Below are 72,089 nucleotides of genomic sequence, written 5' to 3' on the forward strand. Positions count from 1 at the left end.
CCTCGTACACACGCGGCTCCGCTCCGCACACCTCGTACACACGCGGCTCTGCTCCGAACACCTCGTACACGCGCGGCTCCGCTCACCTCGTACACACGCGGCTCCGCTCCGTACACCTCGTACACACGCGGCTCTGCTCCGTACACCTCGTACACACGCGGCTCTGCTCCGTACACCTCGTACACACGCGGCTCTGCTCCGTACACCCCGTACACACGCGGCTCTGCTCCGTACACCTCGTACACACGCGGCTCTGCTCCGTACACCTCGTACACACGCGGCTCTGCTACATCCACACTGTAAACCCCTCCTGACCCCACACATAAACTTCAGCTCATCCAGCACCATGACAACCAGCACAGCAGAGTCCTGCATCCACTGAGGCCCCTGATCATGTGACCCCTGACTCCTCCCCTCCTGTGACCTCATCACAGCTCCTGTGCGCACAGAGCAGCCATATATGTGGTGGCGGCTCTGCAGGTGGAGGTATGTGGAGACCCCCCATTACTGGGCGCAGGGGGCATTAACCCCTTCAGCACGGAGACTCTTTTGGGGTCTTGTGTTGCCCCTTTATAAGAATCATAAGGTTTTTGTTCTGTTTCCTGTAATAGATACATACGACCCAACTATGGAGACAGGAAGGAGGAAACGTATTGTTCTCATAGTACAGGACCCCTTTACTGCCCCACAGTGTAATGCCCCCATTATGTCCCTTATGCAGGATGTATGATGCCCCCACACAGTGTAATGCCCCCATTATGCCCCTTATGCAGGATGTATGATGCCCCCACACAGTGTAATGCCCCCATTATGCCTCTTATGCAGGATGTATGATGCCCCCATTATGCCTCTTATGCAGGATGTATGATGCCCCCACACAGTGTAATGCTGCCATTATGCCCCTTATGTAGGATGTATGATGCCCCACAGTGTAATACCCCCATTATGCCCCTGATGCAGTATGTATGATACCCCCACACAGTGTAATGCCCCCATTATGCCCCTTATGCAGGATGTATGATGCCCCCACACAGTGTAATGCCCCCATTATGCCCCTTATGCAGGATATATAATGCCCCCACACAGTGTAATGCCCCTTATGCAGTATGATGCCCCCATACAGTGTAATGCCCCCATTATGCCCCTTATGCAGTATGTATGATGCCCCACACACAGTGTAATACCCCATTATGCCCCTTATACAGTATGTAGGATGCCCCCACACAGTGTAATGCCCCCATTATGCCCCTTATGCAGTATGTAGGATGCCCCCACACAGTGTAATGCCCCCATTATGCCCCTTATGCAGTATGCATGATGCCCCCACACAGTGTAATGCCCCCATTATGCCCCTTATGCAGGATGTATGATGCCCCACACAGTGTAATGCCCCCATTATGCCCCTTATGTAGTATGTATGATACCCCCACACAGTGTAATGCCCCCATTATGCCCCTTATGCAGTATGTATGATGCCCCACACAGTGTAATGCCCCCATTATGCCCCTTATGCAGTATGTATGATGCCCCACACAGTGTAATGTCCCATTATGCCCCTTATGCAGTATGTATGATGCCCCACACAGTGTAGTTTCCTCATTATACCCTTTATGCAGTATGTATGATGCCCCCATTATGCCCCTTATGCAGTATGTATGATGCCCCCACACAGTGTAATGCCCCCATTATGCCCCTTATGTAGTATGTATGATACCCCCACACAGTGTAATGCCCCTTATGCAGGATGTATGATGCCCCCACACAATGTAATGCCCCTTATGCAGTATGTATGATGCCCCCACAGTATAATGCCCCCATTATGCCCCTTATGCAGTATGTATGATGCCCCACACAGTGTAATGTCCCCATTATGCCCCTTATGCAGTATGTATGATGCCCCACACAGTGTAGTGTCCTCATTATGCCCCTTATGCAGTATGTATGATGCCCCCTCACAGTGTAATGCCCCCATTATGCCCCTTATGCAGGATATATGATGCCCCCACACAGTGTAATGCCCCCATTATGCCCCTTATGCTGAATGTATGATGCCCCCACACAGTGTTATGCCCCTTATGCAGTATGTATGATGCCCCCACACAGTGTAATGCCCCCAGTATGCCCCCTATGCAGTATGTTTTATGCCCCCACACAGTGTAATGCCCCCATTATGCTCCTTATGCAGTATGTGTGATGCCCCCACACAGTGTAATGCCCTCATTATTCCCCTTATGCAGGATGTATGATGCCCCCATTATGCCCCTTATGCAGTATGCATGATGCCTCCACACAGTGTAATGCCACATTATGCCCCTTATGCAGTATGTATGATGCCTCCACACTGTGTAATGCCCCCATTATGCCCCTTATGCAGGATGTATGATGCCTCCACACTGTGTAATGCCCCCATTATGCCCCTTATGCAGTATGTATGACGCCCCCACACATTGTAATGCCCCCATTATGCCCCTTATGCAGTATGTATGATGCCCCCACACAGTGTAATGCCCCCATTATGCTCCATATGCAGGATGTATAATGCCCCCTTTATGCCCTTTATGCAGTATGTATGATGCCCACACACAGTGTAATGCCCCTATTGTGCTCCTTATGCAGTATGTATGATGTCCCCATTATGTCCCTTATGCAGTATGTATGATGTCCCCACACAGTGTAATGCCCCCATTATGCCCCTTATGCTGTATGTATGATGCCTCCACACTGTGTAATGCCTCATTATGCCCCTTATGCAGTAAGTATGATGCCCCCACACAGTGTTATTCCCCCATTGTGCCCCTTATGCAGTATGTATGATGCCCCCATTATGCCCCTTATGCAGTATGTATGATGCCCCCTTTATGCCCCTTAGGCAGTATGTATGATGCCCCCCACACAGTGTAATCCCCCCATTATGCCCCTTATGCAGGATGTTTGATGCCCCCACACTGTGTAATGCCCCTATTATGCCCCTTATGCAGGATGTATGATGCCCCACACAGTGTAATGCCCCCATTATGCCCCTGATGCAGTATGTATGATGCCCCCACACAGTGTTCTGCCCCCATTATGCCCCTTATGCAGTATGTATGATGCCCCCACACAGTGTTATGCCCCCATTATGCCCCTTAGGCAGTATGTATGATGCCCCCACAGTGTAATGCCCCCATTATTCCCCTTATACAGGATGTATGCTGTCCCCCACACAGTTTAATGCCCCCATTATGCCCCTTATGCAGTATGTATGATGCCCCCACACAGTGCAATGCCCCCATTATACCCCTTATGCAGTATGTATGATGCCCCACACAGTGTAATGCCCCGATTATGCCCCTTATGCAGGATGTATGCTGTCACCCACACAGTTTAATGCCCCCATTATGCCCCTTAGTCAGTATGTATGATGCCCCCATTATGCCCCTTATACAGGATGTATGCTGTCCCCCACACAGTTTAATGCCCCCATTATGCCCCTCATGCAGTATGTATGATGCCCCCACACAGTGCAATGCCCCCATTATGTAACGCGTCTGGGAGGTGGAAAGCACACAGATAGATAGGAATCTGGCAGGTAACTGGCAGGTATCTGGTAAAGGGACCTGAGGGCTGAAGCAGAGTTGAGAGGCTTTGCAACAACATTGCTCGGGCACCTCCATTTTGGAGGAGGTGCCTTATATATGGTGAGATCCTCCGGCCATTGGCCGGGGACTCCTTAGGACGGCGCGCGCGGCCCCTTTAAGAGAGGGGGAGCGCGCGCGCGCCCTAAGCACAGTGGCCGGGAAGCAGCGCGCGCTGCCAGCAGAGCGGGAGGAAGACGCCGGGCACGGAGCGGAGAGGAACGGCGTCCCTGCCTAGCAGGAGGCAGGGACGCCGACGCTACAGTACCCCCCCTTTAGGCCCCCCCTTTTTTAGGCCAGAGAGAAATTTTATCAAGGATGAGAGGGGCATGGATGTTCTCCCGGGGCTCCCACGTTCTCTCCTCAGGACCAAACTCCTTCCAATCCACAAGAAAAAAGATCTTTCCTCTTACCCTTTTGGTGGCCAGAATGTTCTCTACCTCAAACTCGTTTTCAGCGGAAACCGGAGCAGGAGGCGTACCTGTAGACTTGGAAAAAGAGTTAAGTACCACGGGTTTGAGTAGAGATACATGGAAGGAGTTAGGAATCCGCATGTTGGCCGGGAGTTTCAATTTATAGGCCACCGGGTTAATTTGTTTTATAACCTCCAGTGGGCCGATGAACCGAGGCCCTAACTTGTAGGAAGGAATCTTGAGCTGGACATATTTGGACGAGAGCCAGACTTTATCTCCAGGACGGAATTGTGGTGGATCCAGACGTCTTTTGTCAGCCTGTTTTTTCATCCGCTCGGATGACCGAAGAAGTGCGGATCGGGTACTCTCCCAAATGGTGGAGATTCCGCAGCCGGATTGTCCACCGAGGTGGAGACGGGAAACAGGATCTGAGGATTCTGACCGAAGACTACAAAAAGCGGTGATTTGGAGGAAGATTCGCTCTCGTGATTATTGTAAGAAAATTCGGCCCACGGTAAAAGATCCACCCAGTCGGAATGGTGAGCATTTACAAAGTGCCGGAGGAAACTGGTTAAAATGTGGTTGATCCGCTCTACTTGGCCATTGGACTGTGGGTGATAGGCAGAAGAAAAGTCCAAGGTGACCCCCAGCAATTTACACATGGCTCGCCAAAAGCGAGAGGTGAATTGGACCCCTCGGTCGGATACAATGTGGAGAGGAAGACCATGAAGACGGAAAACATGATGGATAAAGTCTTTAGCTAACTCTGATGCAGACGGGAGACCCGGCAGAGGAATGAAGTGAGCCATCTTGGAAAAGCGGTCAGCGACCACCCAAATGACCGTACAACCGGCAGAGACAGGGAGATCCGTTATAAAGTCCATAGCTATATGCTGCCACAGGGCAGCAGGTACAGGAAGAGGAAGAAGGCGACCGGCTGGCAGGTGTCTCGGAACCTTGTTACGGGCGCAGGTCACACAGGCTGAAACAAAGTTTATTACGTCCTTGTGCAGGGTAGGCCACCAGTAATGCCGGGTAATAAGCTGGAGGGTCTTTTTCTGACCAGCGTGGCCAGCTAGCTTAGACGAGTGACCCCAGTGTAGGACCTTCTCACGATCAGGTACTGTTACGAACGTCTTACCGGGAGGAAGACGATTTAGATTTACTGGGGCCACCTGCATTATTCTGGTGGGGTCGATGATGTGCTTAGGCTCCTCCTCTAGGTCAGAGACCAGAAAGGATCGGGATAAGGCATCAGCTTTAATGTTTTTGTCTGCCGGGCGAAAATGAAGAATGAAATCAAAGCGGGCAAAAAACAAGGACCACCGGGCTTGGCGCGGGTTAAGTCTCTGTGCGCTCTGGAGGTAAGCCAAGTTCTTGTGGTCCGTGTAAATTATTACCGGGTGAAGAGCCCCCTCAAGCAGGTAACGCCACTCCTCCAGTGCCAGCTTAATGGCCAATAATTCTCGGTCTCCTATAGAATAATTGCACTCAGAAGAGGAGAAGAGTTTGGAGAAGAAGCCGCAGGTTACCATTCTTCCGGAAGACGACTTTTGGGTAGGTACCGCTCCGGCTCCAGAGGAGGAAGCGTCAACTTCTAGGAAGAATTGTTTGTTGCTGTCCGGACGATGCAGCATCGGGGCGGAGGAGAAAGCCTGTTTTAAGGAAAGAAAGGCTTCCTCTGCTTCTTGCGGCCATTCTCTGGGATTAGCGCCCTTACGGGTGAGCGCAGAGATAGGGGCAGTCCGGGAAGAGAAGTGCGGTATGAAGAGGCGGTAGTAGTTGGCGAAGCCCAGGAACCGCTGAATAGCCTTCAACCCCTCTGGTCGGGGCCACTTCTGGATGGCAGACAGTTTCTCAGGATCCATTCGTAGGCCGGTCTGAGAGATTATGTAGCCCAGAAACGGAAGTGAGGTTTGCTCAGAGGCACTTCTCATATTTAGCGTAGAGGTGGTTCTGCCTGAGCCTGAGCAGGACCTGACGAACGTCCCTCCGGTGAGTGGGGAGATCCGGAGAGAAGACCAAGATGTCGTCCAGGTACACCACCACGCAGGAGTAGAGAAGGTCACGGAAGATGTCATTGACCAACTCTTGAAAGACGGCGGGAGCGTTACAGAGACCGAAGGGCATTACAAGGTACTCATAGTGGCCGTCCTGGGTGTTGAATGCCGTCTTCCGCTCATCCCCCTGACGGATACGGACCAGGTTATACGCCCCACGGAGGTCCAGTTTGGTGAAGATTCTAGCCCCCCTCAGACGGTCAAATAATTCAGGAATGAGCGGAAGGGGGTATTTATTTTTCACTGTGATCTGGTTAAGGCCTCTATAGTCTATACAAGGACGGAGTGAGCCGTCCTTCTTTTTGACGAAGAAGAAGCCTGTTCCCGCCGGGGAGGTAGATTTCCGGATAAATCCCCGGGCCAGATTCTCCTCAATATATTCAGACATGGACCGGGTCTCAGCAGCGGACAAAGGGTAAATACGCCCACGGGGAGGAGTAGCGCCGGTTATCAGGTCGATTGGGCAGTCATATGGTCTATGAGGGGGTAATGTCTCTGCTTCTTTTTTTATTAAAGACATCCGCATAAGACCAATAGGGAACCGGTAGACCGGGTAGATTGGCTGGGGTAGGAGAAGGACGGGCAGGATGAACGGGAACTAAACAAGTCTTATGGCAGTCCTGTCCCCAGCGAAGGACTTCTCCGGTCTGCCAATCAAGCACGGGTGCATGTTTCTGGAGCCAAGGTAGGCCTAGGAAGAGGGCGTGAGAGAGTCCAGGCAGAACATGGAAGAAGATGCTCTCAGAGTGTAGCATTCCCACCTGTAGAGTTAGAGATTCGGTGATGAGTTGGATGGGATGTGGTAAGAGACCCCATCCACGGCGGCGACCGATAAGGGTACAGCCAGAGGTTTGGTGGGAATGCGGTATTTTTCTACCAGGGATTGAGAAATGAGGTTTCCAGCAGCTCCAGAGTCAAGTTGAGCCAGTTCAAAATAACGGTTCTCTCCGCAGATGATAGAGACCGACAGCATCAGAGATGGAGAGGGTTTACTTTTGTCTAGGGCGACCTATCTGAGCGATCCTAGGCGTGAACGGATCCGGTGCTCCTTACTGCCACAGTAGAAGCAGCTCCCCTCGGCACGGCGTAATTCTTGACGGTTTTTGACCATCTTGGTCTGGTCGACCTGCATAGGCTCAGGTGAGTGCGCCTGGGGAGTAACGGAGGAAGTGACGGGTCTCTGGAAGGTAGGGGTAAGGCGTGGAAACCTCCTCTCACGGGTGACCTCTTTGGTGCCCTCCTGGAACCGGATGTCAATCCGGGTGGCAAGTGTTATTAAATCGTCGAGAGTGGTAGGAATGTCCCGACCGGCGAGTTCATCTTTAATACAGCCGGACAGACCCTCCCAGAAGACGGACACCAGGGCGTCGTTATCCCAGGCAAGCTCTGAAGCAAGGGTACGGAACCGTATGGCATATTGGCCCACGGTGAGACCTCCTTGACGGAGGCGTAGCAGAGATGAGGCGGATGAAGTCTTCCGTCCTGGTTCGTCGAAGACTTTCCGGAAAGCCGTGAGAAAGGCTGGCAGGTTGGACACCAGGGGGTCTCCTCTCTCCCATAGAGGATTTAGCCAAGCCAGTGCCTCCCCTGTGAGATGGGACCTGATGAAGTCTACCTTGGCTCGGTCGGTGGAAAACTGGTGTGCCAACAGTTCAAAATGCAGAGTGCACTGGTTAATGAAGCCCCGTGCCTGGATGGGATCTCCGCCAAAACGAGGCGAGGCGGGGACCGGGGAGAGATGCCATGGTATTGATGGGCAGCAGCGGAGCCGGGGTAGTAAGTGTGCGAGTGGAGGCAGCTCCCGATGAGGCAGTCAGTGTGTCCAGGCGGGAGTTAACACTACGCAGGTGACTCAGGATGGACTCCTGTTGGGACCTCTGACGGGAAAGTTCATCACATAGGTCCGAGAGCGAGGGAGCTTGGGTGCCACCGGGTTCCATGGCCCGAGCAAACTGTAACGGGTCTGGGAGGTGGAACCTCTGAGCAACTATACAAAGGGGCAGTCCTTGTAAGGAAGCGGGTGGCTCCCAGGGAAGGCGAGCAGGTAGTCACGGCAAGTGACAGGGACAGTCTCTGGGTAGAAGGGCAGGAGGTCACGTCAAGTGACGGGGACAGTCTCTAGACAGGCGGGTGGTCACGGCAAGTGACAGCAGGGAAAGAGTCTCTAGACAGGCAGGTGGTCACAGCTAGTGACAGCAGGATAGGAGTCTCTAGGCAAGCGGGTGGTCACGGAAAACTGCAGGATCTTCGGAGTCAAAACGAAATGTGAAATAACTAAAGTTTCATAATTTTGATAATGATGGGACCCATATTTTTAGTGACCGGGTCAGCTAGGGAACGATATGGATATTTTCCTGTCTCTGTAAGCCCCTCTGGGGGGCTGTGGTGCAAAAGTCCCAAAATAACAGATCGCAGCTATACCGTGTGAGGTCTCTGGAGAAAGGTAAAATCATAACGGAAAAAATTGTATCACTTTCAGGTCTCTATGATCAACCGACGATAAGTTATCACAAAAATCAGATATCTAATAAAGATATGAAGGCTGGAGATCAGCCCCCATGATGTCATCCAAGGGGTGTGTGGGCAGGTCTTTCCCTTCAGCAGCATAAAATAATCTGCTGAGGTTAGAGTAGTATTCATTGCGGGAGTATATATTTATTATAGCAACAGATTCTGCTGAGTGTCTCCCCTCCACCTATATTGAATCATCTCAGTGATCGTTATAGTAAGTCTTCTTTAATCCTGTTTATTTTGTGTAACTGCTTATGTGTTGTATTGTCCCCTTTTGTAAAATCTTGGATATTTTTCATAACACTGCCTCCCTTTTGGTTTAAATATAAAATTTAATAGTGCTGTTTCTTTTGTGCTGTAATTGTTCCCTCCCACGAAGCCATACGCTACCAGAACGCAGGTGTCCCCCCAGGCCTGTATTATATTTCAAATCTGGAGGGTGGTGGCAGCGAATAATATTAATTGGGCTATTGTGAAGCTGACAGTGACCGTACAGGGGCTTATACACATATTCCATGCGTTGGAATCCGGAGATGTGATGCCATACGCTCACTGGTCGCTTGCCGATACCTATGTAGCCCCCACTCCCTGACGAAATCCGGACAGAGTGACGGCAACGGTGAGATATTGTGTGATCTCCCCGGTGTCGTCGCTGCTGAACCCTGACAAATTGGTGGGAAGCGGTGGGATATTACAGAACATCAGTGGCTGGATTGAGCAATCATTCCTGTCACTGAAAACTTGCACGGTTCTTGCGAGAATACTGTGCAGATTTTTAAGAAATAAGAGTCAGTGTTTTAATATTTTTTTATTTGTGACATTACTGTACGTATAGCAGTTGCATCCCCTCCCCTTCTCTTGTTTTTCTTTAACTTTTATTTGGCAATGATGGCTACACGTGAAGAGACCTGGTATCACCAGCAGTCAAAGGAGACTCTCACTGCTCTCTGTGAGCTGAGACAGATTGACCCCACGGGCAAAGCCAGGCACCAAATGATTGCTGAACTGTTGCAAGGTGCTGCAGAGCTCGGATGATGGGGTGGCCAGCCAAGACTCGGATAGTGCTGCTGCAGGGTTCCCACCTGTGATTGCCAGCCAGACCCGCAGCCAGGGTAGTGTGGACCCCCACCTGCAGATGGCCTTGGAGCTGCTCACCGCAGACAATCGTGATGGACAACTGCAGCTGGTTCTGAAATTCCAGGAGCGAGCAGACCAACGAGCCCAAGCTGACTGAGAGGCTGCTGAGCAACAGGCCCAAGCTGACCGAGAGGCTGCTGAGCTACAGGCTTAGGCTGAGAGAGCTGAGCGACAGGCCCAAGCTGATCGAGACGCTGCTGAGCGACAGGCTGAGGCTGAGAGAGCTGAGCGACAGGCCCAAGCTGACCGAGAGGCTGCTGAGCGACAGGCCCAAGCTGAACGAGAAGCTGTTGAGCGAAAGTGGCAAGATGAGCAGCGCTACCAGCTGGAGTTAGCCCGAATCCAGCTGCCGAAATCCACCGCATCGGGCAATGAGACCGGCAACACGAACTGCTTTAAACCCCGTCCGGAGCATTTTCCTGTAATGGAAAAGGACGGGGACTTGAACACATTTCTCCGAGGATTTGAAAAAGCCTGCAGACAGTACCAGCTGCCTGAAGCCCAGTGGGCCAGGTATTTAACCCCAGGGCGCCAAGGAAAAGCTCTGGAGGTGTTTGCTTCTCTAATTCGAAAACAAGATTGAGACTGAGGCCGTCAAGCAGGCTGGGATAAAAAAAGTACCAGCTGACTCTGGAGGTTTACTGGAAAAAGTTCAGAGCCCTCCAACGTGGAACACATGACAGCTACAGTGACGTGGTGGATGGGCTCAGGACCAACTTTGAGCAGTGGGTCCAAGGACTGTCATTTACCACCTTCGAGGACCTGAAGGATCTGATGGCGAACGACCAGTTTGTTCTTCTTTGCCCAGTGCAAATTCGACAGTTTGAGCTTGACCGGGAGCCAAAGGAGGCTGCCAAAGCCGCCCAGATCACAGATGCCTATAAGGCCAACCGCACACCAGAGGTGCGGAAGTCAGCCGCCGCCAGCTGGAAAGGGGGTAAGCCCACAACCACCCCCAGTGTTCCAGCCAGCTGGCCCTCAGCGGGTTCTGCCCCATCTTCCAGCACCTGGCCTGCATTTGACTCCCATAAGTGTTATGTTTGTGACCAAACGGGTCACACAAGCCTTGTCTGCCCGGAGAGGCAGAAGATGAACACCACACCTGAGGCCCCAGGACCTACTGCAGCCATTCTTTTTGTGAGTGGGGCGGTTGGCAGCGCCCGGGAAAACTTAAAACCTGTTACTGTGGACAACACCGTTACTGTTGACCTTAAGAACACTGGCGCAGAATGTACCATCATCCACCCTTAGTTCGTGTTACCAGAGGAACTCATTGCTGGGAAGACCCTGACTGTCACCGGGTTTGGGGGTGTTTGCCGATAGCCCGAGTTTTTCTGGACTTGGGTGCGGGGAGGGGGTTAAGGGAAGTGGGGGTGTTGGAGATTCTCCCCACTAATGTGCTATTGGGAACTGATCTGGGACGGTTGATTGCCCGATACATCCCTGACCACCCTCCCAGATCTGATATGTCATGTATTGCCACTGTCAATAATGTCAATTGACGGTAATGACAATAATGTCAATTTCATGCATAATAAAAATGTATGTTGTGTTAAAGGGAATTCAGCCACCTCACCCTGTGGGGTGATGCTGCTGAGGATCCCCTAAAGCGAGCCAGCATAAGTGCTATAGGCAAGGGGAGCAGGCACGGACACACCAGGAAGCAGGTTATCCCGTGCGGGTGACCAGTGTCACTCCAGATAGTGACATGGTCAATGGTAGCTGTCCCTTGACTAGCACAGCTCCAGAGGTGATGAGCAGGGATGGGGAGAAATATGGGGATCATAGGGAAAGTGGTTCCGTGCCGCTGACCAGTGTCACGACGGACTGTGACATGGCCGGTCGTAGCTGCCCCCTAGTGAGCATGGCTCCCAAGGTAAAAATGATGGCAGGAAGGGTAGAGCCCACAACTGGGCAAGGTAAAAGAAAGGTGTGTCCCCCTGTCTGTCAGGAGTATGGGAGGAAGGTACCCATAGCCTGTTAGAGGTGGGGGAAAATGTACCCCGAACCAGTCAGGGTGATCGGAAAGCTGGATCTCCATTCGGTCAGAGTGGGGGGCAAGTTGGGTCAACGGCATTTGGGCAGTATACGCCATGGTTGAGACACGCCATTAGCGAGACACATGTACAGTATACATTGAGATCAAACCGGAGACATCTCCTTTTGTATCATTGAGATGGTTAAACCCAATGTGAGAGGAGGTGATCACAATAGATGTATCCTCAAAAAAGAAAGTCAGTGGATTTCCAAACTGGATTCACTGGCCCCTAAGGGACTCAATGAGCAAATTTCTTATGCCTATTTTGAGTGAATACAGCCCCATTCTGGATTACATTTTTGGATTGTATACTCTACCCATTGCTACTCAGTTCCCTGTGAATGAGGTTCACATATTGTTGTACTTCATCGAGATATCTGAGCTTCTATATCAGAATTATTTCTTATCAATTATTCCACTTATACTATTTTGTAATTAACAAGTGTGGTGATCCTTATGTATCTCGAATTGTGCAATAGAGGTCAAATTTGACCATTTAGGAATATACTGTGGGCCATCACCCCATATCTTATGTAGTGATAAAGTAGATCTACATGCCTATTGCATGATGGGAGGATGTGCAATACTTGTTTTTAGTCTCCCATGACGCTGATCTCAGAGACAGAAAATCCTATGTTGGTGGTATGCAATCCAAAACCATTATGCGATCCGGCGTGGAACGCATGCTTCCGGACATGAGCATTCGCAGATAGGAGACCGTGATGCACTCCGGCATGGAACGCACATGTCCGGGCACGTTTGAGCTTTCTTCCAGCCTGTTGTTTTGTGCTGAATTGTGGAGAGTACCTGAGAATTTATTTTTGTTCCATCTGTCTTTAGTTGATCCCACTGATGCATCAGATAAGTCCTCAGAGAATTATAATTAGAGGAACCCATGGACACATTAGGATTTGTGAAGCTGACCTCCGCTCTCCTCTATTTCCTTTGAATTTATTGTGTGACTTGTATTTCAGAACAGTAGCTCTTGGTTTGTTTCATTTCCATGTGTAAATTGAATTTGACTCGTTGTCTTTGATATCTCTTTCAAACTTAGTTTTTTTGATGTCGGAGATCCATCCTCCAGACTTTGTAAATTCTTTTACATATTTTGTTTGAGTTTTGTATTCAAAAAGGCTTCTACACTTGGCAGAAAACTTTCACCTAGTTTTTTTAAGAAATAAATATCAAACGCAATGCGACTTGGTTATCCTTGGTTAGTTTTTTTTTTTAATTTAGATTGTGAGCCCCAATGAGGACAGTGATGATAATGTATTTAAAGCGCTGCGGAATATGTTAGCGCTGTATAAAAATAAAGAATATATCTATAATATAATCGTACAAGCGTCCCTCTGTCTGAATCCTCTATAGACTGCGCAAGCGCGAAACGCCTGCACAGTCTGGCTCTTACAGGTAAGAGGAGTGTGTAGGCACTGAACACATACCGTGATCTCCGGCGCCATACTTACCTGACCGGGAGGAGCGTTGCCACAGCGCCTCTCTTCTCGCCGGAGACTGGGGCAGTAGTGAAGGCGTCGGAATCGGCGCATGTGCATAGCGCTATCAGGTGCCATTTTACTGAAGACACCTTTGCAGTGTGTCTTCAGCAAAATGGCACCGGACAGCACGGTATGGGCACGTGCGTACTCCGGCGCCACACTCCTCCCCCGGCAGAACAGGACACCACAGCGCTGGAGCATAGGGAAGAAAGGTGAGTTTGTGTTTTGTTTTTTTTTTTGTATGTGTGCAGCATGAAAGGGATGAGGGAGCCACACATACTAGGATTGGGGGGTGAGGAGGCCATGCATACCAGGATTGGGGGTGAGGGGGCCACGCATACCAGGATTGGGGAGTGAGGAGGCCACGCATACCAGGATTGGGGGGTGAGGAGGCCACGCATACCAGGATTGGGGGGTGAGGGGACCACGCATACCAGGATTGGGGGGTGAGGGGACCACGCATACCAGGATTGGGGGGTGAGGGGACCACGCATACCAGGATTGGGAGGTGAGGGGACCATGCATACCAGGATTGGGAGGTGAGGGGACCACGCATACCAGGATTAGGGGATGAGGGGTGCCGTGCATACCAGCATTGGGGATGAGGGGTGCCGTGCATACCAGCATTGGGGATGAGGGGTGCCATGCATACCAGCATTGGGGATGAGGGGTGCCATGTATACCAGGATGAGGGGTACCATGCATACCAGAATAGGGATGAGGGGCACCATGCATACCAGAATAGGAATATGTGGTGCCATGTATACCAGGATAGGGATGAGGAGCCTTACATACCCGGATTGGGGATGAGGGAGCCATGCATACCAGGTTGAGGGATGGGGTGCAATGCATACCAGGATGAGGGGTACCATACATACCAGGATAGGGATGAGGAGTGCCATGCATACCAGGTTTGGGGATGAGGAAGTCATGCATACCGGGTTTGGGGATGAGGAAGCCATGCATACCAGGATTGGGATGAGGAGCCATACATACCAGGATTGGGGATGAGGGAGCCATGCATACCACGATTGGGATGAGGAGTGCCATGTATGCCAGATTTTGAATGAGGGGTGCCATGCATACCAGGATTGGGGATGAGGGGTGCCATGCATACCAGGTTCGGGGATGAGGGGTGCCATGCATACCAGGATTGGGGGTGAGGGGTATCATGCATACCAGGATGAGCAATGGGGTGCCATACATACCAGGTTTGGGGATGAGGGGTGTCATGCATACCAGGATTGGGGATGAGGGGTGCCATGCATACCAGGATTGGGGGTGAGGGGTGCCATGCATACCAGGATTGGGGGTGAGGGGTGCCATGCATACCAGGATTGGGGGTGAGGGGTGCCATGCATACCAGGATTGGGGATGAGGGGTGCCATGCATACCAGGATTGGGGATGAGGGGTGCCATGCATACCAGGATTGGGGATGAGGGGTGCCATGCATACCAGGATTGGGGATGAGGGGTGCCATGCATACCAGGATGAGAGATTGGGTGCCATACATACCAGGATTGGGATGAGGGGTGCCATGCATACAGTACAGACCAAAAGTTTGGACACATCTCATTGAAAGATTTTCTGTATTTTCATGACTATGAAAATTGTACATTCACACTGAAGGCATCAAAACTATGAATTAACACGTGGAATTATATACTTAACAAAAAAGTGTGAAACAACTGAAAATATGTCTGATATTCTAGGTTCTTCAAAGTAGCCACCTTTTGCTTTGATGACTGCTTTGCACACTCTTGGCATTCTCTTGATGAGCTTGAAGACATAGTCACCGGAAATGGTTTTCACTTCACTGTCAGGTTTAATAAGTGAGATTTCTTGCCTTATAAATGGGGTTGGGACCATCAGTTGTGTTGTGCAGAAGTCAGGTGGATACACAGCTGATAGTCCTACTGAATAAACTGTTAGAATTTGTATTATGGCAGGAAAAAAGCAGCTAAGTAAAGAAAAATGAGTGGCCATCATTACTTTAAGAAATGAAGGTCTGTCAATGTGAAAAATTGGGAAAACTTTGAAAGTGTCCCCAAGTGCAGTTGCAAAAACCATCAATATCTACAAAGAAACTGGCTCACATAAGGACCGCCCCAGGAAAGGAAGACAAAGAGTCACCTCTGCTTCTGAGGATAAGTTTATCCGAGTAACTAGCCTTAGAAATCGCAGTTTAACAGCAGCTCAGATTAGAGACCAGGTCAATGCCACACAGAGTTCTAGCAGCAGACACATCGCTTCAACAACTGTTAAGAGGAGACTTTGTGCAGCAGGCCTTCATGGTAAAATAGCTGCTAGGAAACCACTGCTAAGGACAGGCAACAAGCAGAAGAGACTTGTTTGGGCTAAAGAACACAAGGAATGGACATTAGACCAGTGGAAATCTGTGCTTTGGTCTGATGAGTCCAAATTTGAGATCTTTGGTTCCAACCACCGTGTCTTTGTGCGACGCAGAAAAGGTGAACGGATGGACTCTACATGCCTGGTTCCCACCGTGAAGTATGGAGGAGGAGGTGTGATGGTGTGAGGATGCTTTGCTGGTGACACTGTTGGGGATTTATCCAAAATTGAAGACCTACTGAACCAGCATGACTACCACAGCATCTTGCAGCGGCACGCTATTCCATCCGGTTTGCGTTTAGTTGGACCATCATTTATTTTTCAACAGGACAATGACCCCAAACACACCTCCAGGCTGTGTAACGGCTATTTGACCAAGAAGGAGAGTGATGGGGTGCTACGCCAGATGACCTGGCCTCCACAGTCACCAGACCTGAACCCAATCGAGATGGTTTGGGGTGAGCTGGACCGCAGAGTGAAGGCAAAAGGGCCAACAAGTACTAAGCATCTCTGGGAACTCCTTCAAGATTGTTGGAAGACCATTTCCGGTGACTACCTCTTGAAGCTCATCAAGAGAATGCCAAGAGTGTGCAAAGCAGTCATCAAAGCAAAAGGTGGCTACTTTGAAGAACCTAGAATATAAGACATATTTTCAGTTGTTTCACACTTTTTTGTTAAGTATATAATTCCACATGTGTTAATTCATAGTTTTGATGCCTTCAATGTGAATGTACAATTTTTATAGTCATGAAAATACAGAAAAATCTTTAAATGAGAAGGTGTGTCCAAACTTTTGGTCTGTACTGTACCAGGATTGGGGGTGAGGGGTGCCATGCATACCAGGATTGGGGGTGAGGGGTGCCATACATACCAGGATTGGGGGTGAGGGGTGCCATGCATAGCTGGATTGGGGGTGAGGGGTGCCATGCATAGCCGGATTGGGGGTGAGGGGTGCCATGATACCCGGATTGGGGGTGAGGGGTGCCATGCATACCCGGATTGGGGGTGAGGGGTGCCATGCATAGCTGGATTGGGGGTGAGGGGTGCCATGCATAGCCGGATTGGGAGTGAGGGGTGCCATGCATAGCCGGATTGGGAGTGAGGGGTGCCATGCATACCCGGATTGGGGGTGAGGGGTGCCATGCATACCAGGATTGGGATGGGGGCAGCACAAATACCAGGATAGGGGCAGCACTATACCAGCATGGGAGACCATATACCAATAAAAATGCTCGCCACCCGGGCGTAGAACGGGTTCAATAGCTAGTATATATATAAATGTGGAGATACACCCTGTAAAGCATGCAACTATGTTAATAAAACCGACACATTTGAAGAAAACCTAACTGGACAACAATTTGCAATACACAATTTCATCAGTTGTAACACTATAGCGGTCATCTATTTAATAGATTGTATAGAGAGTTAACTACAATATGTGGGATGGACGTCAGATCCGCTATAAACATGTATTAGAAGACATTTATCTGACGCAATCCATACCACAGCATTAAACCTGTCTGTGGTTTCAAGACGCTTTTCACAAAAACATAAAGGGGATATCAGATCCTTCAGATATTAGGAATAGAAAAGGTTTATAAATTATTAAGAGGTGGAGATGTGAAAAGAAAAATCTTAAATAGAAAGTCATATTGGATATTTAAATTACACACTAGAGCCCCACAGGGAATGAACATCAGACAGGATTAATATTACAGTACAATTAATTGTATTTGCTTTTGATTTCCAGTGATTTTATTGAATGTCTCATGCATGAGTTGTATTTGTGTATTATCTTTTTCTTCCATACAATACAGGGTTAAATTGTCTGAGAAGTGCTCAGTAATCAATGGACACCCAGGAAAGGGAAGGATATAAAAGTATCACGGAGACTCACATGTTGTAAATCAGGAATAAGCATTGGTTTGGTATGTGGGCACTTGGTGGTATGCCATCACAACAGTTTTTATGAATTCACAATAAATGTGAGGTTTTAACAATATAGACAATGCTGGAGAATCCAGCTCTCCTCATTTCTCTACTTGAACCTTGAAATGTCCCTGACCAGGGCGGCTCCATGCGGTGATCGTCAGATAAGATACATTGAATAAACAGTGAGCTGACCTCCCTCTCCATTTTCCCATTATATGCATGTTTTCTCTATAGTGATGAATATTTATTTTTGCTAAAACTGTGATATTTTCACTTTCAAACTTTTTTAAACCTTTTTTATAAACCTTTTTAAACAACTCCCATTAGTGCGATCATACAACACAGAAGCCTCTGATCGCTCCGCTGATGCACTGTACTACTGTAGTGCCGTGTACTATCACTGCCTGTTAGTGTAATACTAACTGCCCCATAAACATGAGATAAGTGTTGACTGAACGGTCATTTGGCAGACGGCTATCTCTCTCGACTCCCCCATACACACAAATATTCCAGCTTTCCTGTGATCTGTATGAGAGAGTCTTCTCCAGACTTCTCTAGCGGAGGATTATCTACAGGAAGAACAAACATTTTAGCCTCCGAAATTCAGGATCCCAGATCCTTCTCTGCCCTGACATTATCTGCCAGGAGGCCCCCAAATACATTATATAGTTGACCAAACCCCCTGAAATCAGTGCTTTCATACAGCTTTAGTCTAATGTGTCTGGGGCCATTAAAAGATAACTTATTGAATGCTTCCTTTGGCCCGGCCTAATAGACTGTCGTACATTGCAGGCCCAGACACCATTATTAGGCATTAGTATTGTAGGAACTAGGCAGCCCCATACTATTGAGCACTTGGGGGAGGAAGGGCATTCAGCCGAACTCTGTCAAACCTTCTTAGATGCCATGTTTGCTTTTTGCAGTAGCAAGTGGTTAAACTGCCAGGGATTTTATGGCAGCCGCAACTGTGCCAGCCTTGCAGTGTACATCTATGTTCTGGTGCCCAAAAGAGTTCATATAAGAACAAACACAAGTGTTTAACATGTTAAAAAATGACAATGTGTCTTCTGCTTTTTGCATGTTGTTGTTGTTTTTTTACAAGAATTGTTGGGGCCAATTTTCTTTTTAAACATTTTAATATCTGCTTTTTTTTCTGGGGTTTTTTCTTGTAATATAGGAAAGCCTAAGGCCAGAAGTAAACCCCATAATACACTGTACATGTAGACTTTAATATCAAATCATTTCTGTCTGCGGTGTTTGTGCAAACTAAACAGCTTTTATAAAAGCCTCAAACTTCTGTGTGTGAATCAGACATGAGATCTAACTTGATAAAAGATTACAGTCTGGGGAAGACGGGAAACATTTATATAGACGGCCAGTGGTGCAGTAGTCAGTGACGGACTCTGGCCAAATATGGTTTTAGAGACGTAGTAGAAGATGTTTCCTCATCACGAAGTAGTTAGTTCTCATGTCACTTGTAATGAATATCTCCTGCAGTATTGCTAATGCCAATTCCAGTGTCGGAAAATGAGACGAGAATTAGCGTTATGGAAGGTGAGTGTCAGGAACTCACAAAGAGACGACACCGGGGAGATCACACAATCTCTCACCGTTGCCGTCACTCTGTCGGGCTATGTGTATACGCCCCCGTACGGTCACTGTCAGCTTCACGATAACAAAATTATTATTATTTGCTGCCACCACCGTCCAGATTTGAAATATAATACAGGCCTGGTCGGACGCCTGCGTTCTGGTAGCGTATATAGCTTCTGGGGAGGGAACGATTGCAGAGCAAAAGAAACAGGACTATTACATTTTATATTTAATCCAAAAGGAAGGCAGTGTTATGAAAAATATACAAGGATTTTACAAAGAGGAGAATACAGTACAGAATATACAGTTACACAATATAAACAGGATTAAAGAAGACAATTCCATTTAGCTGGAGGGGGGCACCCCACTTATTGATTTGACTGTTATTGAACAAGATCCGTTTATTATAGTCTCTATACCCCCTTGGCAATGAATATTCATCCATCCTCCGTGGATTCTTTTATGCCTAAGGGGAGACATGCCCACACAGCAACTAGGATGACATTGTGTGGGCTGGTCTCCAGCCTCCATATTTTTATTGGAATATCTGTTTTTTGCGATAACTTATTGTTTGTTGATTGCAGAAGCCCGGAAGTAATACTGTTTTTTCCGTTATGAATTTACCTTCATTTAGAGACCACACATGACATAGTTTCAGTATGTTATTTTGTTATTTTTACACCCCAGCTACCCGCAGTTGCTCACAGCTACGAACAAATAAGCATATTATTCCTTGGCTGACCCTGCCACTAAAAATATGGGTCCCATTATTAGCGGAGTTATGGAACTTCCAATATTCCTTATTTTGTATTAGCTCCAGACATCTTGGAGTTTGTGTTAAATCCCTTTAAAGCCTAAGTCAGTTTTCCTTCAATCTCTGCCCCTGCTGAAAGGTGTCAATCTATCCCAAGTCTGTGCTAAGAGGAGATGCATTCGTATGTTAAGTGGGTCAGTAGCACCTTTTGTGCTGCATTTGTCTACAAGTGACTTCTGCTGTGTGTGTTTAATTGCGTGGAAACAGTTAGTCCAAATGGTGGATAAGGGGGGAGGGGTTTGGGAGAAATAGTTAATATTTTCTCAATATTTCCCTGACATTGAGTCTGAGAAACGTATTCAGCTGCAGACTCCAAGGAAGAAGTTGCTTGTTATCTATGGCCTAAGATATATAGGTTTTATTACTAGATGTAAAGAAGAAAACTAAATACTGTAAAATAATAAATATCCTCATATGTTTTCCCTTATTATCTCCAGTAATTGTATTATTACACAGGATTTTTATGATGTTACATGAGCTCATCTTCTCATTCAGATTCCTACAATATCAGATCCTCTCAGTGAAGATCTTCTATATAAGAGAATTTTCCTGATTTATCCATCAAGGATGGATATGGACAGAGACAAGATGGCAGAGAGGATATTCCACCTCACCCTAGAGATCCTCTTCCGGCTTACTGGAGAGGTGAGAGATTCTGATGACGTCACATTACATCATTCTTATCTATGGGAATAACAGATGGACAGAACTGGAGAGGTGAGGACTCTGGAAATGTCTGTAGTGAGATTTATTAATGTCTCTCCATAACCAGAGATTAATCACGGGGCCTCCACCTCACCCCCTGATACATGAGGACATCAATGACCAGATCCTAGAACTCGCCTACAAGATGATTGAGCTTCTGACTGGAGAGGTGACACTGCTGGGAATGCTGGGACATTTTACAGTAACACTATGAAGGGATCGGGGGGAGATGACTATCACTGTAATTGTCAGGTTCCTATACGGTGTCAGGATTTCGCTGTCTATTTCTCCATGGAGGAGTGGGAGTATTTAGAAGGACACAAAGATCTGTACAAAGACGTCATGATGGAGGTTCCCCAGCCCCTCACATCACCAGGTAATAGACAGGACTAAAAACACACGGACTATAATTATCTGTATGTAAAGAATGAATTCAGTCCCTGTATGTGTTTCCTCCAGATCTATCCAGTAAGAGGACAACACCAGAGAGATGTCCCCGTCCTCTTCTTCCACAGGACTGTAAACAAGAAGATCCCAATGTTCCTCAGGATCATCAGGTAGATGGAGAGAAGGTGTCATGAGATCTCCCCTATGATGTGTAGACGGCTGTGAAGGTCTTGTGCTCAGTCTTGTTTTATCCACCAGTATTATATGTTTTATATTTGTGTAATGAGAACGGTGGAGATGGCAGGATTAGAGCCGATCATAGATGTGACTTCTCCATCTGTCTGTGACTTTTACAATATTTGTTTCAGGGTGAAGATCTGACCCATATTAATACTATAGAGACATATGTGAGGGGTGATGAGTGGTGTAAAGAGGAGATTCCTACATATGACTACCCAGGTGAGTAGTAACCACTAAATGCAGAGAAGTGACAGATTCTTCTCAGTCACTGGCTGTGGTGGCTTTATCAGTGGTGTAGACCGGCTGTATCACAATCGTGTGATCACCATTTTGCCGCTAGATCACAACATTCTCCTCCGTCCGAAAATGTTCAATTTACTTTGGGAAATTGTGAAAGCCCTTTTCTATAGAACTTACAACCTGGAGGATCCACCTACCCCCTGGGATTAGAAGATGCTGACCGTTACCTGCCCAGATCTGTAAATTACAAAGCCAAATGACAGCGTACGTAGAATGTGCTGACAAGTGAGAAAATCACTTGAAGAAAAATATTATGATGGGCCTGTAAGAGAAAGTGGAGGGTAATGATGCTGTTGGCTTCCTAGATCCCTGATATCTTATTGGATGAATCTCCCTTCTCTCCCTTCTGTGCTGCTGAATGTGCTCATATGGTCCCTACAAGACCAGGTCCAGTCTTTCTGGCCAAACTTCACTTTTATGATCGACAACATTAAATGTGCAGTGAGACCAAGTGTGAATTTCTGTACAATAACAGCAGAGTTTCCCTTTATCCTGACTTTTCAATTTCTTTTAAAACCAACTAACTTCAAACAGGATTGTGATAAACTATACAGAAAACATTTCACCTGTGCCACGATATATCTCTAAGCTGTGCGTGGCTGATGGCTGTAATATACATTTATTCACGTCTGCAGGAGATGTGTTGGCTCCAGCCCTGGTTTCATGGATTCACGCCACGTCATAAATTCCATTATGTTTTCAATCCTAAGGAATTCAGATTACTGCACAATCTCTCCTGAAATGAGGGCGCTAATACTTTCTCTACTCTCCTGGTCAGGACTCATAGTTGCTCCAAAGCTCCACCATAAATGAGTGCGACTCCAGTTTAGTGTTGGATTTCTCCCCTCATACATACGTTGTTGTTGGAGATGTTACATGTTTTAATATTCTTTTTTTTTTTTTTTTTTTTTTTTACAGGTTCACTCTCTATGATAGTTTCATTGTGGTGGGATCGGCCGGCCTCACTTATGTGACTCTGTAACTCCCTGATAGTCTTTCAAAAAGATCTCCATTTCCTCTTCCAAATGCTCGAGATCTAAATTTAAGACTCCTCATCTCTGCAGTATTATAAAAAAAAGTTCTCTTTAAATGTCTAATATTTCTTCTTGAAACTCATCTGACAGAATATATTGTCCCTTACGATAGTTTAGATTGCCAAGAGCCACCGAGCCCCATACTCTAATTACCCCAGAGAGGTTTCACCACTAGTTACTCATTTATTACTGATGGAGACTGTTGAGTTTGATCATTTCAGTAGATGTTTTATTGTGTATAGTCAGTTTTTGACTTCAGTAATCCTCTGATTTAACCCCTTCCCGCAGACAGTTTTGTGTTTCTAAACCGGCCCCATTTTTCAAATCACTTTATGTGGTGATAACCGTTTAACCCCTCTACATGGATCTGGACTTACACAGAGACCCCTAGGCTTGGGCCACGGTGTTACCTGCTGTTCTGTGGAGTGAGATGGGAAGAAGAATAGTCAGGTAGCCGGGTCAGAACCAGGAGGTCAAAGAAAATACAAAATCAGAAGACACAAGAGTAATCAGTAAACGGGCCGGGGTCACAACAGGAAACAAATACACAAGCCGGGAGCTGAGCACAGAGGTCTGAACCATTTTATTGCCCAAAACATAGTGTCCAGATTGTGCTCCAGGAGACACACACCGTAAATTAAGTGGGTCCTTCTCACTATAGTAATGTCAAATACATGGATGCTGAATGTGGTTTGGGCGCACTGCAAGGCGCAGAAGCGAGGGGGAGATCTGACTTTGGGAGAGTGGATATTGCTGGATTGGTTTATGGAAGCCATGTTGGTTTTCAAAAGCCTTTGAGCCACTAATAATGTGGAAACCTCTGTTTTTCCACTGACAGATGACGGACCTGAGTGGGGACTTGTTTTTTGTGAAATGAGTAGAAGTTTTTATTGGTATTATTTTCGCCTACATAACATTGGTGGCTTTTTATTCCATATTTGGGAGGGAGAATGAACAAACAGTTGGACACCACGCTCTACTGGTTCATTATATGAGGTTTTCTATTAGATGGTCATTGTCCTGGTGAATAATTTAATTTTTTTTATATAACTTGCCTTTTTTACAGACAGTTTAAGCAGAAATGTTCAAAAATATAAAATTCATTGATTTTTTTATTAAAAAATAATAATTGTTTTTCTTCTTGGCAGATGACTGTACCAGGAGATCAGAGGAACAGCTGACATCTTCAATTTTTAAATCAGATGATTTTGAGATCACACAGGATACAGTTGAAGTGAATTATATTACTCCAGATAAACCATCAACCCTTCACAGCAAAGATCTGTCATCTGATCCTTTGATACACGTCCTTTGTTCTGATTCATTACCGACTACTAAGGAAAATCAAGGTCACAAAATGAGCATTAAAAAGCAAATTGCTCCTAAAGCAAAGAAGCCATTTTCACATTCACAATATACAAATAGTTTTCCCCTCAAAAAGTATTTCCTTAAACATCAAAAAATTCACACAGCAGAGAATAGATTTTCTTGTTCCAAGTGTGGGAAATGTTTTAATCAGAAATCAAATCTTGTTAGACAACAGGGAACTCACACAGGAGAGAAGCCATTTTCCTGTTCAGAATGTGGGAAATATTTTACAAAGAAATCAACTCTTATCGTACATCAGAGAACTCACACAGGGGAGAAGCCTTTTTCATGTTCAGAATGTGGGAAATGTTTTACAGTGAAATCAACTCTTATCAAACATCAGAGAACTCACACAGGTGAGAAGCTTTTTTCATGTTCAGAATGTGGAAAGTGTTTTACAGTGAAATCAACTCTTATCGCACATCAGAGAACTCACACAGGGGAGAAGCCTTTTTCATGTTCAGAATGTGGGAAATGTTTTACAATGAAATCAACTCTTATCGCACATCAGAGAACTCACACAGGGGAGAAGCCTTTTTCATGTTCAGAATGTGGGAAATGTTTTATCCAGAAAGCGCATCTTGATAGCCACAGGAGAACCCACATAGGGGAGAATGCTGCAACCTCACCCAACTAGTCTCTGTACAGACTAAAAAGGCCCTAGCTGCACAACTAAAAATGCCACCACGGACCTAACTCCCTAATAGGCCGTTGAGGAGTTTCTCGTACCTCCTGAGGAACCACAGGGGAGGCTGCAACACACTGTCAACAAGGGGAAAGGAAAGTATGAAGTAAAATATGAAAACCCTGAATGAGAAAAAAAAACATTCATATAGGGCAAAGAAGGCAAGCTAACCAAAAATAAAAGGAACAAGTATAATCTCCCACAATATACAAATAGTTTTCCCCTCAAAAAGTATTTTCTTAAACATTAAAAAATTCACACAGCAGAGAATAGATTTTCTTGTTCCAAGTGTTGGAGATGTTTTAATCAGAAATCAGATCTTGTTAGGCACCAGAGAACTCATACAGGAGAGAAGCCATTTTCCTGTTCAGAATATGGGAAATGTTTTACAGAGAAATCAAATCTTATCAAATATCAGAGAACTCTCACAAGTGAGAAGCCATTTTCATGTTCAGAATGTGGGAAATGTTTTAACCAGAAATCAGATTTTGTTAAGCACCAGAGAACCCACACAGAGGAGATGCCTTTTTCATGTTCAGATTGTGGGAAATGTTTTGTACAGAAATAACATCTTAATAAACATAAGAGATTTCACACAGGGGGAAATACTTTTTTCATATTCAAAATGTGGGAAATGTTTTAACCAGAAAGCGCATCTTGATAGCCACCAGAGAACCCACATAGGGGAGAATTCCGCAACTACACCCAACTTGTCTCTGTACCAACTAAAAAGGCTCTAGCTGCACAACTAAAAATGCCACCATGGACCTAACTCCTAAATAGGCCGTTGAGGAGTTTCTCATGCCTCCTGAGGAACCAGAGGGGAGGCCGCAACACACTGTCAACAAGGGGAAAGGAAAGTATGAAGTATTATACGAAAAACCTGAATGAGAAACAAAAACACATTCATATAGGGCAAAGAAGGCAAGCTAAGGAGAAGCAAAAATAAAAGGAACAAGTATAATCTCCCAGAAACCTAACATTGTTAGAATTAAAAGGTACTGGGAGGGAAAGCAAACTGACCGGGAGGATAGTTTCACCTTTGTAGGGAAACTTACAACATTCATCCTCACCAACTGTAAATGTAAACCTGTCCGTTTATAATGACCAGGACAAGATACTCACATCAGGACCACAAGATCCCAGGGACTTTCAGCTGCATCACATCTAATGTAGTGTACTTAATTATATGAGAAAGCAAGCAAAGATGTCTCCAGCAGGACCAGGGTTGTATGTATCTTGTTAAAACTTCACTTTTAATTTCAAATTGTAAAAGCCAAGGATGAGTTACAGAATGAGCAATGTAGCGGCTCTTAGGTACAGCACATTCCAACGCGTTTCGGCTAAACCTTATTCATGGAATAATGTGAGAACTAAGCCTACTAGCTGAAGTTAAATAAAAAACACTTCTTGGTGATTGCTTCAGGTGTTGGACCACAGCCCAGAGGAGAATTAACCCATTATTGGCAGCTAAAATTAACTACAGCAAAAAAGCACAAAAACTACATAAAATTGGACATGAGATAGAATGGAATACAAAATTAGTGGAAATACAAAATGAGTGAGAGATACATGCAGAAACAAAAAGATCTTTTATGCCGTGGGGCAGTAAAACACATAATAATCACTAAGCATCCTTTATGTCTGGTGAGCATGACTGTTTAAACACCATTAGAGTATAAATATAGTTAGTATATGTAGTCCCATAAAAAAATATATATATATCTTTGAGAAAAAAAAATATATCTTTGAGAAAAAAAAATATATATATATATTTTTCTCCTTTTCTTTCCCTTTTATGGAAAAAGGATGCAAAAGTCATAAATATAAGCATTGGACAATAAAGCAGTTAAACAGACAGTGCATTCTATTATGACCACAAAGGAAATATATTATCAAAGTACTGTCGAACATGAATACGTGAGACTAAGTGTATTGTAAAATGAGATCCTGTCTCACATTCAAACCTTGCGGAAATCTGGTACACAAGAGAAAAATCCAGAATGATTCTCGGTTCAGGATTTTTCTCCTGTGGTCACCACCTCTCTCCGGCTTAAAGACTTCTTGCCATCCTCCCCACAATATTAAAAATATCCCAGTGGGAGAAATGATCAGGTTAAAGAGAAACTCCTCAACAAAATAGAGTTATCAAGAGGCAGCCTCCAGCACTAAAAACAGACTAGCTTTAAGAGGATACTCTAAAGGCATTCTAAACAGAGCAGAAAAAATAGTAGCTAATATAGACAGAAAGGATTTATTGAAAAATCGATCCAAAAAAGAACCAAGCAGATTTAAAAATACGAAAAATACGGTTGTGTTTACTACACAATTTAGCCCACAGTTCAACAGTATTGTCAATATCATAAAAAAATATATACCCATGCTAAATCAGGACCCTACTTTAGTGAAAATCATGGACAATTGTTCCGTAAAATATATAGCTAAAAAAGCTCCCACTATAGGTTCACTGGTTTCTCCGAGTCTTTTTTGTACAAAAAATTCTCATTTTCCATCAGAAACCTGGCTCACTTTAAAAGGGTTTTATAATTGTGGCCATAGTAGGTGCATTTCTTGCAAATACGCACACAAAAGTGTTTCCTTTCAGTCTGAAATCACCAAAAAAATATACAAAATCAGCACCTTCTTAAACTGCAATTCCGAAGGGGTTATATACCTTGCAGAATGTATTGCTTGTAAGCTACAGTATGTAGGCTGTACCACAGGACCTTTAAAAATACGCATCCGTCGTCATATGTCGGATGCATGTAATCCTAACGGCCTAAACAAATCGGCAGTTTCAAAACACTTTGCAAATGTCCACCATGGAGATCTAAATAACTTCAGATTTAAAGCAATAGAAACAGTCTTTAAGCCGGAGAGAGGTGGTGACCACAGGAGAAAAATCCTGAACCGAGAATCATTCTGGATTTTTCTCTTGTGTACCAGATTTCCGCAAGGTTTGAATGTGAGACAGGATCTCATTTTACAATACACTTAGTCTCACGTATTCATGTTCGACAGTACTTTGATAATATATTTCCTTTGTGGTCATAATAGAATGCACTGTCTGTTTAACTGCTTTATTGTTCAATGCTTATATTTATGACGTTTGCATCCTTTTTCCATAAAAGGGAAAGAAAAGGAGAAAAAAAAATATATTTTTTTTTTCTCAAAGATATATTTTTTTTTTTTTTTATGGGACTACATATACTAACTATATTTATACTCTAATGGTGTTTAAACAGTCATGCTCACCAGACATAAAGGATGCTTAGTGATTATTATGATCATTATTATGTGTTTTACTGCCCCACGGCATAAAAGATCTTTTTGTTTTTGTTTCTGCATGTATCTCTCACTCATTTTGTATTTCCACTAATTTTGTATTCCATTCTATCTCATGTCCAATTTTATGTAGTTTTTGTGCTTTTTTGCTGTAGTTAATTTTAACTGCCAATAATGGGTTAATTCTCCTCTGGGCTGTGGTCCAACACCTGAAGCAATCACCAAGAAGTGTTTTTTATTTAACTTCAGCTAGTAGGCTTAGTTCTCACATTATTCCATGAATAAGGTTTAGCCGAAACGCGTTGGAATGTGCTGTACCTAAGAGCCGCTACATTGCTCATTCTGTAACTCATCCTTGGCTTTTACAATTTGAAATTTAAAGTGAAGTTTTAACAAGATACATACAACCCTGGTCCTGCTGGAGACCTCTTTGCTTGCTTTCTCATTACTTGAACCTTGGTAGCCCGTGACCTGGGCGTCTCCGCTGCAAGACTTCGTTGGGACTGGATGAGTCTGGCTATTACATGGTGAGCTGACATACGTTTTCCCTTTCCCTTTCCCCTTGTTTTTTCATTGTTACTTAATTATATGTACCAAATGTCCAACTGGGGTCGGTATGTAGGGGAGACAAGGCAAAAACTTAGAACAAGGATGAATTCTCATCGCCACACAATAAAAGAAAAAAATAATAGATCTACTTGTGGCCTAACATTTTTGTATCCTTGATCACAGCATCATGGACATGAAATTACTTGTATTAAAAGGTAACTTCAAATCTGAGAGAGACAAAGTTATGACACATTTGACACACTCAGAGCAGGAATGAATGTGTCTCATGGATTTATGTCTTTTTACATCAACTAAGGAATGTGCTCCTCAGACCGTTTGAGGGCATCACAATCATGGACCAGACCTCAATCACAGGACGATAAAACTGTCATACTCCTTATCTTTGAACTTTTTCAATATTTACGGCCACAACCGCTTCTCCCTTTCCCATACTGATAGTTCTGCTTCACATCACTTGTCTTATCTATTGCATTATTCCTGTGCCCTGTTGTGTATAAATATGTGACTCTTCAGATTTTGTGTTATACTATGCCTGATGAACAGACTTGAGTAGTCTCAAAAGCTTGAAATTTCTTACCTTTTAATGGCTAACTGAAAGGATGGTATCAACCACTGAGGACTCTCAAATTTTAATATTTTTCTCCAAACTGCAGTTTTAAGATCTCTCCACAGGTGTTCAATGGGATTTAGATCCTGATTCATTGAGGGTCAGAAATCTCCAGCACTTTGTTTCCATCCTTTTCTGGGTGCTTCTTGAAGTATGTTTGGGGTCATGCTGGAAGACCGATGACCTAGGACGGCAGCCCAGCTTTCTGACACTAGGCACTACATTGTGCCCTAAAAATCCTTTGCTAATCTTCAGATTTCATGATGCCCTGCACATAGTCAAGGCACCTAGTGCCAGAGGCTGCAAAACAACCCCAAAACATCTTTGAACCATATTTGAACATGTAGTATCATGTGCGTTTTTGGGGCACATAATACTACATACAAATACACCGACTCTGCGATGGAAACACTAAAGGACAACATGTCCCAGCAGTCCCAGAAAAACATCCACCAATGCGGACACGGTGAGCATGGCCAGCAATGCAACTCATACCACAAATTCACCTCAAGTAAGTAAAATGATTATAGCAATCTATACCGGTGGCCTGGATGAACGGATGTGCCGGCACCATACTGGAACCTCTGAGGAACAACTTGTCCCAGGAGTCCTGACTAGTGTTGAACCACCCCCGTAGTGTTCGGTTCGGTTCGTCGAACACCGGCATGTTCGCCGAACGGTTCGTCGAACACTGTTAAAATGAATGGCAGGCAAACAAAAACACATAGAAACATATAGAAAACACCTTCAAAGGTGTCCAAAAGCTGACAAACTGCTCAGAAGACACAACTAACACATGGAAAAGTGACAAGTACATATAGTCATGCGAAAAGAGGTGGAGGAGGAAACACAGATATAGGCATGTCATGCCCTTCTAAAATCAAGAAAGGCTTGAGTAAAAATCTAAAATCAGACCACCAACACCCAGACGTCGTGACAAGAAAATTAAAAAAAAGAAATATGTTTAGGTAGAATGATGGTTCCATTCAGAACACTTTCCTTACAAGACGTACTGGTATCCCCGTTGGGAGTCGTGCCAAAAACGGAACCCAATACATTCGGACTAATCCACCATTTGTCATATCCAAGGGGCTGGTCAATAACCGACAACCTAGTACAGTAGTATATACTGTACCTCCTTTGACAAGGCAATCAGGCGGGTCAAAAAATTGTGGGGGCGTTCCGGTTACTTACTACCTGTGCCTCCGAATAGTGTCCGCCTATTGGGCTGCTTCTGGGAAGGAGCATACTATATAGATCGCTGTTTGCCCATGGGGTGCTCCATATCCTGCTCACCATTTAAGGCGTTTAGTTGCTTCCTCAAATGGGTCGTCATGGACGTTTCTAAGGGGGCACATATTATCCATTACCTCGACGACTTCTTATGCCTGGGCCCAAAAGATTCGCCACAGTGTGAATACACACGGTAGTCCACCTGTGAGAAGGAGAGAGCTGGAAGGAGAGCGGACACCACAGAGCTGAGGGGTTAGATGGAGAACGGAAGAAGGAAAGAGGGCGAGGGAGGTAAGGGAGTACGGTGGAAGGCCGACCTGAGCAGGCAGTTAGTATACTCTCTATGATGTGGGGGGCACAGGGAGGCAGATCGTTCACATCCATGGAGGGCCTCGACGCGCGTTTCGCGTCGGCTTTATCAAGAGGCCCTCCGTGGATGTGAACGATCTGCCTCCCTCTGCCCCCCACATCATAGAGAGTATACTAACTGCCTGGGTGAGTTTGTCTAATGATTTACTGAATAGTACTATTTCTTTACTTGTGACAATGGCTCACTCGCCTTGGCTGCACTGACATTTGGTATTCTCCCTATGTCCCCATTTTTCCTACGGATTTATGTCTTCCCTCTTCCTCTCTTTTTCTTCCCTTAACCTTTAACTCTTTATGAATTGTATCTGTATCCATTTTGGATTGGAAGGTATATCTATGAGGGGTTTCAAGCCGTAGCGGGATGCTCCCATGTCCTATGATCACCCAATGTTTTTGTATGTACCCTTTTGGTATTACTATTTATATATCTAACATTTGAATTATAAAATATTGTCCTTTTATGCCATCTTTACTCGTGTTCGCTTCTTCTATCCTACTTTCCGAGTAGGCATTCTCTTCCTGCGGTTATGGATGGTGAGCAGGTTCTTTCCTGTCACCACTTTCCCGTAAGTTGCTATTATGCTGGCCATAGTGTTTCTTATTAGCCCAAAATGCTTGGCTGGGTTAGATGTAGTAAAAAATTATTAGATACACAGGCGGTGTAGCTTGCTTCACAGCTGGGCTACTACGCTGACTAGCAGACACTGAAGCTTTGGAGCAGACCTCTGATTCCCAGGCTATAGTATGAGTAAACAGCTCTGCAGACTCAACCATCTGTGTTACCCCAAGCCATAGTGTATGTAGTTTCTTACGGTTAAAAGGGGGGGGGGGGGGGGGACCTGAAATTGACGATGCCAACGTCATGTAAAACACAGCAAGGGGACTCCAAAAAGAGTCTCCAATTTTTCCAAAAATTGTGGCTCAGACACCACTTAAGTGGTTGGTGAGGTGATTTTCCAAAATCCTCAAGCTTTTAGTCTCCCCAGAATGATACAGGGATAGAAAAGTCCTTGCAGATCCATGATTTGTTCATCTTTATGAACGTGAGTCTGTCTACATTCTCAGTGGACAGCTGCGTGCGCTTATCTGTCAGCACACCACCAGCAGCGCTGAACACACGTTCTGAGAGAACGCTGGCTGTGGGGCATGACAAGATCTCCAAGGAGTGAGTGGTGAGCTCAGGCCATTTTTCCAGATTGGAAGCCCAAAATGAGCATGGGTCCAGTGACACAGTCATGGGTTCGATGTTCACTTGGAGATACTCCTGTACCATTCTCTCTAGGCGTTGACTATGTGTCAGACTTCTTGTCTCCTGTGGCCTTGCAAAGGATGGTCTAAAAAATTGGTGAAACGATTCCACAAAATTGCCGTTACCAGCAGATACGGTGTTACTGTTACGGTTTGAGTGATGAAGACTCGACAGTCCCACGGTTGGCAAGTTAGAACTGTGAGATTCACTACGTGCACCACTGGTGTTTTGTGGAAAAGCAGATGTAAGATTCTGTAACAGCCTCTGCTGATACTCCTGCATGCGTGAATCCCTTTCTATGGCAGGAATTATTTCGGCAAATTTACTTTTGTAACGGGGATCTAAGAGTGTGGCAACCCAGTAGTCGGGATTACTTCGAATTCTGTCAATCCGAGGGTCATGTTGCAGGTAGTGTTGCAAGAAGGCACTCATGTGTTTTGCGCATCCAGGAGGACCAAGTCCTTGTTGTGTTGGTGGCGAGGTAAGAATCATGCTTCCTTCCGCTGCCCTCTCCCCCCAACCTCGCACAACAGAAATGTGATCAAGGTCTCCCTCATCTGATGAGTCTTCCATGCCCATTGCCAGTTCGTCCTCCACTTCTTCCTCGGCTCCTGCACCTTCCTCAACAGTTTGGCTGCTACCATGCGCTCTCGTTAATCCCTCTCCCCCACCCTCCCATGCCTGCCGCCTTGGTGCTGCCGACTGTCTGGACCTTGGAGATGTTATCCCTTCCGCATACGACTCCTCCTGTACTTCCTCCCCCATGCAGTAAAAAATTAGAATTAGATACACAGGCGGTGTAGCTTCCTTCACAGGTGGGCTACTCCGCTGACTACGAGACACTGCTACTAGGCCCAAAAAGATTTCCTGGGTTAGATGCAGTAAAAAATTAGAATTAGATACACAGGCGGTGTAGCTTCCTTCACAGGTGGGCTACTCCGCTGACTATCAGACACTGCTACTAGGCCCAAAAAGATTTCCTGGGTTAGATGCAGTAAAAAAATTGTTATTAGATACACAGGTGGTGTAGCTTGCTTCAGATGGGCTACTCCACTGACTACCAGACACTGCTACAGGCCCAAAAGGATTGGCTGAGCTACATTTCGCCAAATGCTGTGAAAAACACTTGCACAGCACTGGCACAGACCTGCATGGCAAAAAGTGCTATGAACTGCTGAAACCTAGTCCTCAAAAGGGCTGCAATTAGAACTAGTCCCTACTTCCTAAACCTATCTCTCTATGTAACTGGAAATTCGCTCGCAATTCACAGTTATACTGTTTAGCGCCCACAGCAGCAGCAGTGCAGTCTAACATTCAGCTGCAGCAGTGAGAAAATGGTGACGGGGAAAATGGCTGGGTCTTATAGGACAAGGACATGTGACATACACAGCCAATGACACATGCCCTTGTGTGAAAAAAAAGCACTTCGCTCCATGTGTGCGCTGCTGATAGGCTGACAGACTGCACCGCCCCACTGTAAATGTGGGAAAGAAAAAAAAAATGGAGATCGGCATTATTTCTGCAGAGATCCATCCCCTGCCCCTCTCCCCGCCCACTCTACACTGAAACTGTCTATTAACATTGATTAACAGTATTACTGTGAAAAAATCTAGTTACTCTTTTGGTGCATGAACAGTTATCGAACATAACCTCGAGCAGCCGAATTTTTTGCAAATCGTTCGAGTTCGTTGAACACCGCTCATCTCTAATCCTGACTGACGAACCATTGCTACCAATGCAGCAGACATGGCTGACAATGTAACTGAATGCTGCAACTTGGCCGCAGGTGAGTGGAATGAATGTGAATAATTGTAAAACAACAAAAGCCAACGATCCAATGGACCGGCCGTCTACACTACTGCGATAGACACAGATGGAAATATATACAAAGTCCATAAGGGAGTTTTTCGTCTCTTGCTAAACACATTACCAAATAATTATTAGGAGAAAAAACAAGTGTGAATATTATATCAGATAGTGATTCACAGGAAGCAGATACATCATTTACAAACGAAAACTGAATGTGTGCACAGGGTCCAACTGGGAAATATATATAGTGAATCACAACTGATCATTAGACATGATATAGATTAAATGTCCACATTCCTCAATAAGGAAACACATTATTTTGATGTAAAATTGAAATTAAATATACATTGCCAAGCCGAAAAACGAGGAAAATGTTCATAGATGAAAAACCAATCATTTTTGAAGTTCACGCCATGGTGGTACTTTGTGTTTAAAGTCAAGATCCAATACGCTTTCCTCAGGGCCGGCTGCTTTTTCCAGCTGCCACCACAGGCCGCAAAATTGACCTTTTCGAGTCCGAAAAATGATGAACACGAGGAGCCCCCTTTATGTATTATGGTAAAGTGTTTGGCCGCACCAGAATACCCCGAGTTGTTGTTGGTGATATTGTTGATGTGTTCAGCCATCCTCTTCTTCAGTTTGCGTGTGGTATAGCCAATATACTGAAGCTGACGCTACAGCAGAATATACCGTATACCATGTGGCTGGACTCACTATTTATAAAGAATTTGATTGGATAGGATAAATGAGATGAAGTGCTCATAGAGGGGAATTCCTGTTCTCTATTGTCAGTAAAGCCACATACGCTGCATCTATTTAATGCACAACCGGAAGCCGAGAGCCATGTAGAAGGTGTTCTGGTATTACGCTGCATACTGGGGGACAACATATTCCCAAGGGTTCTTCCTCTCTTAGCATCTACCTGACACCTCCTTTCCAAAATAGTTCGGGGACATTTGTCCTGGTTAATAACCGGCAAGTATTTCAGAATAATATTCTTTATAGTGTTAAACTGTCTACTGTACGGAATGGAAAATACAATATTCTGAGGAGAGGACTGTTTCAAATTATTATTGGTGCCATACAATAAATCCCTGCGTGGAGTGTTCCTCACCTGTATGACGGATGTTAGATTTATCATCGCCTCTATCTAATAACCTGTCAGTTATGATTTTTCCTTCATTGGTAAAAGTGTCATCATTGGAGCAGATTCTCCTGGCCCTGGTATATTCTCTACTGGGGATTGCATTGGTCGTGTGCCTGGGTTGAGAACTGGATGCCAACAGAATGGAGTTACCGGCAGTGTCTTTACGGTGTAAAGAAGTATCAACCCTACCGGTGACTGTGTTACCATGTAATTCAATATCCAAGAACGGGACATGGATGGACAGCTGGCTAGAAGGAAAACGGATGTTACAATTGTTTGAATTGATGTAAGAAACAAACTCAGAATATGTGGATGTGTCTCCCTGCCAGACAAGGAGTACATCATCCACATATCTGGAAAACCAAACCAAATGAGTAGAGAATGTATTATTAATAGAAAAAAAATAAAAATTTCTTCCCACCAGGCCATAAAACATATTGCTAAAGATGGAGAGAACTTGGGACCCATCGGTGCCCCCAATGTCTGTAAATAAAATTTAGTACCAAACATGAAAAAATTATGTTTTAACAGATAATCCAATGATAATAAAATAAAATGTTTGAGGGCTGGCGAATAGGCACTATACTTCTCCAAATGGTATGCAATAGCCACCATAGCTCTATTGTAAGGTATGGATGAGTATCAGTTGACCATATCACATGTAGCAAAAGAATAGTTAGGATGGCATTTGAAATTATCGAAAACCTTAAGGACAGTAGAAGTGTCCTTCAAAAAAACGGGAGTTCTAATAATGAGTAGTTGGAGATGACCATCCACCCACTCACTAAGGTTCTCGTTCAGGAATCCAATACCAGAAATTATTGGTCTGAGCGGAGGGAGGAAAACCCCTTTGTAAACCTTAGGGAGCCCGTGGAAAATAGGAATAATGGGGTATTCAGGAATCAACCGTTTTCATAATTTAGGGTTCAAAATACCAAGTCTGCTATATCCAGACTGTCAGGAAATATTAAAAATCTCTCAAATCTCTCCCTCCTAACTTTTCAGCTGTCCGCCCTCCCCTATCCCATTTAGAGTAAGAAGAGCTAGCAATCTAAAAATCTGCTTCTATGCAAAATAGTAGTGTACAAAACAAGTGAAAAACTTAATTATCCAGGCTAATTACCATACGAAATGGAGCTCCTGGTAATGGAGACATATGTGACAAATAGACACCTTTGAACATATGGGCCAGAGACTGAATGAGTTGTTTACTAGATCAGAAATAACAAGTATGACACCTGAAAGAGATAGATTCCCTTTGAAGCCTTAACGAAATGTTTACTATCACACTCCGTACAATAGCCGGGACAGTCCCAGCTGCACATGAGTTAGATCTCCAGACTCTGAGGCGCCGAAATGAAATATGGAATAGCGGCATTTCTTTATTTCCGATTGTGATAGGACATATATTTTTAGTGGCGGGGCTAAATAAGGAACAGTATGCATATTTTTCCATATCTGTGAGTCCTGCCGGTGAGCTGTAACGCAACAGTGCAGAGATAACTGACAGCATCATGTTTGATCTCTAAGAAAAGGTAAGATCGCAATAAAAAATGGCATCATTTGCTAACTTCTGCGATCATCGAGTGAGGAGATATCACAGAAATTAGAGATTTAATAAAAGCATGAAAGGCGGCAACCAGCCGACGTGAGGTCATCACAGGGGAGTGTGTGGGCAGGGCCCACTTCGGCATAAAAGATCAAGCCGAATATTGATCTATGCTCATGCTGGGAGATACATATTTTCATGTAAGCAGGGGTCACGTTCACTGAAAAGGCCAAATCAATCGAAGTGCTCTCCTTTGGCTAAACTGAATCGTCTCTGTGATTGGTATAGTAAGTTCTTCTATTAATCCCTTTTATTTTGTGTAACTGTATATGCTGTATGGTTTTGTCCCCCTTTGTAAAATCTTTTGTAGATTTTTTTCATAAACATTGCTTCCCTTTGGATTAACCCCTTCCCGACCCGTGTCACACCGTTTGTGACATGGAAAACAGTTCGTTCCCGACCCATGTCACAGCGTCTGTGACATGGAGGGAAAGAGCCCCTGCAGCGCCTGCGAGCGGGGTCGCTCAGGTGTCACAGTTGCTACTGCAACTGGACATCCTGAAGTCGACCCCCCGGGGGGTGGATTAACCCCCCCGTGCCTGGGACCCCTCCGATTGGCTGTTTCATTTTCACTTTTAATGAAACTGCCAATCGGTATGAATTAAATATTTCACCAATGAAAATTGGTGTAATATTTAAATCTGGGCATGGCCTGATGCTTACAGCATCAGCCATTGGCTGGGGGGAGTGTCACCTCTGTCCCCCCCTCCCCCCATATCTGATTGGGGGGCTAGCGCCACATGGATACTAGCCCCAATCAGATGTGGAGGGAGTTTTTGATGGCCGCAACTGCCCGTCCATGGATTGGGTGCCGGCCGTTGTGGACCCTCTGCTGCTGCCCCCTGTGGACCCTCTGCTGCTGCCCCCCCGTGGACCCTCTGCAGCTGCCCCCCCGTGGACCCTCTGCAGCTGCCCCCCCGTGGATCGCTTCTGCCGCCGCTGATCGCCTGCTACCGCCGCTGATCGCCTGCTGCCGCCGCTGATCTGCATCAGGTAGTATTGCCCCCGCTCCCCCCCGACCCCCCTCCACTCCACCCTGCCCCCCCCTCCACCCCCGACCCCCCCCTCCACTTTCATACCTGCACCCCGACCTCCGCTCCCTCTGCTCCCTCTCCCACGTCTTCATCCACCGGCTGCTGCTCTCCTTCTGACAGCCGGTGGACTGTGATCACAGCAGCAGCAGGCTCAATGTAAATGCCCTGCTCCTGTGATCAAACCCACCATCCCCCAGTCCCAGTGATATCACCCCCCACCTCCCAATAATCACCCCTCCCCCCAGTGTTCACCCTCCCTGTCCCCAGTGTTCACCCCCCCTGTCCCCAGTGTTCACCCCCCTGTCCCCAATGTTCACCCCCCCTGTCCCCAGTGTTCACTCCCCATCCCCAGTGTGCACCCCCCCATCCCAGTGATCATCCCCCCCCCGCAAACCCAGTGATCACCCCCCTGCTGCTGGCTCCTGCTCCCCTTTCTGCCCTAGTAATCACCCCCCTTGCTGCTGCCGGCTCCTGCCCCAGTGATCACCCCCCTTGCTGCTGCCGGCTCCTGCCCCAGTGATCACCCCCCTTGCTGCAGCTGCTGGCTCCTCCATCTCTTCAGCCCCCCCCTACGCCTGACAGCCCCGTACGCCTGACAGCCCCCTACGCCTGACAGCCCCCACACGTGACTGCAGAAGGTTACACCAAGCACACACACACACGTACGCTCACACTATAATAAAGTTTCGATTTTTTTTTTTTTTTTTTTTTTTTTTTTACACACGCACACAGCACACAAAATGTCCCGCCCGTCCCACTCATCCCAGTCTAGGGCGTACTCAGCTTAGGAGGCTATGTCAGGTTGGTGTGTGTGTTGTAGTGTGTGTGTGTGTGTGGTGTATACACTACAATATACCACACCGCACACCAACCTGACATACACTACACAATGGTGTCCACTAACAAATTGGAACCATGTTGCGTTTGGAGAGTCCCTGTGTGCCCAAACATTGGAGCTCCCCAACAAGTGACCCCATTTTGGAAACTAGACCCCCCAAGGCACCTATCTAGATGCATAGTGAGCACTTGAAACCCCCAGGTGCTTCACAAATTGATTCATAAAAATGAAAAAGTGGAAAAAAAAACACTTTTTTATTTTTACGGATTAATTTGTGAAGGACCTGGGGGTTCCAAGTGCTCACTATGCATCTAGATAGGTGCCTTGGGGGGTCTAGTTTCCAAAATGGGGTCACTTGTGGGGGAGCTCCAATGTTTGGCCACACAGCGGCTCTCCAAACGCGACATGGTGTCCGCTAACAAATTGAATGGAAAATCGTCTCAAATTGTTAGCGGACACCATGTTGCGTTTGGAGAGCCCCTAATGTGCCTAAACAGTGGAGCTCCCCCACAAGTGACCCCATTTTGGAAACTAGACCCCCCAAGGCACCTATCTAGATGCATAGTGAGCACTTGGAACCCCCAGGTGCTTCACAAAATGATCTGTGAAAACAAAAAAGTACTTTTTTTTTTTCACAAAAATTTTCTTTTAGCCTAAATTTTTTAATTTTCACATGGGTAACAGGATAAAATGCATCCTAAAATGTATTGGTCAATTTCTCCTGAGTACACTGATACCTCATATGTGGTCATAAACCACTGTTTGGGCACATGGCAGGGCTCAGAAGAGAAGGAGCGCAATTTGACTTTTGGAGCTAATTTTCCATTCAAAAAGTAAAATGGCGCTCCTTCCCTTCTGAGCCCTGCCGTGTGCCCAAACAGTGGTTTATGACCACATATGAGGTATCAGTGTACTAAGGAGAAATTGACCAACAAATTTTAGGATGCATTTTATCCTGTTACCCATGTGAAAATTAAAAAATTTAGGCTAAAAGAAAATTTTTGTTAGAAAAATAAAAATGTTCATTTTTTTCTTCCATGTGGCTTTAGTTCCTGTGATGCACCTGAAGGGTTAATAATCTTCTTGAATGTAGTTTTGAGTAGCTTGAGGGGTGCAGTTTTTGGAATGGTGTCACTTTTGGGTGTTTTCTGTCATAAAGACCCCTCAAAGGGACTTCAAATGTGATGTGGTCACTAAAAAAATGGTTTTGTAAATTTTGCTGGAAAAAAGATAAATTGCTGATGAACTTTGAACCCTTCAAACTTCCTACCAACATTTTTTTTTTTTCCAAAATTGTGCTGATGTAAAGTAGACATGTGGGAAATGTTATTTATTAACTATTTTATGTCACATCACTCTCTGGTTTAGTAGAAAAAAAATTCAAAATTAGAAAATTGCAAAATTTTCAAATTTTTTCCCATATTTTTGATTTTTTCACAAATAAACGCAAATATTATCGACCTAATTTTAATACTAACATGAAACCCAATATGTCACGAAAAAACAATCTCAGAATCGCTAGGATCCGTTGAAGTGTTCCAGAGTTTTTACTTCGTAAAGGGACACTGGTCAGAATTTACAAAAATGCCAAGGTCTTTAGGGTCAAAATAGGCTGGGTCCTGAAGGGGTTAAAGGGGTTGTCCACTACTTTCACATAGAATAGGGCATCAATGTATGATCAGCCGGGGTCCCGCACCCGGCACCCCCGCCAATCAGCTGTGATCGGTGCCGACGGCAGGAAGTGCTTACCTGCGGTGCTTGGCCGTCAAGCTGTAGTGGCCGGCGCTTGTTACTGCACATCCGCCTCTTATTCAATTCATTGGGAGGCGGATGTGCAGTACCCCGTGGTGGGCACTACAGATGGACGGCCAAGCACCGCAGGCAAGCACTTCTGGCCGACCAATAACAGCTGATCGGTGGGGGTGCCAGGTGCGGGACCGTGGCCAATCATACATTGATGCCCTATCCTATGGATAGAGCATCAATGTGAAAGTAGTGGACTCCTTTAAATATAAAATGTAATAATTCTGTTTCTTTTGCTCTGTAATTGTTCCTCCTCTGAAGCCACACGCTACCTATAAGGCGTCCAATCGGCTGGAAAAACAGATGGGTGGTGGCAAAGAATAATCTCTCTTGGGTTATTGTCAAGTGACAGTGATCGTACAAGGGTGCATACATATATTCCATGTGTTGGAAGGTGGTGTGTACGCCGTACGCTCACTGCTAGCTTGCCGATACCTACGTAGTGAGAACAGCCAGCAGCCGCCTATATTGATTGCCGGCCAATCGTGCAATTGTCCGGACAATAGGGGGCAGCAGAGAACTGTTCACTCCAGAGATCACAGTGGGTGGTCTCTATAAATAAACGGGATCTTGTGGAATCCTTGACACAGACATTCTGGTATCTCAGATGTAAATGCATTAGTAGGATCAGACCTTAAGGTGGTGTAGGTGTTTGTGTCACTGAGGGTGGAAAGAGCCATGTTACAATACAATTCAGTGTCCAATACCACAACACATCCACCTTTGTCTGATTGCTGGATGGTTATACTAACATTTTGTTGTTCTCTGACCGCTTCAAAATGGAGCATATCAATATTACTATTATACTTCATATTACAGATACCACCATGTAATTTTATAAGGTTGTTTTCAGCTAGAGTTTGAAATAAAACTAAAGATGGAACCCTGGATTGCAGAGGATAGTATGCAGGGTTAGATGGGATGATGTTAATTCCTCGGTCTTGTAGTTTATTCAAAGCAAAAACTGGATCCTGTAACGAAGACAAAGTTAGTAAGGCAGTCTGTTCAACGACTGTAAGGCCCACTATGCGTTTTTGCCGCGGAATTTCCATTTATTTCCATTTATCATTGTGGGAATATCCGCAGCATGTTCATTAATTTTGCGGACACACAACGTAATTGCCGCCATTGACTTGCATTGAAACGCTTAATATCAGCATGACTACATGTGCACATGAGGATATTAAGCGATTCAATGTGCGGATTGTAACCGGGTCTGGAGAAGAGGAGACTCTGGTACCATAGTACCTGTTATAAAAAGAATTTAAAATAAAAATGCTGACGTCGGAGGTCGAGTGACCAGTCACATGACTAAATGACATCATGGAAGGTCCTTTTACACGACCGCAAGCTGTACAAGAGACCGGACACACTGGAAAGAAGACCTCGGGCCATCAGAAGGTAAGTATAATGTTTTTTTTTATTATTTTTTACCATTTTTATTCTTTTTTTAACTATTAACTTGGTCACACTATATAAATCCATGCCGGTTACATGGAATTATATAGTGTGACCAAGTTGTCAAGCACTTTTCCAAGTGATGCTAAAATCGCTTGGAAAAGCGCTTGATAACCCGCATGCAAAAATGCATGTGAAGAACGCTTGACAAACGCTTCTACCTGACTGGAAAAACGCATGTAAAATCCGCATGCGTTTTTCCTGCCAGGGAGATGCAGAAAAAATCTGCAGCATTTCTGCATCGTGGGCACATAGCTTAAGTGTAGCATCATTATGCTCCATAATCTCTGCCGTCATGTTATTAGGAGTGGAAGACTCTTCGGACTCATTGAAGAAATGTTTTGTAACTGTTAATAACCGCGTAAAGTGATTTACATCTCTTATTGTTTGAAAAAGGTAAAAATCTTGCAGGGGACATAAATTGTGAGACCAGCCACGAGATATATGGTATATATCTGCAGTAGCCGTCAGCTTCAGTAGATTGGCTATACCACATGAAGAAGAGGATCGCCGAACACATCAACAATATCACTAACAACTCGGGGTATTCTGGTGCGGCCAAACATGTTACCATAATACATAAACAGGATACTTCATGTTAATCATTTTTCAAACTCTAAAAGATCAATTTTGCGGCCCGTGGTGGCAGCTGGCAAAAGCAGCCGGCCCTGAGGGAAGCCTATTGGATCCTGACTCTAAACACAAAGTACCACCATGGCGTGAACTTCAAAAATGATTTGTTTTTCATCTACTAATATTTCCTTGTTTTTCGGCTTGGCGATGCATGTTTTTTTTTTAAATCAGATATTTTTTATTAAAAAACTTTTTATAACATTATACATAAACAACAGTGAGGCATCACTAAACTAGCAGTGCCTCTCAAGACCCACCCGTTCCCCTTCCCCCCACCCATAACAGCCCCAAGAACCATATGGCAAAAGCAAATTTTTGTTACAGACCGTATACCATCACATAGCCTATCCGACTGTTAAAGCATTAATAATTTGATCCATGGGTACAGAGCTTAATATCTGATAATCAGTAATTAGTTATACAGAACATGAGAGACCACAACATTTCAAACTCAAGTGATATTTAAAATAGATGTAATATGATAACCATGAAACATATTCCATTTACCCCAGATTTTATCAAATTTACTTTTAGCCTTCCGCTTTTTGTACACTCCCTCTTCTAATCTCAATAAAAGACGCATTCTATCCAAAAATTCCTGGAGCCTGAGAGGGGAGGGATCCAACCAATGTGCAGCTATAAGCTTTCTGACCTGGTATAGAGTCCTCTTAACAGCTATTATTTCATCCTCTTCACATCCTATTATTTCTACAAGGCCTAATGCACACACTTTAGAATATAGGGGTAAATTACACTCAAACACATCATTAATGCATTGTGCACACTCATTCCAGAATACAGCGACCTTTCTACACGTCCACATCATATGCATAAGATCTGCTCCTTCCTCTCCATATTTTGGACACATACTGTCATTCCTTACCCAATGCGCTGTAGGAATTTGGGGGTTCTATATACCCTATGTAATCAGTACAACTGTGAAAGTCTATGTGCCTCACATGTAGATAGAATCGGAACGCTCCCCACCACATCTTCCCATTCTTCCGAGGTTATAGTACCAATGTCGCGTTCCCACCTCTCCTTAACATTTAAGGGTCTGTCCCACTGAAATTGCTGCATAAGTATCCCGTAAATTCTGGAAATCAATCCCTTCCCACCTCTATGGCATAATAATGTGTTAAACAGTAGATGATGTTGGATTTTACTTTGCATATGTCGCGGCTGTACAAACCATGCATGCCTCAATTGGAGATAAAAGTAAAAACTAGTTTGTGGAATACAATATTCTTCTTTTATCTGTTGGAACGATTTAAATATTTCCCCCTCTAATATTTGCGCCACATTAGTTATTCCCAATTTTTCCCATATTCCGAATCCTTTCAATTTATGGATCTCTGGATGGCCCGCATTATGCCACAACGGGGTAAACGGGGTAAAGCCTTTTATTCCCAACAACAATTTGATTTTCTGCCACGTTTTCCCCATAAGTGTTAGGGTCGGGAGGTGTCGCCTAGCATCCCACCCCGAAATTCCTGTTTCTAGAAAGGAGGTAATTGGCAGATTGTGTGAGAGTAGACGTATCAGTTTATCTAGGTTCCCCTGGATTAACCAGAGCTGTTGCATTTGAGAAGCTAAAAAATATATCCATGGATTAGGTGCGGCTAGTCCCCCCTGATCTTTGGGCCTTTGAAGTGTATCCAAACTGATTCTGGCCACCCCTTTTTTCCAGATCAATTCCCGAAACAGTGCCTGAAATGTATAAAATATTCTCATGGGGATCCAAACCGGTGAATTATGAAGGATATATAATAATTGGGGCATTAACACCATTTTAATTAAGTTAGTTCGACCTACCATTGATAGGGGAAGTTTGCTCCAAGTATTGGCCTTTTGTTGAAATTTAGTAAGCAGTTCAAGTAAATTTAAAGGAATATAATCTCCGATAGATGCGGTCACTCTAACTCCCAGATATTTAAATTCTCGCACCACCTTCAAGCAAGTACTCCCTACCTTCGTATTCTGAGACAAACCATCAACCGGCATAAGAACTGATTTGTCCCAATTAATCCGTAAGCCAGAATGATCTCCAAACTCCATTATTAAATTCATAGCTGTCATCAGAGATTGCTCCGTGTCACCCAAAAACAACAGAAGGTAGTCAGCGTATAGGGTCACCCGCTCCGCCAGTGTTTTGTAGCGGAAACCCTGAATTTCACTGCTGGAACGAAGCTTAACAGCCAATGGCTCCATAGCCAAGGCAAACAGTAGGGGAGACAACGGGCAGCCCTGACGCGTGCCCCTGCCCATTTCAATGCTACCAGAAAGATTACCATTAATTCTAATCCGAGCTACCGGATTGTTATATAGAAGCCGTACCCAGGCCCGAAATACAGTACAAAACCACATCTTTCGCAAAACAGCCCATAAATACTCCCATTCGACACTATCAAAAGCCTTAGCGGCATCAAGTGATAGTACTGCCCTACCACCCGCATTTTGTGACTGCATTTGTAGATTAAGAAAAAGCCGACGCAAGTTAATTGCCGTCAACTTGGCCGGTATAAACCCAGTCTGGTCTTCTGCAACCAGATGTGTAATAACCACCACCAATCTGGTAGCCAAGACCTTAGCTAAAATTTTAACATCTACCGAGAGTAAGGATATTGGCCTATATGATTCGGGGTTTAGTGCATCCTTTCCAGGTTTTGGCAAAAGAACTATGTTAGCCTCCCTCATTGAAGTCGGCAAGGCCCCCCCCTCCCTCGCTTCCTTAAACGCTTCCAGTAACCTGGGAAGTAAAACCCCCCCAGCCTCCTTATAAATTTCCGCAGGGATCCCATCCGCACCAGGGGCCTTGTTATTTTGAAAATCTTTTAAAGCTTCCTGCATCTCCTCCAGGGTGATTGGTGCATCTAGTTGCTCTCTCTGGCTATCTGTCAGACATGGTATTTGCATACCATGAAGGTATAGATCTATGTCCCTTTGCGCCTTAGTCAGTTTGGAAGCATATAATTGTCTGTAGAACTGAAAAAAATCTTCCATTATAGCCTTTGAATCAGTAATTACCACACCCTTAGTATCCCTGATAGCTGCAATCATAGGAGCCCCAGTCTGGGCCTTGGCTATAGTGGCCAGCAAGTGTCCTGCACTTTCTCCCTCCACATAAAATTGCTGTTTAAGAAAAAACTGTTTATGCTCTGCTTGTTTCAATATATGATCATTTAGTGTATCCTATGCCCGTATCCAGTGCTCCCTATTCTCTATGATTGGAGACCCAACATACCTCTGTTCCAATATGTCTACTTCCCTCCGCAACTCCTGAGTACGAGCCCTATTTTTGGATTTGATCACGGAAATTTCCTTAATCAGGATCCCCCTTAAGAACGCCTTCATGGCTTCCCATACCGTATCTAAAGGAGCAGAGCCTATATTGTCTTTAAAGAAATGAGCCAATTTACCTGCTAAAGCTAACTGTTCCCCGAATACGTCCAGCCAGTAGGGATTAAACCTCCACAGTGCCCTTCTGTTTATGATGCCAGGATCTATCCCCAGAACAACCAATAATGGAGAATGATCAGATAACAATCTTGTGCAGTATTCTACTTTAGTGACTAGAGGGACCAGATGACTATTTCCCAGAGCCAGGTCAATTCTGGACAGAGAGGAATAGGATGCTGAATAACACGAATACTATTTAACATTAGGGAAACGAACCCGCCACACATCCACCAGATTGATTTCCTGTAGGACCCTTGCCAACGATGTCTCTTGAGCAGCCCCTCCCTTCACATTACCCCTATACTTATCAAGCTCAGCGTGTAGATACATATTAAAATCACCGATAACTAACAGGGGTATAGTAGCAAATTCCGTTATCCACGGGAATAGTTGTCGCAGAGTCTGTATAGAGAAAGGTGGAGGAACATATAGAGCAATTAGGCAAATTCTAAGTCCAGCCACTCTGCACACTAGACATACATACCTACCCTCTCTGTCACAAATACTTCTTTCACATTCAAAGGGTAAATTCGGATGAATCAATATACTAACCCCCCTAGAATAAGTACTATGTGTAGAATGATAGGTCGGCCCCCTCCAAAGCTTGCTCAGTGCCGCAGCGGCCTCCGTATTGCAATGCGTTTCTTGCAGACAGATTATTGACTCCCGATATTCCTTAAGATATTTAAGTGCCGCAAATCTTTTGTTGTGATCTCCCATACCTCTAATATTCCAGGATACTACATTAATCTGCTTAACCATGTTTTAACGATTGAAGATGAACTGTCACATGCCCCCCTCTGTACACACTCGTGTGTCTGATCATCAAGATTATGGTATTGTAATAATACACAGTCTACACCAATCAAAGTAAATTCTGTTCTTTAACCCCCCCTCACTACCTCATTTAACATCCCCCCCCCCTTGATCAAATGAATACCAACAGCCGTAACATGAAGAGTCTGGTGTTTAGCCTCATGCAGCCTAGTAGGCCTTAAGCGCACGAGGCGCCGCAGCATGAGTTGCATCACAGACTCCCTCACTCCCCCCCCTTACACAACGTTCCCAGAACATTCAAACGGCAGAGTGTCTTATCCCTGCCTATACATTGTAGGTGAAACCAGCACCTCAACAACCATATAAGTATATTGGCCTGCCCGAGGTATATATGAGAGCCAGGTTATAAGCAGTATACAAAAACTGAAAAATAATAATCATAACATTTATAAACAGAGATTCATTAGCCAACAGCGGAGTATTATCCACTAGAATTCAAATTTCTTGAATTATATTATAATCTGTCAAGAATCTTCTCAAAATTGGTGTCAGCCCGCCTGGATTTGTCTCTCTTTTAAGTCCAGCCATTTTACAGCCTCCTTTGGTGAATCAAAGAAATGAGTTTCACCCAGTGCTGTGACCCGCAGCCGTGCAGGATATAACATTGCATAGGGTACTTGAAGTGCTCTCAGTCTGCGCTTGACATCTTGAAATTGGGCACGTCTCCTTTGAACCTCCACAGAAAAATCAGGATAGAAGGACACTCTCGTCCCCTCTATACATAAATCATTAGCCGACCGCGCCAATTGTAGGATTTTATCTCTGTCACGAAAATGCAGAATTTTGATTAGAACTGTACGCGGCATTGCCCCAGGCGGCCGAGGTCTGGTGGGGACCCTGTGTGCCCTCTCAATAGCGAACATTCTAGAGAATTTATCCTTTCCAAAGGATTGCAACAGCCATTTCTCAAAAAAGTCCACCACCTCCCTGCCCTCCGCCTTCTCAGGCACACCCACAATACGCACGTTATTTCTTCTCAGACGATTTTCAAGATCATCCGCTTTATTGAGTAAATAGTTAATAGAGTCAGTAGCTGTTTTAAGCGTTTTAGTCATAGGAGACACAGTATCCTCCAAATCCCCCACTCTGCCTTCTGTTGCAGTGAGGCGCTCCCTCATTTTCTGCATGTCATGGCGTATATGAGATATGTCCACTTTCACAGACCCTATGTGTTCAGTAAGATCTGCCTTACTATGTGAGATGGCCAGCAGCACGTCTTTTAAAGTAGGCTCATCATCCTTGGCCAGTGAGTCAGCACCACTGGTAACCTGAGCCTCTCTGCTGGGGGGAGTTGTTGTTTTAGCAGCCTGCACATTCCTCTCATGTGTCTCCCCCGCTGCCCTCTCCACATCCCCTTCAGTTACCGTGCTCTTCAATGTCTGCACATTCCGGTCGGGTGTAAGCTCCTCAGCTCCTCCGCCATGCGCATATTTGGAGAGCCTGTTCACCACCTCCATGCGCTTCTCCCGCTGTCTTGGAGTTTCAGCTCCCGCCTCAGAGGCCACGGCTCCATTTTGGCCCTCGTGCTGTGATGAGCCAGCCGCCTGCCTCTGCTTGCTATCTCGCCGGGTCATCTCGTTCTGCACCACGACTGCTCCCCCGCACTCCTGAGACCCCAGGCCACCTGGTGAGATCTTTTAGAAGCAATGATTCCCTCGGGCAGGAAGGATTATAGGACAGGGTTATAGGAGCTCTTCTGCCTCACGTCTTCTCACATGCCCGGCCAGGCCACGCCCCTCGGGATCTGCAATCTTTATTTGGATAGACATAAAGGAGAAGTGGTGCAGGAGGAGTGCGAGGAAGAAAGTTACTGGACTACGGCCATTTCACGTTTGATTGCGCTTCTACAGGTCCACTGTACATTATACGGATGTAGACCGGTAGAAGCGAAATAAAGCGTGAAACGGCCATAGTCCAGTAACGTTCTCTCCCGCACTCCTCCTGCACCGCTGTTCCTTTATGTCTTTATCCAAATAAATATTGCAGATCCCACATACTTATGGTGAGTGCTACCATTCTTCTATTCACTTAAGGGGGATTCTGCTGTTCTGGGACCTCAGGGGCTCTGCCAATGTGACATGGCACCCACAAACCATAACAGAAAAATCTGCACTGTAAAATGGCGTTCCTTCCCTTCTGAGCTATGCACTGTGCCTCAAAAGTAGTTTTTGACCACGTATGGGGTATTGACGTATTCAGGAGAAATTGCATAATAAATTGTATTGTTTGTTTTCTCCAATTACAAACTTAGGGCCAAAGTAACATTTTGGTGGAAAAAATGGTAATATTTCTTTTGCTCAGCTCAATGTTATACAATTCTGTGAATCGCCTGAGGGTTAAAAATGCCCACTACTTCCTTAGTTGAATTCCTCTAGAGGTGTAGTTTCCAAAATGGGGGCACCTGAGGGGGTCTCTGCTGTTTTGGCATGTCAGGGGCTCTTCAAATGAGACATGGCGTCCGCTACCTATTCCAGCCAAAATGGCGTCCCTTCCCTTCAGAGCCGCGCAATGCGTTAGTTTTCCACCACATATGGGTTAACAGCTTACTCAGAAGAAATTGCACAAACAATTTTGGAGTCGATTTTCTCCTGTAACTTTTGTGAAAATAAAAAAATTGGGGCTAAAACAACATTTTTGTGGGGAAAATTAGTTTTTTTTATTTTCACGGCTCATGAAGCACCTGGAGGTTCAATGTGCTCACCACACATTGGAAAAATGAGAAATTGATGATAAACTTTTAACCCTTCTAGCTTCCTAACATAAAAAATTATATTTCAATAATGGTGTTGATGTAAAGTAGACATGTGGGAAATGTTATTTATTAACTATTTTGTGTCGCAGAACTCTTAGGTTTAATGGCATAAAAATTTGAAAATTGTGAAACTTTCTCCAAATTTCTGATATTTTCACAAATAAAAGCAAAAAATATCGTCCTAAATTTACCACTAACATGAAGAACAATTTGTCAAGAAAACTCAATCTCAGAATCACTGGGATCCGCTGAAGCTCCAGAGTTATTACCTCATAAAGGGATGCTGCTCAGGAAGGTGAAAAAACAGGCTCTGGGGAGAAAGGGTTAATAGGACTTACAGGAGGAACCAGTCCAGAAAGCAGAAGATCCATTGAGTACCTGCCACATACAGTATTCTGTGATAGAACTAGGAGATGAATAATGGCGTTCTGTGTGAGGACTTCTCTGGGCTTCTGTCCTTCATCCTGCAGTCGTCTGAATGGATCTAATGTGGACGGGAACCAGCTAAGCCGCATTCTGCCCACAGCTGTTACCTCACTGTTCACACCACACAGAGACCCCAAAAGAGTCTTGGTGCTGAAGGGGTTAATGCCCCCTGCGCCCAGTAATGGGGAATCTCCACATACCTCCATCTGCAGAGCCGGTGGAGAAACTTCTCCGCAGTCAGTGACATTTCCGGCATTATTTGCCCCTCACTACCGGCACAATTACCTCTTTTCTACAGTTTTATGTGGGGAATGTAATGTGGGATTTTCCTGCTTGGAGACAAATAGACGACACATGAGGTGATTATTACCAGTTACCGGACGTCTACTATATGGCGGCATATGATTGTGCTATCCACTTCATACCAGGAGCTAAAATGCAGAAATCTCGTATGTTTAACCCCTTCCAGGGAGGGCGGCCTTGAAAAACTATATTCAGAAGAGTCCGGCTAAGGGCTCATACCCACATGTGTGAACAAAAAAATTCCGTATTCTGGACCGAAAAAACGGAAGTTCCATGCGATTTTCATGAGAGGAAAATGTGATTTTTCGCACCTAGCATCCGTATGACATCCGTATGAGTTTTTTTCTCTGCAACTATTATTCTGCCATCATTTACAAGACCATTTACAGTGTTCTGTGCTACAGAATGATAATGTATCCATAAAAATCGGATGGCATACGGCTGGTCCCATTAACTTGCATTGGCGAGTCTCGTCCGATATACGCAGTATGCTGCGAATTTTTTCTCAGTCCGATTTCAGCTGAGAAAAAAAAATCACAGATGAGATGTACCTCATAGATTAACATTGATCAGAGTGCAATCCGATTTATTATCGGATTGCTCTAGTCTGTTTTTCTTGCATTGGGCTCATACTCATCTGCGTGAAAAACGGATGAGTGCAATCCGATAAAAAATCGGATTGCACTCTGACCAATGTTAATCTATGAGTCCCTGCTCATCTGCGCAAAAAATCAAAGCATGCTGCAATTTGCCACATATATCGGACAAGACTCGCCAATGCAAGTCAATGGGCGCGAGAAAAAAAACGGATGGCACATGGACCATCCATATGGCATCCAATTTTTACGGATAGATTACTATTCTGTAGCATATAACACTGTAAATGATTATCGAATAATAGTTGCAGAGAAAGCAAAACGCATTGCATACGGATGTCATATGGATGCTAGGTGCGAAAAATCGCATTGTCCTCATGAAAATCGCATGACACTCATCCGATTTTCCGGTCCATATATCGAAACGTTTTTTTCACACATATGGGTATGAGCCCTAAGGGTCATATACGGCCATCCACCTCTCCAGTCACAGAGGGGTGGGTAAAGATCTTAGGCAGCACATTCAGGATGCTCAGGACAGTGCGCAGGAAGGTTTACCTATGAACAAGCTTTATGTACTGCCCTCTTTACGTGTAGATCTTTTTGATGAAGAACATGATTCCTTTTTAGCTAGGCACGCGGGTTCGTCTGCCACTTGGAGATCTCTTTCTAGGTCCTTTTGGTGGCAGAATGCTCTTAAGGATATTGGAGAGTATGTTTGGAAATGCAAAGTCTGTTCCAAGGCTAAAGCCTCTCATCAAGCTCAGTGGGTTATCTCTTCCCTAACGATGTTTCGTTGCAGCCCTGGACCCACTTGTCCATGGACTTTGTCAATGATTTGCTTAACTCTGGTGGTATTACTGTCGTGTGGGTGGTGGTGGAACATTTGAGCAAAAAGGTTCTTTTGGTCCTGCTTCAAAAGTTGCCAACTGCTAGGATCTTAGCAACTTTGTTCATTTCTCATAGATAAAATTTCATGGTGTTCCCAAAAATATAATTTTTGATTCAGCGGTTCAATTTCTGGCTAGTTTTTGCTCCAGATTGGGTAATAAGCTGCTTTTTTCTCTCAGTCTATCATATCGAGACTAATGGTCAACCAGAAGGATGAACCAGGAAATAGAGCAGTATTAGTGATGTTTTGTCTCCTCTAATCAGGAAGACTGGGTGGAATCTCTGCCCCTTATCAAGCGTGCTCTAAATAACCGTTCCTCAAAGGCTACCGGGACCTTGCCTTTTTTTAGCTGCTGTAGTTTTAATCTAGAGTTTGGGAATATTTCAGGATTACAATCATCCCTGCCAGTGGAGGAGAGATTTTGTCCCAATTAATTAAGGTCTGGAGGGAGGACAAAAGGGATTTTTTGGTAGCTAGTGACCAGGCCAAAAGTGGTGCTAACTGCAGATGTAGGAAAGCTTCTATCTTTAGGGTGGGGGATTTTGTGTGGTTGCCCTCAAAATATCTGCGCTTAAAGGTCACATATAGAAAGTTTGCACCTAAATTTGTAGGTCCTTATAAAATTATTACAAATTTAAATCATGTGACAGTTAAGTTGCAACTTATTACCTGGAAAATCATAATTCTTTCCATTTTTCTCTTTTTAAAAAATTTGAGGGGACCTCAAGACATAAATAAGGTGGATTTGGAAGGGTGTCGGGAGTATGAGGTAGAGCGAGTTCTTAGTTCCAGGTGGGTCAGGCGCTGTCTGCACTATCTCGTTAAGTGGAAATATTATGGTCCTTAAGGTAGCTCCCAAGTTAATATGGGGGATCTTCCTGCGATCAGATAAACAGATTATTGGGTGGGGCTGGGGAAAACCCAGCAGTCATGGTACACATTGGTACCAATGACAAAGTTAGAGGAAGGTGGAAGGTCACAGGGAATTAGGAGAGAAGTTGAAGTACAGGACCTCTAAGGTAGTGTTTGCAGAAATACAGCCGATTCCACTAGCGTCACTAGAAAGTTAGCGGGAACTTAAGGAGATAAATAAGTGGCAGGATAAAGGGTTTGGGTTCATGGAAAACTGGGCCTACTTCTGTTGGCTACAGGCTCTACGATAGGGACAGGCTGCACCTCAACTGGGGGGGTGCAGATGTGCTGCAGTGAAAAATGGTCAGATGGATGGAGGAGCTTTTAAACTGGGATCTGGGGGGAGGGAGGTTTTTTGTGAAAATATGGGGATAGAGTAGACAGAGAGAGAGACAGTAGGGGTCAATGAGGATTTAGGGGGCTGGGACATTCAAGGAAAGTAAGGAGGCAAGAAGGAGTAATAAATAGTTAATAGTATTAAATGTCTGCTGGCAAATGCAAGAGGTCTTGCAAACAAAATTAATGAATTAGAGACTCTTAATGTCAGCCACAGATTACGATGTGGTGGGCATTACGGAAACCTGGCTGGCAAGTCACGACTGAGTGATAAACAGAGGATTACACTACATTCAAAAGGTTAGGAAAGATAAAAAGGTAGAGGGGTGGGTATTTTCATTAAATCCAACTTAAGACCTGCGCTAAATGACGACATTGGAGGGTAGCTTCGACAATGTAGAGTCAGTATGGGTAAATGTACAAGGAAATGCCAATAATGTAACGCTGTTAATTGGAATTTGCTACAAGCCTTCTAATATAGCTGAACATGTAGAGGATGAAATGCTGCAACAAAAACAAGTCATGGTCAAAGTGTTGGCTCCCTTGAAATTGTTCCAGAAAATGACGTAATTCTCCCAGAAAATTATTGCAATTACACATATTTTGTTATACATGTTTATTTCCTTTATGTGTATGTGAACAACACAAAAAAAAACAGATAAAAAAAGGCAAAGTGAACATAATTTCACACAAAACCAGAAAAAATGGACCGGTCAAAATTGTTGGCACCTTTTCTCAAAATTGTGGGGTGTGGGTAAACAACTTCGTTTCAAGCATGTGAAACTCGTTCATACTCAATTGTGGCAAGTAACAGGTGTGGGCAACATGAAAATCACACCTGAAACCAGATAAAAAGGGAGAAGTTGATTCAATCTTTGCATTGTGTGCAAGCGTGTGCCATACTAAGCATGGAGGACAGAAAGAGAAGAAGAGAACTGTTTGAGGACTTGAGAACCAAAATTGTTCTAATCTTGAAATTCTTGATATTTTTCAAGTCCATCTCCAGAGATCCGGATGTTCCTTTGTCCATGGTGCACAACATAATCAATACATTTACAACCCATGTCACTGTAGCTAATCTCCCTGGATGTGGACAGAAGAAAAACTGACGAAAGGGTAGTCCAGATGGTGAATAAGTAGCCCCACCAAAGTTCCAAAGAAATTCAAGCTGTCTTGCATGCTCAGGTTGCTTCAGTGCCAACGTGAACCAGCCGTCAACATTTGAATTAAATGAAACGCTATGGCAGGAGAATAAGGCGGACCCCACAGCTGACACAGAGGCATACAAAAGCTACACTGCAGTTTGCCAAAATGTACATGAGTAAGCTAAAACCCTTTCTGGGGAAGCGTCTTGTGGACAGAGGAGACCAATATAGAGCTTTTCGGTAAAAGCACATCGTTCTACTGTTTAAACAGAAAGAAGCATGCAAAGAAAAGATCACAGTAACTACAGTGGAATATGGTGGAGGTTCAAAGATGTTTTGGAGTGGTTTTACTGCCTCTGGCATTGGGTGCCTTCACTGTGTGCAAGTCATCATGAAATCTGAAGATTACCAAAGGATTTTGTGTGGCAATGTAGTGCCTAGTCTCAGAAAGCTGGGTTTGCGTTCTAGGTCATGGGTTGCCAGCATGGCAATGACCCCAAACATACATCAAGAAGCACCCAGAAATGGATGGAAACAAAGTGCTGGAGAGTTGTGAAGTGACCACCAATGAGCTTGGATCTAAATCCCATTGAACACCTGTGGAGAGATCTTAAAATTGCTGTTTGGAGAAAAATATTAAAATTTGAGAGTCTTCAGTAGTTGATACCTTTGGCTAACTGAAAAGATGGTAAATTGCAAAATTTCAAGACTACTCAGGTCTCTTTTCAGACACAGTATAACACAAAATCTGAAGTGTCATATATTTATACACAACAGGGCACAGGAATAATGCAATAGATAAGACAAGTGGCGTGAAGCAGAACTATTAGCATGGGAGAGGGAGAAGCAGTTGTGGCCATGAATATTGGAACAGTTCATTGATAAGGAGTGTGAAAGTTTTATTGTCCTGTGATTGAGGTCTGGTCCATGATTGTGACGCCCAAAACGGTCTGAGGAGCACGTTCCTTAGTTGACATAAATCCATGTGACACATTAACTCCTGATCTGTGAGTGTGTCAAAGATTGTCATAAGTTTGTAATTCCACATTTTTCTGTCTCTCTGAGATTTGAAGTTCCCTTTTAATACAAGTAATTTCATGTCCATGATGCTGTGATCAGGGATAAAAAATGTTTGGCCACAGGTAGATCTATTCTTTTTTATTTTATTGTGTGGCGATGAGAATTCATCCTTGTTCTAAGTTTTTGCCCTGTCTTCCCTATGTACAGACCGCCAGCTGGACATTTGGTACATATAATTAAGTACACTACATTAGAAGTGATGAAGCTGAAAGTACCTGGGATCGTGTGGTTGTCTCCTGATTTGAGTTGGGAATCCTTATCTTGTCAGTGGTCATTATAAATAGACAGGTTTTACATTTTTTTCTGGCTGCAGGGAAAAGTTCCTGTAGCTGTTGGAGAGGACAGGGAGTTTCTGATAATGATGCTTCTTAGATTTGGGGGCTGCCTAAATCACAGAAGTGCTGGGTCTGGAAATATAGATTGTAATCAGCATCTTTTTGTAATAATGGTTGTAATTTCCATGCAGATCCCATTGGCATCTCCAGATTTGGATTGTAGGTGACTACTAGAGACTCCAGATTGCTTTCTTGTTTGTTTTGAAATGTAGGAGATGATTCCATAATATTCAGGTGGCTCTTGCAATCTGGTTTACAATTGTTCTTGCATGGTAGCTCTCATTCAAAAAGGCCTTTCTGAGGCCACCAAGATGTTAATTTCAGTACAGGAGTAGTTGAGTGTTAAGTTGATGGTGGGATGAAATTGATTAAAGTGTTCATGGAACGTCTTAAGCTGTTGCTGAGATTCTGTCCAGATGATTAAAATATCGTCAATGTAACGGTAGTAGGCAAGAGGCCTGATGGGACATGAGGACAAGAAGTCACTATAAAGCTTGGCCACAAAAAGATTTGCATACTGTGGAGCCATTTTACTTCCCATTGCTGTACCAGTCTCCTATAGATAAATGTTATCAAATTCAAATAATTGTGGGTGAGGATGAATTTTGTAAGTTTCACCACAAAGGTGAAACAATCCTCCTTGTCTGTTTTCTTTCCCTCCCAGTACCTTTTCTTTCTACCACTGTTAGGTTTCTGGGAAGTTATACTTATTCCTTTTATTTTTGGTTCTCATTAGCTTGCCTTCTGTGCCCTATATGAATGTGTCTTAGTTTCTCACTCGGGGTTTTCATATCTTCACACTTTTCTTTCCCCTTGTTGACATGTATTGCTGCCCCCCCTCTGATTCCTCAGGAGGTAAGAGAAACTCTTCAACTGCCTATTAGGGAGTTAGGTCTGAGGTGTTATTTTTAGTTAGCTAGGGCCTGTCTGTACAGAGACCAATTGGGTGTAGTTGCTGCATTCTTCCCTGTGTGGGTTCTCTGGTGGCTATCAAGATGTGCTTTCTGGTTAAAAGATTTCCCAAATTTTGAACATGAAAAAGGCTTCTCTGCCTGACTCTCCTGAATCTCTTTTGCTCTTTATGATCCCAACTAGTCTCACAAAATACAAAAGGTCTTTAGTAAGCTACCTTATACAGGCTGCTAAGAATATCATTCCTCGTCACTGGAAAAGTACTTCTCCACCTACTCTGGAGGAGTGGTTCTGTGACATAGCTCTTCTAAATAGGATGGAACATTTGATTGCCCGATCCCCCACTGATTGTGATAGATACTGTAAGTCTTGGAGAGACTGGATTGAATTCCAGGAATCCGATGCCTACCGTCTTACATCACACTGATGTGACCCACCCTTTTCTCTGGTGCGTTTCTTCTCTGTCCGGATTGTGCTCTGCATTGGTTTTTGCCTGGCTGCACTACGTATGGTTTCCATTGGATTTTAGTAATAATTGTAATACTGATGGCCTAAAATGTTCCCAGCCTTCCCTTTTCTTCCTATAACTTGATGTTTTATTGGACATTATACTTATATTCTATGATATACTGATGCAGATATTGTCCTGGTTATTCTCTTTTTTTTTGTATTTTTGTAATTGAAAATTATTTAACCTTTCAATAAAAATTTAATTTTGAAAAAGACTTCTCCCCTGTGTGAGTTCTCTGATGTTTATTAAGAGTTGCTTTCCGCGTAAAATATTTCCCACATTCTGAACATGAAAAAGGCTTCTCCCCTGTGTGAGTTCTGTAGTGTTCAACAAGATTGCATTTCTGTTTAAAATGTTTACCACATTCTGAACATGAAAAAGGCTTCTCCCCTGTGTGAGTTCTCTGGTGTATAACAAGACTGTATTTCTGTATAAAATGTTTACCACATTCTGAACATGAAAAAGGCTTCTCCCCTGTGTGAGTTCTCTGGTGTATAACAAAACTGTATTTCTGTTTAAAATGTTTACCACATTCTGAACATGAAAAAGGCTTCTCCCCTGTGTGACTTCTCTGATGTTTATTAAGAGTTGCTTTTCGTGTAAAACATTTCCCACATTCTGAACATGAAAAAGGCTTCTCCCCTGTGTGAGTTCCCTGGTGTTTAACAAGATCTGATTTCTTGTTAAAATATTTCCCACACTTGGAACAAGAAAATCTATTCTCGGCTGTGTGAATTTTTTGATGTTTAGAAAAAGATTTTTCGAGAGGAAAACTATTTCCATATTCTAAAAATGTCTTCTTTGCTTTAGAAGCAGTTTGTTTTTTAATGCTTAATTTGTGACTATGATTTTCCTTAGTAGTTGGTAATGAATCAGAAGACAGGACCTGTTTCACAGGATCAGAAGACAGATCTTTGCTGTGAAGGGATGATGGTATATCTGGAGTAATGGCATTCACTTCAATTGTATCCTCTGGGATCTCAAGATCTTCTGATTTAAAAATTGAAGAGGTCAGCTGTCCCTCTGATCTCCAGGTACAGTTATCTGCTAAGATAAAAATCTATTATTTTTCAATAAAATATCCTTGGATTTTATTTTTTTACATTTCTACTTAAACTGTCTATAATAATGGCAAGTTATGTACCGTATTTTTCGGACTATAAGACGCACCGAACCATAAGACGCACCTAGGTTTTAGAGGAGGAAAATAAAAAAATAAAAATTTAAGCATAAAATGTGGTCATAATGCACTTTTAAGGGGGAGGGGGGTCTTCTGCTGACACTGGTACAGGGGTAATGTCCCCCAATTCTGACAATATCCCCCTTCCTGGTATATATGCCGCCCCCTTCCTTTTATTCGTGGTCCCCATCCCCATCCTGGTATGCCTGGCATCCCTCCATCCTGGTATGCATGGCACCCCTCATCCTTATCCTGGTATGCATGGCACCCCTCATCCCTATCCTGATATGCATGGCACCCCTCATCCCTGTCCTAGTATGCATGGTACCCCTCATCCCTGTCCTGGTATGCAAGGCACCCCTAATCCCTATCCTGGTATGCATGGCACCCATCATCCCTGTCCTAGTATGCATGGCACCCTTCATCCCTGTCCTGGTATGCATGGCACCCATCATCCCTGTCCTGGTATGCATGGCACCCCTCATCCCTGTCCTGGTATGCATGGCACCCCTCATCCCTGTCCTGGTATGCATGGCACCCCTAATCCCTATCCTGGTATGCATGGCACCCATCATCCCTATCCTGGTATGCATGGCACCCTTCATCCCTGTCCTGGTATGCATGGCACCCCTCATCCCTGTCCTGTTATGCATGGCACCCCTCATCCCTGTCCTGGTATGCAAGGCACCCCTCATCCCTGTCCTGGTATGCATGGCACCCCTAATCCCTATCCTGGTATGCATGGCACCCCTCATCCCTGTCCTGGTAAGCATGGCACCCCTCATCCCTGTCCTGATATGCATGGCACCCCTAATCCCTATCCTGGTATGCATGGCACCCATCATCCCTATCCTGGTATGCATGGCACCCATCATCCCTATCCTGGTATGCATGGCACCCCTCATCCCTGTCCTGGTATGCATGGCACCCCTCATCCCTGTCCTGGTATGCATGGCACCCCTAATCCCTGTCCTGGTATGCTTGGCACCCCTAATCCCTGTCCTGGTATGCATGGCACCCCTAATCCCTGCCCTGGTATGCATGGCACCCTTAATCCCTGCCCAAATATGCATGGCACCCCTAATCCCCATCATGCTGCACATTAAAAAAAATAAACACTCCTACTCACCTCTCTTCTCTCTCCTCCAGCGCTGCGTCCTGTCTGCCTGCACTGATCTGTTGGATTCAGCTCCCATTCCCCCTGCTTCAGTATATTCTGACTCAGAAAATCTGATCTTTAGTTTTCTTTGCCTCTTATATGCAGAGCCGAGAGCATAAATTGATGTTGTTCTGCAAACTACAGAATCTGCTCTTTCACTAACAGGAGAGGTCGGGATCTCGTGCCCCCCTGATGATTGACATAGGTGACTGTTGTCCTGTTGTCTGACATAATTCAGATGTGTTGTCCCTGTAGTTGGGAACTGAACTTCATCACTGCATTCTTTATCGCCGACAGCTACTTCATGTTTTGAGAAGGCTTTCTCACTGTCCGACCAGATTCCTTGTATTACACGATCTCCCAGATGTGCTCCCAGTCATCTGAGCTTGAGTCCGCTGTAATTATGTCCCTGACCTGATACGACCAAGGAACTCGCTGTGACAGGTTCTCCCGATCCAGCCACCATGCGATTGAGCTGATGGCTGTATTGGAAAGTGTCATCTTCCTGTCCAAGTGTCCCCCTGAGTTGTTTCTCCGCTGCTAGGATATCTTGCTGCAGATATCGGGAGTATCTGAGCCCACTGGACTGCTGGGATACATGATGTCATTGTACCTAAAAGAGACATTGCTTTCCTTAGGGTCATGGATGGATTCCTGACTACTCCTTAGTCTAAGGACATAATTCTGTTTTTCTTGTCTTCTGGTAGCAGACAAGTCTATCCCTCTGAGTCCAAGATAAGCCCTAAAAAAGACGGAACCTTCCGAGGCTCCAGGCTTGACTTCTCTAGATTCAGTATCCATCCAAGATTGATCAGGCTGGCTCTGACTCTTGTCAATGCGAGTTTTCAATGCTCTCTTGATCTGCATACTGTTAGAACCTTGCTGTTAGGTTTTTTTTCCTTTGCTGGTCACATGACCTTGTTGGCCTATTTAATCCTGCCCCGCCCTTCTGGCTTTGCTGGACTTCATTGTATATCTACTTTCTAGCTAGCCTGTGCTCTGTATCTAACTCTGTTAGTTTGCTTGGTCTACGGACCTCTATGTTCTATCTATTTTGTTTGTTCGTCTGTCTGCTACTATTTCTGTTAGGAGGTGTCCCATATTCCTCCCAGTCCTTAGTACTTGTAGGGATTCCCTCCTCACATCTATAGGTCTCCGTACAGACTAGATTAGGACTTTAGCAGGTCTGATCGCAGGATCAGGTTCCCTGTTACATCGTAGGGATTCAGCTGAGTCTTATAGTAGGGACAGATCTCCTCTCTTTCCTTAGCTTTGGTAGCAGAACATAACAGTAAGTCCAGCCTGCAAATTCTCTAAGGAAAGATTTTTTTTTTTTTTTTTTTTTGTTCCATCATGGTGTCGGTTCAGGATTTGGCTAAACATCTGCAGGGACTCTCTCTGGAAGTGGCCGAGCTCCGTCAGCACGTGAGTAACTGTCCTGGAGCATATTTCTTGGAGCCTAAGGTATGTTTGCCGGATTTATTTTTTGGTGAACATCGAGAATTTTTTTCATTTAAAAATGCTTGCTTATTGTATTTTCGTTTGAGACCCAAGTCCTCTGGGGATGAATCTCAGCGCGTAGGGTTCATAATGTCACTTTTGCGCAAAGAGCCTCAGGAGTGGGCCTTTTCTTTGCAACCTAGTGATACATGCTTCAGATCAGTGGATAGTTTTTTTTCTGCTTTAGGACTATTATATGATGATCCTGACCGTGTGGCATCAGCTGAGACTGAGTTGAGACGTTTAAAACAAGGATCAGGTAATGTCGAAAAATATTGTACTCATTTTCGTCGTTGGTCCACTCAAACAGGGTGGAACGATTCTGCTCTGAAAAGTCTATTTCTTGCTGGGCTCAGTGAAAGGGTTAAAGACCTGCTAATTGCTTATCCTACACCTGAGGATTTGCAACAGGCTATGCAATTAGCTATACGGGTGGATAGAAGACTGCGTGCTAGGGTTAATGAGAGCAAATCCTCTGCTATGTCAGTTTCTGGTTATGATAATGTGTGTACTAACAGTGGTGAACCGATGGAGATTGGATCGGTGGCACCTCGCTCTCAAGAAAAAGACCGTCGTTTTTCAGAAGGCTTGTGTTTCTATTGCGGAAAATCTGGTCATTTGATTAAAGGCTGTGAGCTTCGTATGAAGAAAGAAAAAAAAATGGTCAGTCACGCCCGTATTGCCTGTTTAAATTCCAAGGGTATATTTTTAGCTGCTTCCACGATTGCTCAGGAAAAATTAATGGAATTTCGGGTGTTTGTTGATTGCGGGTCTACACTGAATGTAATTGATGGGGGATTCGTGGAAAAACTCAATTTAAAACCTGAACCTTTATCATCCCCCATTGCTGTGGTTTCTGTGGATGGCTCCCCTTTGAAGAATATTACTCTCAAGGTCAGTGAATTTCCTCTCACTATTAATGGTGTTCACCATGAGAAATTGGATTTGGTAGTGTTGAATAACTTGCCTTCTCCAGTAATATTGGGTTTGCCCTGGTTAAAATTTCACAATCCTGTACTGGATTGGTCTACCAGTGAAATTAAATCCTGGAGCCATAAATGTTATGACAAGTGTTGTAACGGGCGTATTGCAGCTTTGGATAGGGGAGAATTGCCTGTTCCTATTCAGGATTTTTGGAGAGTTTTTTCTGAGAAGGAATCGCAGGTTTTGCCTCCCCATAGAGACTATGATTGTTCTATTGAATTTGTCCCTGGAGCGACTCTTCCTAAAAGTCGTTTATTTAACCTTACCATTCCTGAGAGGAAGGCTTTGGAGGAATACATACAGACAAGTTTGGCCGCCGGTCACATTAGGCCCTCTAAGTCTCCTGTGGCGGTTGGATTTTTTTTTGTAAAAAAAAAAGGACGGCGGTTTACGTCCTTGTCTGGATTTTCGTGAGATTAACAAAATTACGGTACGCAATCCTTACCCACTGCCATTGATTCCTGATCTGTTTAACCAGTTATTGGGGGCCAAGTGGTTCTCTAAAATTGACCTTAAGGGGGCATACAATCTGTTGCGCATGAAGGAGGGTGATGAATGGAAGACTGCTTTTAACACTCCTGTGGGTCATTTTGAGAATCTGGTTATGCCTTTTGGTCTTACTAATGCTCCTGCATTTTTTCAGAATCTGATTAATGACATCCTTAGACCTTTGATCGGTAAAAATGTGGTTGTGTATTTGGATGACATTTTGATTTATTCGCCAGATCTGGAGTCTCATTGGCGGAGCGTGCGTGAGGTATTACAGTTATTAATGGACAATTCGCTTTTTGCTAAGCTGGAGAAATGTGAGTTCGCTGTACAGAGAATTAGTTTTTTGGGCTACATTATCTCCAGCAAAGGTTTTGAGATGGATCCGGTTAAGGTTCAGGCTGTGCAGGAATGGCCTAGGCCTATTGGTTTGAAATCGATACAGAGGTTTTTGGGTTTCGCCAATTACTACAGAAAATTCATAAAAAATTTTTCTAGTATTGTCAAACCTCTGACTGATCTCACCAGGAAAGGTGCTGATGCGGTTCAGTGGTCTTCTGAGGCCATTGAAGCTTTTGTGTATCTCAAGGAGAGGTTCACCTCTGCTCCCATCCTTATGCAGCCTGATGTTACTAGGCCGTTTTTGGTTGAGGTTGATGCTTCCTCTGTGGGGGTTGGCGCAGTATTGTCTCAGGATAACGGGGATGGATTACATCCCTGTGCCTTTTTTTCAAAAAAATTTTCGGAGACTGAACTGAATTACGATATTGGTAATCGGGAATTATTGGCTATTAAACTCGCATTTGAACACTGGCGCCACTTCTTGGAAGGTGCGGAATTTCCCGTTCAGGTTCTTACGGATCATAAAAATCTGATATATCTTGATGCTGCCAAGCGCCTGAATGCCCGTCAGGCTAGGTGGGCACTGTTTTTCTCGCGGTTTAATTTCTCCATTACTTACATCCCTGGTACTAAGAATGTTAAGGCGGATGCCTTGTCTCGCAGTTTTTCTCCCATAGTCGGTGCTGAGAAAGAGGAAAACATTTTACAAGAAGGTGTTGTGATAGCTGCTTTAGACTCCGTTTTGGAAGATGAGATTCTTAAAGCTCAGGAGAATGCCCCATCTAACACTCCTCATGGGAGGTTGTTTGTGCCTGGGACCTTTAGGAGAGATTTGTTTGTTGAGTGTCACGAATCTCGGTTGGCAGGTCATCCCGGAATCTCTGAGACCAAGAGACTGGTGGGTCGCAGTTTTTGGTGGCCTGGATGGCAGAAGGAAGTCATTAAGTGGGTGCGCCAATGTACTATATGTGCTAGATCTAAGTCCTCACATACTCCTGCTGCGGGGTTGCTTTGTCCTTTGGAGGTCCCCAGTGCTCCTTGGACACATTTGGCTATGGACTTTATAACTGACCTTCCCTCCTCTGAGGGTTTTACTGTCATCTGGGTGGTCGTGGACGGTTTTAGCAAGATGTGTCACTTGGTTCCCTTCGTCAAACTGCCCTGCGCTAAAACTCTCGCTAAGGCCTTTGTCAAGGAAATTGTCAGACTTCATGGCGTTCCTACTGACATTGTTTCTGATAGGGGTCCTCAGTTCGTGGCTCGTTTTTGGCGTGCCTTTTGTGACAGGTTGGGAATTCATTTGTCGTTTTCGTCCGGATATCATCCTGAATCTAATGGCCAAACAGAAAGGAAAAACCAGGATGTTGAGCAGTTCTTGCGTTGTTTTGTGGCAGACAATCAAGAGGGGTGGTCTGAGTTTCTGCCACTTGCCGAATTTGCTCTGAACAATCATACATCTTCTTCTGCTGGTTGTTCGCCTTTTTTTTGTTGTTCTGGGAGACATCCGTCGTTTGGGTCGTTCTCCAAGTTGGGATCTGCCGTGCCTGAGGAGGAGAATTTTTCCGGTGATTTGGAAAGAGTTTGGACGGATGTGCGTGGTAATCTTCAGGAGGCCAACAGAAAATCTAAAGACTACTTTGATAGGAAACGACAGGAGGTTTTGTTCGCTGTTGGTGACATGGTTTGGTTGTCCTCTAGGAATCTGCGGTTGAGGATTCCTTCTAAGAAATTGGGTCCCAAGTTTGTAGGGCCCTTTAAGGTGCTTCAGGTTGTCAACCAATCTGCTGTTAGGTTGGAGGTTCCTACCTCCTGGAGAATTAATCCGGTCTTTCATGTCTCTCTGTTAAAAAAAGCTGTTGTGTCGGATGGTGACGCCTCTGCCTCTGTTCCTCCGGTGGTGGAGGACGGGGAATATGAAATTTCTCGCATCCTTGACTCTAGACGGTATAGAGGTAGTTTGCAGTATCTTGTGGCCTGGAAAGGTTTCGGACCCGAGGATAACTCTTGGGTGAGGTCAGATGATGTTTCCGCGTCCAGACTTATCAGAGCGTTTCACAGGAGATTTCCTGATAAGCCTGGTCCTAGGGGATCCGGAGGATCCTCTTAGAAGGGGGGGTACTGTTAGAACCTTGCTGTTAGGTTTTTTTTCCTTTGCTGGTCACATGACCTTGTTGGCCTATTTAATCCTGCCCCGCCCTTCTGGCTTTGCTGGACTTCATTGTATATCTACTTTCTAGCTAGCCTGTGCTCTGTATCTAACTCTGTTAGTTTGCTTGGTCTACGGACCTCTATGTTCTATCTATTTTGTTTGTTCGTCTGTCTGCTACTATTTCTGTTAGGAGGTGTCCCATATTCCTCCCAGTCCTTAGTACTTGTAGGGATTCCCTCCTCACATCTATAGGTCTCCGTACAGACTAGATTAGGACTTTAGCAGGTCTGATCGCAGGATCAGGTTCCCTGTTACATCGTAGGGATTCAGCTGAGTCTTATAGTAGGGACAGATCTCCTCTCTTTCCTTAGCTTTGGTAGCAGAACATAACACATACTACCAGGAAGTCGTCCAGATAAGGGACAACTAGAGTATCTTGTTCTCTCAAATGCGCCATGACCTCCAGAATGATCTTCGTAAAGATTCTCGGCGCCATGGAGAAGCCAAAGGACAGAGCTGTGAACTGAAATTGCCTCACACGATTGATGATATACACAGCTACTCTCAGATACTGCTGGTATCCTGTATGGATTGGGACGTGGTAATAGGCGTCCTTCAGGTCGAGGACACTCATAACAACCCGGGAACAACACCTTTATGGCTAATATTATAGATTCCATTTTGAAGGGTCTGTAGATTAGAAAGTTGTTTAGGCCCTTCAAGTTGATTATTGTTAGAACCTTGCTGTTAGGTTTTTTTTCCTTTGCTGGTCACATGACCTTGTTGGCCTATTTAATCCTGCTCCGCCCTTCTGGCTTTGCTGGACTTCATTGTATATCTACTTTCTAGCTAGCCTGTGCTCTGTATCTAACTCTGTTAGTTTGCTTGGTCTATGGACCTCTATGTTCTATCTATTTTGTTTGTTCGTCTGTCTGCTACTATTTCTGTTAGGAGGTGTCCCATATTCCTCCCAGTCCTTAGTACTTGTAGGGATTCCCTCCTCACATCTATAGGTCTCCGTACAGACTAGATTAGGACTTTAGCAGGTCTGATCGCAGGATCAGGTTCCCTGTTACATCGTAGGGATTCAGCTGAGTCTTATAGTAGGGACAGATCTCCTCTCTTTCCTTAGCTTTGGTAGCAGAACATAACAATTATGGTTCTAAAGGAGCCATCCGGCTTCTTTATCAGAAACAGGGGCGAATAGAATCCTTTCCCCTGCTTGCTTATCAGTCTCTCTCAGAACCTTCTTTTCCACTGGTTTTAATACCTCTTGCTCCAGGGATGTTTGCTCTCTGGGCCTCCTGGGAGACGAAATCCTGAAGGTCTGCAGGGGAATGGATCTGAATTCCAGTCTCAGTCCTGTCTTTATAATCCCTAATATCCAGGCACTGGATGTAATTTTTTCCCAGGTAGGCAGGAAGTGGGACAGTCTTCCTCCTACCTGGGGAGGCCCATCACTTAGGGGTTTTTCTGTTCTCAGAGGAAGGACCTCCGAACATGAAGCCTTCACTCCTTGTCCTTCCATCTGCCCTGGTCTCTGAAAAATTTACCTATGCTATACCTCCTTTTACAAAAGGAAGTCTTGTACTGAGGCATCAACACACTGGAAAACCTGTGTTTCTTATCTGTGGCTTTATCCAGTATGTCATCCAGAGCTTTGCCAAAAAGAAACTACCCTTCACATGGGATTGAACAGTTTCATCTTAGACTGTACATCACCTGACCAGCTCTTGAGCCACAGAGCTCTGCGAGCTGCGATGGATAAATTCGCTGATCTGGCGGCCAGCCTTACTGAATCTGCCGACGCGTCCGCGAGGAAAGCAGCCGCCCCCTGCATTAGCGGAAGACTGGCCAGGATTTTTTCCCTTGGAATGTCCCCTTTAATCTGGTCTTCTAGATGCTGAAACCAGACCATCATTGACCTGGCTGTGCAAGTGGCTGCGACTTCCGGTTTCAATGCTCCCGCTGGTCACTCCCAGGTTTGTTTTAATAAGGTTTCCGCTTTTTTTATCAAGAGGATCCTTGAAAGCTCCTAAATCCTCAAACGGCAGGGTGGATTTTTTTTAGAGAATTTTGATACTGTCACGTCAATTTTTGGGGTTTTCTCTCACCTGGTTGATTCTTCTTCCTCAAACGGGTATCTTCTCTTTGAAGGTGATGGTAACTGCCCTCTCCCATCAGGTCTTTTCTATTCCCTGTCGATAAACGATCCTCTCATTGACAGGGAATGTGCGCCTCTTCTTCTGATCCAGACCCCCAATCATGATGTCCTGAACAGTACTAGGGGTCTTGGTATCGGCTATGCCCATAGTTGTTCTGATGGCTTTAATCAGCTTATCCGTGTTTTTCACTGGAAAACATGGCCTACCTCCTGTATTACTATCTGAGGAAGATGATGATGATGAGGATGACGAGTAGGTAGGAGAGGAAACAGACTTCCCCTTGCCCTGGAATACTACAGAATTTCTGAGTCTGATGTATGACATCTCAGCTTCCTACTCTTTTTACGTATAGCCAACGTCTTTAGGGAGTCCCTAACCTCCGTCTGGATTAAAGATTTTAAATCCATAGCAAAACTAGGTGTTTCCTCTGATATGGTTTCCTGGATACAACTCGGGCTAAGCTTTTTAGTATAAGTGCTGGGAAAATTAACCCTGCACAGCGCACACTCCATGTTATTCCTCTTGGCACTACACTTTTTGGGTTTTTCCTAGTAGAAAAAATACATAGAAAAAAGGGACCCATCTACTATGGTGAACTTTCACATAGATCACTCACTACTCTGCCGTTCAGGGTACCGGAGATTGAGGCTGGATCAATTCATATGATTGCTCCCGGCTGGAGGTGGTGGACTCGCGACCTGCCCTGCTCCTCTGGCTGGTCTTGCTGCCGCTTGTCTGACTGACACTGCTGTGGCCTTGATGGAGCTGCTGTTGCTGCTGAGGCTGCTTTGGTGGCTTCTGCTGCTGCTGCTCTGGTGACTGCGGCTCTTGCCGCAGGGCGCTTCACTTCCTGACACACGCCCTGCGTGTGCGCAGCCCCATGGACCAGCATTCCGGCGCGCAACGTTAGCAGGGTGCGCCGGAAACTAACATGCGCTCTGCGTGTGTGTAGTCCTGGTCCCGGCACGCTACGTTAGCAGGGCGCGCCGGAACCTCTTGACAAGTGCACAACCCCAGAAGTCCCACTTGCCAGCGCGCTTAGCCACAGGGTGCATAATACCACAGCACTCCCGCGTGTACCCTTGGTGGGCGGATACCCTCTCTCAGGTGGTGAAAAAGGGAAAAAAAAACAGAAGTTTCCATAAAGGCTCTTGAAAAGCAACATGGCTTCCATAACCCAATCCAGCAATATCCGATCTCCCAAAGTCAAATCTCCCCCTTGCTTCTGAGCCTTGCAGTGCGCCCAAACCACATTTAGCATCTATGTATTTGACATTACTATAGTGAGAAGAACCCACTTAATTTACGGTGTGTCTCCTGGAGCACAATCTGGGCACTATGTGTTGGGCAATAAAATGGCATAATTGCAATTTTCACTCTCCAACATCCACAACATTCTAATATCCGGAAAGTGCCAGTAGAATCAAAATAGTCACTACACCTTTAGATTAATTCCCTGAGGGTTAAAAATTACACAATGGAGCAATGGAGTCACTTTATGTAGATTTCACCGTGCTGCCCTGCTTAGGGCAGCACGATAGCTCAGTGGTTTGTACTGCAGCCTGGGGTCCTGGGCTCAAATGCCACCAAGGACAACATCTGCAAGGAGTTTGTATGTTCTCCCCGTGTTTCTCTGGTTTCCTCCCACACTTCAAAGACATACTACTGATAGGGAATTTAGATTGTGAGCCCCAATGGGGACAGCGATGATAATGTATGTAAACCGCTGAGGAATATGTTGGCGCTATATATATATATATAAAGATTATTACTGCTCTGGTTTTCTGTTATTACGTCATATTAGGGCTTCTGCAAATGGTGTGTCCCATCTCCTCTGGGATCTGCTCCCCGACGTCTGCTTCTCTCACCAGAAGCCGCCTTATTCATCCTGCAGGCGTCGCTGGTGATGGAGGAGACGTCAGAACCAGAAGCTCTGTATGGCGAAGGCTCTGTCCAGCCACTAAGATTAGGGTTGCTGGTACCTGTAGTACCATCCAGTCTGGCAGTATGGGTGTGTGTGCTGTCCAGCTGGAGTAATCTGCTCCCTGCTTCAGCCAACTGGAAAGCACCGCACCCTACTAAAGCTGGAAGGATATTGCCGGAAGCTGCCGGATACAGCCTTGTTCTCCTCTGGTTCAGTCCTCTGTGCTCAGCTCCCGGCTTGTGTATTTGTTTCCTGTTGTGACCTCGGCCGTTTACTGACTACTCTTGTGTCTTCTGATTTTGTATTTTCTCTGCTCTCCTGGTTCTGACCCGGCTACCTGACTATTCTTCATCCCATCTCACTCCACAGAACAGCAGGTAACACTGTGGCCCAAGCCTAGGGGTCTCTGTGTAATGCCAGATCCATGTAGAGGGGGTTAAAGGATGATGAGCAAAACTGTGAGTATAGACAATAACACATCTCCTGAAATGATCAAACTCAAGAGTCTTCATCAGTAAAAAATGAGTAACTAATGGTGAAACCTCTCTGGGGTAATTATAGTATGCGGCTTGGTGGCTCTTGGCAATCTAAATTATTGTAAGGTCTAATAAATATTTTCTATCACATGAGATTAAAGAAAAAAATATACTTTTATTAAAGAGAACTATTTATAATAGTGCAGAGCTGAAAATGTCTTAATTTTAGATCTCGGGCATCTGGGAGAGTCAATGGAGACCTTTTTTTTAAAGGCTACCAAGGAGTTACAGAGGTAATTAGAAAAAAATGGATGTATAGATCCATTAATTGTGTTATAAGGAGTTACCCCCAAAACTCAATATCTATTAATGTATCTCCTTTTTTTATATCAAAAATATATTATATAAAATAATCATATTCATTCGTATTTAATCAGTACTTTTATTAAATCACAGCAAGCAGAAAAGTGATAGCATCTTTAAAAATTCTTCATTATGCCCATAAAAACATTTAAAACCCTTCCGGGCAATGTGGTATATATATATAGCCTAAGACATATAAATAGCCATAAGTCTCAATGGTTATACACATAAGAATATAGAAGGTTACACATTAGATGTCTTGAATCAAAGCAATAATTAATTAGAAATATAGAGGGTCACAGGTCAAGTGTCCCAAATCAGAACAGTAATTAGATCATCATATCACATATAGATTCATTTTAAACAAAGAAATCCTTCAAAGTTTTTTTTAAAAATTCAGTTGCATACATCATAATATTCTATACACTGTTTAGTCAACAAATATATACCATGGTAGAGATCAGTTAACTATATTTGATAGAACATTGTCTGATCAACCATATAGATTGCCACACTGTCCTGCATCCCAATGCAGTGCTATATTAAGCATTTATATACCATAGTAAATAGTTAGCATATTATATTCAGGTGTATAGTAGACATATTATATTCAGATAGAACATTATATTACCAACCATGTGCCATGTTAAAGGCTACCACATTATCCAGCACCCCAACGCGCGTGTCGCGTATATTGCTTCCTCAGGGGGTATTAAGACATAGTGCAGGCTAATCATTAAATAGCCCCTCATCTTAATGGGCAGGAGGGTCTGGCAAATCACCAGTACCACACAATAATGTTGCCTAATAAGGCTTGATTAGTACCAATCCCTGTCCATATCACCGGTGTGTGTTATAGCGCGCTCCTGTCGTCCACACCGCGTTACCCACAGCGGTCGGCGTCCCGGAAGTTCCACCGCGCATGCGCGCGTATTGAAGCCTCCGATTGGACGCCGAGCGCTGGGGGCGAGGCCAGTATGACGCGGCGGGGGCGCGCTCCACCATGGATATTCTGACTCCATTTTATAGATGGGCAAAATTTGCCCTTAGCTCTTCATATCATACGTTCAAGCCTGACATTATATTGTATTCACAAAGAAGATGTACAATATTTGTTATAGTCATATTAAATGTAATACATCTTAATGATGACTATAACAAATATTGTACATCTTCTTTGTGAATACAATATAATGTCAGGCTTGAACGTATGATATGAAGAGCTAAGGGCAAATTTTGCCCATCTATAACATGGAGTCAGAATATCCATGGTGGAGCGCGCCCCCGCCGCGTCATACTGGCCTCGCCCCCAGCGCTCGGCGTCCAATCGGAGGCTTCAATACGCGCGCATGCGCGGTGGAACTTCCGGGACGCCGACCGCTGTGGGTAATGCGGTGTGGACGACAGGAGCGCGCTATAACACACACCGGTGATATGGACAGGGATTGGTACTAATCAAGCCTTATTAGGCAACATTATTGTGTGGTACTGGTGATTTGCCAGACCCTCCTGCCCATTAAGATGAGGGGCTATTTAATGATTAGCCTGCACTATGTCTTAATACCCCCTGAGGAAGCAATATACGCGACACGCGCGTTGGGGTGCTGGATAATGTGGTAGCCTTTAACATGGCACATGGTTGGTAATATAATGTTCTATCTGAATATAATATGTCTACTATACACCTGAATATAATATGCTAACTATTTGCTATGGTATATAAATGCTTAATATAGCACTGCATTGGGATGCAGGACAGTGTGGCAATCTATATGGTTGATCAGACAATGTTCTATCAAATATAGTTAACTGATCTCTACCATGGTATATATTTGTTGACTAAACAGTGTATAGAATATTATGATGTATGCAACTGAATTTTTAAAAAAAACTTTGAAGGATTTCTTTGTTTAAAATGAATCTATATGTGATATGATGATCTAATTACTGTTCTGATTTGGGACACTTGACCTGTGACCCTCTATATTTCTAATTAATTATTGCTTTGATTCAAGACATCTAATGTGTAACCTTCTATATTCTTATGTGTATAACCATTGAGACTTATGGCTATTTATATGTCTTAGGCTATATATATATATACCACATTGCCCGGAAGGGTTTTAAATGTTTTTATGGGCATAATGAAGAATTTTTAAAGATACTATCACTTTTCTGCTTGCTGTGATTTAATAAAAGTACTGATTAAATACGAATGAATATGATTATTTTATATAATATATTTTTGATATCAAAAAAGGAGATACATTAATAGATACCAAGGAGTTACAGACTGACGTAAGTGAGGCCGGACGATCCCACCACAATCAAACTATCATGCAGAATGAACCTGGAAAAAATAACTTCTTTTGTTATTCTATGTTACATCCTCAACAACAACATATGTATGAGAGGAGAACTACAAACTAAACTGGAGTCGCACTCATTTATGGTGGACCATTGGAGCTACTATGAGTCCTGACCAGAAGAGTAGAGAAAGTATTAGCGCCCCCATTTCAGGAGAGATTGTGCAGTAAC

General features: G+C 44.5%; 1 protein-coding gene across 1 annotated transcript; it reads left to right on the forward strand.

The window, feature by feature from the left end:
* The first annotated feature begins 401 nt into the window (after positions 1-401).
* Positions 402-27,570, forward strand: LOC141178613 (uncharacterized). Its single transcript, XM_073660499.1, has 7 exons — positions 402-486; positions 20,457-20,606; positions 20,734-20,835; positions 20,919-21,042; positions 21,126-21,223; positions 21,422-21,512; positions 23,776-27,570. The coding sequence occupies exons 2-7, from the start codon at positions 20,529-20,531 to the stop codon at positions 24,630-24,632; spliced, it is 1,350 nt and encodes a 449-aa protein (XP_073516600.1). The 5' UTR covers positions 402-486; positions 20,457-20,528; the 3' UTR covers positions 24,633-27,570.
* The last annotated feature ends 44,519 nt before the right edge of the window (positions 27,571-72,089 follow it).

The sequence above is a fragment of the Phyllobates terribilis genome, unplaced genomic scaffold (assembly GCF_046119375.1).
Source record: "Phyllobates terribilis strain yellow unplaced genomic scaffold, ASM4611937v1 Scaffold_29__1_contigs__length_15306474, whole genome shotgun sequence".
Classification (NCBI taxonomy): Eukaryota; Metazoa; Chordata; class Amphibia; order Anura; family Dendrobatidae; genus Phyllobates; species Phyllobates terribilis.

What these genes read in the sequence shown, in the direction of transcription:
- LOC141178613 (XM_073660499.1), top strand. Translation starts at nt 20,529, where the DNA reads ATGGATATGGACAGAGACAAGATGGCAGAGAGGATATTCCACCTCACC. An exon ending in TTGAGCTTCTGACTGGAGAG is followed by an intron (nt 20,836 to 20,918) that starts GTGACACTGCTG and finishes TGTAATTGTCAG; the next exon opens with GTTCCTATACGGTGTCAGGA. An exon ending in TCCTACATATGACTACCCAG is followed by an intron (nt 21,513 to 23,775) that starts GTGAGTAGTAAC and finishes TCTTCTTGGCAG; the next exon opens with ATGACTGTACCAGGAGATCA.